The sequence below is a fragment of the Aythya fuligula genome, chromosome 1, assembly GCF_009819795.1.
Source record: "Aythya fuligula isolate bAytFul2 chromosome 1, bAytFul2.pri, whole genome shotgun sequence".
Lineage (NCBI taxonomy): Eukaryota > Metazoa > Chordata > Aves > Anseriformes > Anatidae > Aythya > Aythya fuligula.
In genome coordinates this window covers 23,683,618-23,755,706 of record NC_045559.1, presented here as the reverse complement: position 1 = coordinate 23,755,706, position 72,089 = coordinate 23,683,618, and the positions used below count along the sequence as shown (strand labels likewise).

The window sequence follows — 72,089 nt, the reverse complement described above, 5'->3', positions numbered from 1 at the left end:
CTCTCTGAACCAAAAATGGCACTATCTGTGCTATGGTCCATCTTGTTTCTGGACCTCAGGCTATGTTCTTTATAGCATATGTTTCACTAAAAATATATTTTTTGCTAGTTTAATTCAGTGATGAATTTTACAGATGCATGAGACGAGAACTCAAATCTCTTGTAGTTTATCTATATGGTTTATTATACTGTACATATATGCTACTTAATTGTAAGGTCCCTGTCAACACAGTGTCATCACTAGAAAAAAGTAGGGTAAAAATTCTGGGAACATAGCTAACATAGGATAATGTAGAATTCCCAATAAAACCCCACTAATTTTGTCTGAAATATACTTGTGCTTTATTGCTGACTAAAGGAATGACAATTCTTTCCTATCCCCTGAGTAAGTAACTAGGACTCTGCATACTGAAAGGAAATGGATTACTTAGATTTAAAAGAGACTTCAGTGAATAAAAAAGTACTAAAGCACAGCCTGATGTAACTCCAGGCTGAAAGAAGAGGGAGAATATGGTTGCCATATGAGTATTCTGAGTTATATGACCCCTTAGGCACTGCTAATAGGGAGGAAAATGGGTAGAGCTCCTCTTGCGCAACTCTTGCAGAATAAGAAATGCAAAGGCAGTGCAGCATAACTCTCATGGCAAAGCCTCAGCGCTGGTTACAGAATTAAGGGGAGAAATGTTGTTTGCAATACTGAGGTATCTCATCTAGTTTAACCTCACCATATCCGCTGGTGTGAATGTTTTATTATAACTGTTAGGACTACAATAGCTTCCTTTCTCCCCAGCCTCATTATTGTTCAAGAGATACGTAGTGGGAGGAAATATGAGCTGAAACAATCCTGTTTTCATGCTTGTCACTTGACACAACTGCTGCTGCACAAGGTCGCTGGCTGGTGGAAAGATTGCCACCACATTGCCTTCAATATCAATATCAGAGCATTATTTTCTCTCTCGCCGCATGCATTTTTGAATTAATTTGCAACACAGGGTAGTAACCCAGGAAGCCTCTCTCCTTTCCGCTATCATTTTCAATATCAGTCCTCAGGTGTCTCTCCTGCTATGGTAATCTACATAAGAGGTCAGCTGACTTTTTCCTGTGGTATAATAACAGAAGGCAAAACCAGCTTTAGGCTTTTCAGCTAGGGGTGTGCTGCGGTGAATCCTGACATGCAAGTCCCACAAATAGCATGGAGGTCCCCTCAATACACTGGGGAGCAGTAGCATCCAGGGGGACTTGCATGCTCAGGCTTCCTCATGGCCTGGAGCATACCCAGGTCCCACTGGCATAGACCTGGGACACAGCTGATAGACCTCCTATATCACCCATGCTGAATCTAGTTTAAAAACCTGTGATCAGATTAGAAATGTGACAAGGAAGAATTAGAGGATTTTGTGTGAATATTTCTCTATCCTATTTCTTTTCTTTCAAACTTTTATTTTAAATGATTAATTTATATTGTATAAGATGACTCATTCCCTTCTTTAGTGCAAGGTTGGACCTTCTGAATATCAAGTTTACTGCTATGTGGGACTACAGTTCCCTAAGGGTCTTCATCTGCCAATAATCTTAATTGCAGTTTGCTGTAATTGACATCTTATCTATTTCGTCTCCTTCTTTCCAGTTAGAAAATTCAACCCCCTGACAAGCTAGCTCTAGTATTTGGTGAATGTGATAATTAAGCAGGAATTGGCAACCACTTCATAGTCAAACTATATTTTGTTTTTAATTAAAACTGCATCTAAGCCTTTGGTGAGGCATAAAAATGAATCTTAACCATACCTAGACCTTGTATTGGGTTTATGTGGAAAGGTTTTGGAAGTGGGAGGGCTGCAGGTGTGGATTCCATAAGAAGAATCCAGAAGCTGCCCCAGTCAGATAAGAGCCAGTTTCAGCTCAAATGCAAAAAGCTGTACAACATCAGCTGGGAGAGAGGAGTGAGAAAATGAGAGAGAAACAACACGACAGACCCCAGGTTCAGTGCAGAAGGAGGGCAGGAGGTGCTCCAGGCATGGAGCAGAAGCTCCGCTGCGAAGAGGCCCTGGTGGAGCAGGCTGTCCCCCTGCAGCCCATGGGTCCTACGTGGAGCAGATCTCCACGCTGCAGCCTGTGGAGGAGCCACTGGTGGAGCAGGTGGATGTGGCCTGGAGGAGGCTGTGGCCCATGGAGAGCCACCGCAGGAGCAGGCCCCGGGCTGGAGCTGCAGCCCGTGGAGAGGAGCCCACTCAGGAGCAGGGGGGTTGGGGGGAGCTGCAGCCCATGGGGGATCTGTGCTGGAGCAGTTTGCTTCTGGGGGATGGACCCTGTGGTACGGAGCCATGTGGGAGCAGTGCTCGAAGAGCTGCTGCCTGTGGGCAGCCCCCGCAGGCTCAGTTCGGGAAGGACAGCATCCCATGGGAAGGACCCCACGGGGAGCAGGGGCAGGGAGAAGGAGTGGCAGAGATGAAGCATCAGGGACTGACCGCAGCCCCCAATCCCCTTTCCCCTGCACCTCTCAAGGGAAGGAGGTGGAAGAGGGTGGATGGGGGAGCATATTTTTAGTTTGCGTTTAGTTTCTCACTGCTCTGGGCTGCTTGTGATAGGCAGTAAATTATGTTAATCTCCCTATGCTGAGTCTGTTTTGCCTGTGGTGGTAACTGTTGAGCAACCTCCCCGTCCTTATCTCAACCCTTGAGCCCTTTTTCATTGTATTCTCTCCCCCTTTGTTTTTAGGAGGAGTGAGAGTGGTTGTGGTGGAGCTGAGCTACCTACTGGTGTGAAACCACCACAGTCCTAATGCCATGCCCCCCAGTTACAGCTGGTGCAAAGGGATGTCAACAGAAGGCAGCCTTTCTCTGCTGATTTACATCAATCAGGTGAAAATGGGATTCATTGATCTTTTTCTCAGAACTTTACAGAAAATTACCTCCTTCTTGAAAGTCTCCAAAGGAATAAAAATTTACCATTTAAAAACATTTTGGCCTTGGTGTTACAGTTTGTCCATATTCTAGACAAGTAGTTATATTTCAACTCTTTCAATCTAAAATTGATTGACGTCTTTTGTTTAGCTTCAATCTATAGACTTATAACTTTGTTATAACAACAACAAAAAAGTGTATTTTAAAGTGGAAAACAATTTAGAACAAAGTAATTAATTATTAATGATTATATCAGTGAAGCTGACAGTTGGTACAGTTTTGACCAAAACTCATTTCTAAATTGTTGTGTTGTATCATAAATTTTCCATGGCTGCATTTTTGGTGGGAAAAAAAAAAGAAGAGTAGTTGGTTTTCATCCTTCACAACTGTGTAAAACAGATCCTTCCCCATCTCAGAAAGTTTGTAGCAGAAGAGTCCTTTTTCCTTCTGCAAAGTCCCTTCCCAGCAGGTTCTGTCCTGGCTGCTTTCCAAGCTGCCCCGGCAGTATTTTAAGGATTTGGGGGTACAAAGTAAAGCAATAGTAGAAAACTAGGGTTTAATTATTGTGCGACCCCTGGTAAGACTTCTTGCATAATTAAGTATTTCTGTTATTTCTAAACTCTAGTCTAGATGAAAAAGTGAACAACCCTTATTTGTCTGTTTTATTTGATATACCTTTTAAATTCATGACATCTGGGTTGTGCCAGGTTCTGCTCAATTGAACGTTTGTGCCAATCATTTGGAACAGCATGCTGACTATTGATCTATTACTCCTCTTTGCTTCACTGCGAATTCACACAAACATACTCCAAATAAATATGCATTGAAATTGCGCAGTAAAGATTTGTACAAAACCAAACAAAAGGAAGAGGTGTTTCAACTCATATCTAGTTAGACCAGAAGTTCTTAGTTGGTGATATTGTGGAAGCTAAAGTTTATCATCAGTTAAAGGTGAGTCTGTGTTGGTTCATGGAAGAAAAGTTCTGTGAGAGTTCTTTAATACAGAGAAGTTGCCTGTAGTGAACTAGAGAAAAGCTCCATTTCCTCTAATGAAGGTTGGATGGATATTTACTTATTCTATTGTATAGTTTTTCCTAGGCTTCAGCTTTCAGGCACTCCTAAATAAAGCATATTAAGATAGTTGGATGCCTCTTCTGACCCAGGACAGCTGTCTTTATAATCTTATGTTCAGAGATGGAGTGCTGAACCATGTTCACTGCTTTGAGCAAGGAGGCTCTATTTTGGTACATTGTCTTAGCACAGAGTTTTAAAAGTTCAAAACTACATGTGCTACTAGAATAAATGTCATTTACAGCAATACCTAACACTCAGTCAAAGCGAGGTTTCTAATAGGCTTCTTTTGGTAATGAAATGTAGCTGCCAAGCCTGATTCTAAAGACAATGAGTCACAAAAGAAACAGAAGTAGAAGTCAATTCATCTCACCTAACTAGACATCCCTGATACAAGTGACCCTATCTGAACTAGTCATGCTCCCTGTGTATTCAACAGAGTGTAGTCAATAAGTAATGTAAGAGAGTGTGAATTTCTCTCCAGTGACTGTGATGGAAACCTCAGAGCTCTAGTTCAGATTAAGACATCTGACTTCCAGGCAAATCAGCTTTGATGTTTAATAGGATTTTCAAAGCAACTAGGCTAGTAATAAATGTAGACAGCCAACATATTACTGGATGCCCAGTCACTTGGGAAGAAATCATAGCTGGGAACATCTCCCTTTCCTCCTCCTTTCCTTAAACTTTTATTGCTGACCATGGCATTACATGATACGTAATTTCCCTTCAGCTGGTTGGGGTCAGCTGTCCCAGTGGTGTCCGTTCCCAGCTTCTTGCCCATCCCCAGCTTCCTCGCTGGAGAACAGGCTGGAGTGAGAAACAGAGAAGGCCTTGATGTTGTGCAAGCACTCTTCAGCAATAGTCAGAGTATTGGTGTGTTATGAACACTATTTTAGTCACAAATCCATAACACAGAACCATATGGTCTGCTGTTAAGAAGATTAATTCCTTCCCAACCAGACTGACTACACCCTAACATGTTAACAATTCCAGACCCCCATTTAGATCAGATTTGAATGATTATGATTATAATTATTTCATAAGAATGAAGCTCTTGTTAAACATTTTAATCCAAACCCCTGTTCTCCATCTGAGGAAAGGAGACCCTTAGCTCCTGTTCCAGAGCCAGTGTGAGAGGTGACATATCCAGCCAGCCTTGCACAGTTTCCAGCTCAGCACTTTCCAGCCCACACTTCAGTGTCTGTCCTCCTGGTGTACCTCTGGGCCAGGCTGGCAGAGGAATGCATCCCAACTTGTTGTACAGCACCTCCTGATACTGACAGCAGAAAGAAATCCTATTACCCCCCTTTACAGAGCCAGAAAATTCTTAAAGAATGGTTTTCTGTCAACTTGTATCTTTTCTGTCCCTTGTGTGTGCCAGAACTCCAGAGAATAGGCATTGACTGGTTCCTCTCTCTTACGTGCCTTTTGCAGGTTTCTTATACACCAGTCATTCCTTGTGGACTTAGCAGTAGTCCAGTAAAACAGAAGGATATGATCAGGGAAATACTATTTAGGTAAAGGGCTTTTAAAATGAGGGTGGAAACCCCCGAAGAATTCTGAATAAATAAATAAATAAATAATCTTTTCAAAAGTACCTGCAATGGTTTCTGTTTCAGGGTTGAGATCACATTAGCAAGGCTTACATTCAGACAATTCTAGATGGATAAACTTGCAGCAAAGACAGCAAGCTGGGGCCCTGTGGTCGTGATTGGCCCAGGGGAAGCTTACAGTTTTTCCCCTTAAATGGAGGAGAGGTAGATACATCATCCAGCATCAGTACTGGTATTTCAAGAGCACACTGAACACCTTTCACAGTACTGGTGCAGGTTATTCTCTATGCTATCGCAAAATCCTCCATTAAGCATGCTGTGAAGAAGTCATGGCAGATCGCTGCACCAAACTGGCTTTGAGTTATTAAGTGGTAATTTACAAGAGATACAACCCTGCAGATGTCTGAAGGAAAGGAATGCAAATGAAAAATATGCAGGTCAGGAAGGGGACATTAAGAGGAGGAAACTCAGCTGCATCCAAATTCTGATGTTACCCCATGAAGGGCTTTGTTTCTTTTCTGAGAAGGGCTGGTTGCTTTTCTTCATGGGGAGAGGGGGTAGAGAAGAGGAAAGAAGCAGTATTTCAAGAGGATGTTAAGGGAATTGCAAGCTTGTGCTTGAGACAAGTTTAAGAGTAATCTATAAGCATAACTTCATATCACAGAAGGGAATGGTGGGGGTGAAAAAGGGTCTGTACTGATTCCTAAAGGTTCATGTAGTCAAGGTGCTTGTGTGTATGTGTTTAGGCATATCGCTCATGGACTGCTACTCTATATCAATATATGTATTCCTGCATATGCATCATATCCAATTTTACAGAGAAAATCAAATGACACGAGAAAATCTCCGAGACGGTTTGGATCTGAGATGAAGCTTAGCAGCTTGGCTCTGACATGGGCTGTGCAACAGGCTTGAGAGGAAGGCCAAAGCACACAGCCACAGGTAGGAAGAGGATTGTGTTCCCTCCGTTGTGTGAAGGCTTGCCCAGTCTGCTGAGAAATGGAGACTGGATAAGCCCTCAGGGATAAAGTTTAACATCCATTCCTACATTTCTTTCTTTTTTTTTTTTTTTTTTTTTTTTTTTTTTTTGTGTGTGTGTGTGTTTGTGTGTGTGTGTGTGATGACATTTCTGGGTATTACTGCAAATAATGCCTGTTTTGTATTTAAATGCTTTGTCCTGCAGTCTGATTCAGAGGTGCTTTCAGTGCAGGGCTTGATGAGGCTGGCAAAATGAGAAAAAACAGTCCTTGATAAAGGAGGGTCAGCAAGGCAGGGCACAGCAGTCTTTTAAAATGGGAAAATTCTTGTTAGTTTCTACAGATGAAAAACACAGGCTCTGTAACCATAGAAACATGATGGGCCAAGGATAATGCTGAACTTCTGATGAATTTCTTTTCAGTATAAAACAGTGTTTGGAGGAAGAGATATAATGTAGATAAGGAGTAGTAATAACAGCACTTTACTGTCTGTACTTCCTTCCCCTGTTAGCTCTTGGAATACTTTTGATAGGTCTTATTATTCTATTTTACAGGATGGGAAACAGAGACACGGGGAAGCAACATTGATTTCCCCATGGCACACGGCGGAACCAGGAATAAAACCCAAGTCTTCTCAGGTTAATCGGGGTTGAATTAACAGAAGGAACCAAAGTGCTCACAAGTAGCTTTGTGAGTGTTCCAGCAAAAGTTACATGAGATGTGATATGTGTTCCTGCAAGTTACATGCTGCACTCAGTCGTGCTCTTTGGCTGTCTCTATACAAGAGTATCTGTGTTCCACATGCCTGAACTACCAGCTCTGATCTATCCAAATTCTGGGCAGGTGTTTTGGTTTTGTGCCCAAGCTATAGGCTTCAGTCTGTGCCTCTGTGGCTCCTTTGCTTTTGATGTGCAACATATATAGACATACCTCGGCTAATCCCTACCCTGCTGCAGTCACACTATCAACAGAATGGAGACAGAACTTTCAGTTTTCACTCTGCCATGGCACCAAGATACCTTGTAAAATCCAAACATGCAAAATTCCAGTGGCACTTTGGGTTTTAGCTCCTAAATGCTCATTCAGGCCTAAGGATAAAACTCCAGCCTCCACTGAATTTTGTTGGTATGAATGAGGACAAAATTTTTCAATACAAATTTGACAAGATAACAGGAACAGAGTAAGGAGCCTGAGCAAGGAAGGGAGATTTGTAGAAAGCTGGCCAGTCTTGCTGACTTTCAGTTTTCTTATGTATTGATGTGAAGCAAAAGCCTCATGAACATGAAAACCTAGATGTCAGCAGCAGAGCTCAGATACTGCAATGGCAGTAAATAAATGGAAGAAATGACACAAATGAGTTGCTTGGAAATATTTGCCAGGAATTTGACATGTATCCAGTCTCTGAAAATACCAGCAGTGCCTAGGCATTTCATTTCTAAACCCATAATAATTGCACTTAATCTGCGCAATAAATTCCTCCCGTGAAAGAAAACGTTGATCATTGTAAGAGTGTTAATAGCTCCCCCCAATGCTAAAAGGATCTGCATATATGCATAAACACTAAGGGTTCCCACCAAGCATCCACAGATGTAACATAGGATAAGATAATTAGCAATTAATGATGTGGCAATTACAGAAGTAAACAACAAGCTTAGATCACACAGTAGCCTTTCAGGCAATGACGGAACTCATTTTTCATGCGTTCAATTTAGAAATGAGACTTTTTCCTGTGGAATCCCTTTTGATTTTGACCAGAGTAATGCATACAAAATTCTATCCTGTGGAGGCATTCATAAAGCCAAAGGACATATTTAAAAAACTATACTCCCTTATAGCCACAAGGAATACATTTTCATCTCCACTCTGCAGGATTCTCTTGAGGGCTTTGCGTGCTAAGGTTGCGATGAAAAGAAGTTATTTAAACTGTATAAATCAAACATCACAACACTATAAAATTAGAAACCCCATTAGGACAATTAAGGGGGTCAAAATTAGGCTACTAGATACCTTATCATGGAGTCAGAAAAAAAAAAAAAAAACATTAAGTCCTCTTAAAAAGATGATTCATTGATGAGTGACTTGAGGCATTTTGCTCTTAGAAGAATAGCCTACAAAAACATCCTTTGCAAGGGAGGTACTCAGGGCTAATCAACAGAGGAATGAGCATAGGCAGTATATGAACTGCTCATTCTGATTAGCAAAAGCATGAGCTGGGGCTTTTCATGGGATGTTTGCATCCATTTGGTAATATTTTTTTCGCCTGATGGTTGCAGCACTCTTCTGGAGCATATGGCTTTGAATCCCTTCAACTGGGGGGTGGGGGGAGAAGATGATTAAACCATAATCTTCCTTTCTGGATGATAGCCCTTGCCAAAAGCCAACAGTACGAACCACTGCGACCTCTCCAATTGCTGTGAGGCTCAGAAATGATGGCTGTGCCTTTTCTAGGACTTGATGCTGTCAGTGATGGGGGTGTCTCCATGAGATTAAGGTTATAAGCCAAAGGCAAGAGGACTTTCAGAGCCACTTAACCTTTGTGTTTGCTTTGTCAGATTCTCTTGAAGTGTTGCTGTTGTTCAAAAAAATAAAATAGAATTTCAAACATTTTTGTCATATCTAGCCTTTAAGCGGAGATCAGGCATTTCAGCCCATTTGGATTATATGTGAAGCACTCTGCTTTTCTTTCAGTGCTAGTTTCAAACAGCTGGATTCTGCATCTGGCAAGAAAAAGAATTATTATTTTTTAAAACTGCATATGCCTGTCACACTCTCTTTGAAATGCTAATGGCTATAGAACCGAGAGCTCATTTCCTATTCTGACAAGCAAATGATTAAAATCAGCCTGTCTATCCCTCTTTGGCCTCTGTTTGAGCTGTCCAATAGCCACAATGCTTTGGCAATGAAAATAGATTTTAGAGGAGATATCTCATCATGGGGAAGATTTCCTTTGTATAGATTCATATGTGAATTTTTATATAGAAAAAGATGTATCAATTCTGGAGTCATGAATATACCAAACTAGGAGGCTGATTCTGTGATTAAATAGTTAAATTTCTGTAAATAAAGTATTTATTTTCTGTCAGGTACGAAAACATCGCTCAGTGTCTCTTCTTTGTCAGGTCTGTGAACATATGTTTTCCAGTGGACATCAGTTACTTCATCCACTTTGACCTTGGATTTTTGGCCATATTTTCTTAGGATAGTAAGCCTTTATACCTTTCTAAGAGGATTTTCTTAGTTTTGTATAATGCCTGGAGTTCTGGCAACAGTTAGAAAACAAATTAATATTTTAATGAGGAACATAGGTAGCTGATGCAAAATTTCAAAGAGAATATTGAAAAATAACCTGTTTGTAAGCGTATGAATGAGTCTCACCTGTACACTGCTCTGTTAGACCACTTACATTCTGGACATATCTGCAGAACTAGACTTTGAATTGTGCCAGCGGGGAATTCCCCTTCTGTGAAGATGCTGCAATGGGAAGGAGGGAGCTTGTTTGAAAAACTAAATATGTAGTTCCTTTCTGTATTATGAGTAACTGTCCATCGGAAATGTAAATTCATTAAAAGGCAGTTGTTACAAGTTTAGAAATGATCTGTACTCACTTTAGCAACAAGATGTAAATGTGTGTGTATGTGTAGGAGGCAGGCTGAAAGGGGACAACAGGGTGTAACTGAGAAATAAAGGTCTGGAGGGGGCTGGTTAGACCAGTAAATTGTAGTTATGACTCTCCTCCTGTCATTCTCCCATCTTACCTACTGCAAACTCACAAAAAATTCTCCAGCTCTGTAACAAATTTAAGACTTACAGTATAAAAGACATAATACCTCAAAAATGTTGAGTGTGTCATGAGAAGAGAGCAGGGGATCTCCAAGACATTTACAGTGTCATGTTAGCCACCTATCAACTCCATTTACTTATATCAGTTGAAAATATAATTAACAATTTTAAATACATAAATTTTTCTTTGTTTTAAAATTATTTTTAAAAGTATAAACCAGTAAGCATTTCTATGTATTTCTTGTAGATTAAGAGAATAAGGAGAGACTTGCTTTATTTAGAAGTTTATACAATTAACCTTTTGATAGCAAAAAGCCAGGTATCTCAGCCACGGCACTAATAATTTTCTAATGAAATCTTTTGCACAAAGACTTTCAGCCCTGGTGACTTATTTTGCATGACTTTTTAGCTGCCTGAAGTTTCTCTTCAGTTGTGTCTCTTACAGCTTGCAAATGTACAAGTCCAATGTCTGGGGAACCTTGAGACTGATATGCATTGCTTCCTCCAGCCTAGCAGTGGATTCATTTTCCAGTGCCCTCAGCTAGTTTCATATAATTTTTCACAGTCAAAAGAAGACTTATTTAAAAAAAAAAAAAAAAGTTTTATTGTTTGTAGAGCCTGCTACTTAATTCCGATGATTCTGTCTACCTTACTAACCCAGTCAGGCTATGGCCAATTTTGTCTCCTGTTTCATATGAGTTCTTAACTGTAAATATCAGTAAGGAAATTGTATTTACCTGTTTCTGTTCTGCTTTGAAATTCTGAAACTCCAAAAATATTTATGTGAAACAAATCAATATATTAAGTTTCAACTTGATTTCAGATCACGGCATTTAGAATCAATTTTATGTTTAATGCTTTTAAAAAGAGCAGTATTATGAAGCAATACAATAACTTCACTGCTATTATGATAGCATCCATAATCCTGGGGCAATTTCAGTTTGCTTACATTGGAAGTATCTTGGCAAATTGTAAGTTCTAATTAAACACTTGCATTTGTGATTAATCATAACTATAGCTACATGGAGATCCACTAATTTCTTCAGAGATGAGTAAGCAGTGTGCACTGCTGTGTTTACTCAGTACCATGGGTAAAGCATGCACATGAGGGAGAGACATTTGGAACCACCACAACAATCTGAGACATGACATCATCATCTTGACCACCTATATTCTCAAAATGAAACAAACAAGCTAGAGACACCAGCTGTTCTTACTTAGGTGCCCCAAACTTAGTCTGTTAAGTCTAAACTGGATGTTCCAGACTGCCTTAACCATCTACACAAGCCAATGTACAAACAGAACAATTCAGCTTGCTCTAAGGTACATCTCTAATATAAGCCTGATAAACCAGCAAAAGGAGGAGCCTCTTTCTATCCCTTGATTTGAAATGAAACACATCAGCTAAGGCTTAAGCAGCTAACTTATAGATATCGCAAATCAGTGAAATGAACTTTACCCCTTTTAAACATATTTGAGAAAACTGTTTTTACACCTGGGTCTTTGATACCCAGTGCATCCTCCAAATCTAGATCTTCAAAGAGTCTTCTAAAGATCAGCAGAGGAATCTGTATTTAATGTCTTACTCCATGGGCAGCTTAAGTCACCCAAGTTCAATTTAGAACTGATGAAGTCTTAAATTATCAAGCTACCAGTATATAATAGCTATTGGCTATTATCTATCTGGTACTCCTATTCTTCATTCTTTGCCCTTTAGCTTACTTTTGAAAAAAAATCTACTGACAAACTTTTATCATAGAATCATAGAATGGTTTTAAAGGACCTTAAAGATCGTCTGGTTCCAAGCACCCTGCCACAGGCAGGGCCACCTGCCACCAGACCAGACTGTTCAAAGACCCACCCAGCCTGGCCTTGAACACATCCAGTGATGGGGAAGTTCATTCAACTTTTCGAAGGAGTAAGGTTTTTCATCCTCAAAATGTTATTTGATACATAAAAAGAATTTCCTTTCCAAGCTCAGGAAGTGTAGCTGACATCTTCAAAGTCTTTGATACAACGATGATCATATTTGTGTTTGTTACTTTGCTTGTTGTGATCAAAACGTTGTTCCAATTGACTCTGCATGGTTTTTAGATATTGGTTCATTTTATAACATCTCTCTGACTCTTGTTGTCTTAAATTACGAAGCTGAATATAATTTTAAACTAGGAAATTTGAATTTTTATTTTTATAAAAGAAATTGGATCCAAACATCCCATACTGTTCATTTTAACCATTTTTATTCCAATATTGTGGTATTTTCCTGAGAACAAAGCATATCACCCTGAAAATAGCTATCCAGTTTTATTGAGTACCTTGTTTTCCTGTAAACAGGTGTATGACATCCTCTTCTGAGCTGCAAATAATAAGAAAACTCTGTCCTATGCCCCAGTCCTTGACAGTCCAAACAAAGGCTGTGTGATAGTAATGGATACCAACTTCTTCCATGATGTCAATGTGAGGATGTACCGACTGCTAGTGAAAGACAGAAGGGGAAGGTAGAGTAGAAAATAGTAAAAATCTCAAAGGATGCAGAAATGGAATCTGATAGCAGAAATTCACAGAGATCAAGGATCTTGCAATCAGACACAAAATCATTACCTTCATAACTACAGGTTGCTGCTTCTCCCACACTTAAATAGGCAGACACACATGGCAGACTTAGAGGAACCATAAATGAAGGTTAAATCTGTACTAATCTACCTAAGCTTCATTAGATAAACAAGAAGACATTGTCTAATAAAGTCTCTGATTTCCTGAGATTTTTATAGACAAAACCTACTTGGGAAGTAATATGCATTTGAGGCATTGATAGCTGTGGATTGAACTACGGTCTCATGAATATTCAAGACAAATCTGGAATGTGTTTTTCATGGCCTGAAGCTTGTACCTCAGTGTACAGCCTTGGGTTATCTAACTGCTTGACCCTTAGAGAGAAGTGAATTTGATCCCTTATATACTACTCTGTAGGAAGTTTGCAAGATATTTAGCAAAATATACTGATAAAGGCTTTACAAATGAAGCTAGAGATATGAAGATGAGATAACTTGTGTTTAACTTTAGCACATGCAATAGGACACTTCCAAGGGCAGGAATGATAAAGTGTTTAAGCAATATATGTGATTAACTATGCAGAGAGGAAAAGGATAAAGACCTGACAGGGAATATATTCTGTAAAGACTCTTATCAATTGACTCTTACCAGTCAAAGCAAAGGTTAGAGTGTATTTGCAGTGATGAGCAGGTGACATAACCCTTGCAAAAATAGGTCCCTAGCCAAAAGGTAGATAGCTCCATACCCAGATCTCATTTCAGGACAAGTATCATTTACAGAAAAAACCTTTGAAACACAAATACCACTTGCTAGTAGTTCACAGGGGAATGGCACCTTCTTTGTTTCAGTAAGCTGGGTGATTTCCCCCAATATCTCCCTACAAATCTTAGAAGAGCAAAAACCGTAAGCAACCTGGAAAACTCCCAAAACAAAAGAACGCCTGCAAAACTCCTTTGCTGTTTGATTCCTGGCTTATGTGAATTTAGAGTTTCATTAATCATTAGAAAAGGTTAAGTATGTTTTTGTTACTTAGCAACCATGCCTAGTTTTTAAAAGTTTGGTTTTAAATTATATCATGCATTTATCCATATTTTTCTCTGCTTCTTTTCTCACTGGAATTCAAATGCATGAAAGTTTGAATGTAGCCAACCACCTGAACTCCTGATCTTTGCTCCTACCTGCTTGCAAGAAATATGGAAAATCAGAAATAAAATACAAACTGGAGCCTCTCATCTGCATGAGGATTTATTCTTAGCTGGTTTTCAATTTGCACTGTGATGGCAGAGAAAATAACCTAACGCAAATCACAAGGTTATTTTTAGTCTTTGTTTTATTTTCCCTTCCAGTGTTTTGGTTGTGGTAGAGCTTTGTGCTTTATCAGTTTCAACCTAAACATGGAAGCCTGAGATGAGTATATTTTCAGTATTATTTCTGAGAAGTGTGATTAACTTTGGAATCAGTTAAAATATTGTACTACTCTGTTTAGCTGATGCTCATGTATATTTTAATACCAGACAAATATTTAACCTAATGCAGTATGAACTGCAATGCTTGTACACCCTAAAGGTTACTTGCTTTTTCCAGTTATGTCAGTTGCTGTTATAGAGGATGTTACTTCTTTCTGAAAGCTTTGGTTTGCTTACCCATTTTACAATATTAAGTTGACATCCTAGCTAGGTAAAATCAATGAGAGCTTTCTTATAGAGTATCCTGGAGTCAAGATTTTACTTTGTAAGTGAAAAACACAGTTTGGGGAAAAAAAAAAAAAAAAAAAAAAAAAAAATTAAATAATTGTAAATATTATAAATAATAATAAAACATCATATCCTGAAAGTACAAAATGCTAAAGCAGTTATCTATTGCAGCGACTAAGCTCTTGTTTCTCCCTGGAAGCTGCACAGCATGCACATGAACAGCCAGCTGCTGAGGCCTCTGTCTGCCCAGGAGCTCTGCTCTTGTGAGCTGATAGATCAGAAGTTACCTGGAATTTGGCAGTTCTCATTATTTGTCCTTTTTAACATCAATGGTGTTCAGCAATGATTGTGAATGCAGAGCTGTACAAGCCATTCCAAAGGTCCTGCGATGCTTATTTTGGATTTTTTGCTGTGCTGACAACACATCTATTTCTGTTCATAGCAGCAAGGTGAGCCTGAAGAAACAGAGGAAGCTAAAGAGCACAAGTGCTTCAGCAGCTTAGTGTGTACTGGGTCTTGGTCCTTGTGGGAATAATTTCAGAATCTCAGGCAGCCAACAGAGAAATGGATCCCACTTATCAGGGCAGAGAAACCAGCCTGCTTCAAACCCCCATAGATATCTGGAAGGCTTTGGAACACTGGGTTTATATTCATAGGATGAGGACTACGAAGAAACGTAGAACTGGTAAGGTAAGAGGAACTTTTGCCAAACTCATGTTATTTCCCACTGTTTTGGAGAAGGTTTCTGTTCTTTCTCAGTCTTCTATAAGTAACAAGGGCAACTGCCTGAGCCTGACATTGTAGGAAGCACTGGTGAAAATCAACAAATGTAAGAGTAAACAGAGAAGAGTGTATGTCCTGTTGGACATTAGTCTAATTCTGACTGTAATGGTGGTATCTTCAGTCTTCCCACTCTAGAAATGTCTTCTAATTCTCCACTCCACCTTGGTTCAGGGCAAAGGTTGTGTAATTGTTGTGCAAAGGGAAGAGTCCTAGTTGAGGCTCCACATGCAGCACTTCGAAGCAGCAGTCTCCAGGAGAGTGCAAGCACAGGGCACCTCCTGCCTGCCTCTGAGTTGTGGTTATTTTGCCAGTAGTCTGCAGAAACTTCACACTTCCTCCCTGAACAGGACCTAACTTCCAGGAAAGCAGAGAAACACCCATGGGATGGGACATGTATGCAGGAGGTTCTTGTTTAATTCTAGGAGTGTTCCACAGGTATGTTCCCCAAAGGGTACCAACCTGCAACATAAGTCATCCATTCCGGTTTATCCATCCATTTTTTTAATCCCAAATTCATTTGTGCAGGTTATGGATTATTCACACCCAGAAAACTGTCTTCATACTTCTAGTGTGCTCGGATCTTTCTTTTTTTATAAAAAATCATGACATTTTCTAGATTTCATCACCAGATTAAGTGCATTTTCCGGAGTTACCCAGATTTACTTTCAGAAACAGCAACTGACATTTCCTTAAAAAAATAAAAAGGGTGGAGGAGAAAGAAAACCATCCCTAAGCTGACAGAATGCAACAGTAGGAGGCAAGCATTCAGCTGGCAGTTACTTACTTCCTGGCATGCAATTTTAATTAAGGAGTCAGCATGTCTGCTACACAAGCCCACAGGAGGCAGTAACTAAAAATGACTGGGAAAATGTCCACGCGTAAAAAGGTAGGAGAAAGAAACAATGACACTATATTTCAGGAGGCTAATTGAATATGTTCATCCCTACTTTTCTCTACATAAGACCTATTACCAAAGGGAAACCAAGCAGAAATTGCTGTATCACTGAATGCACAGAAATACCTATTTTGCAGTATATAGTCAGAGATTCACTATTGATCCAAGGGAAATGAAAGACAGCATCCATTTGTTGTTGTTGTTGTTGATATGTTTTTGATATGTTGTTGATTTTTTTTTTTTTAGTTTTAGCATTTCTGCAATGAGATTTTTTTTTTATATATTTTATGCTGGGAACATTGCATTCAGTGCAATTATGCCTTTCACCAAGCAGTTAAGTTGCCCAGTGAGTAAGAAGCATGAGTGACCTGCTCAGGAGCCTTGTTCTGAGGTAGCAGTTTATATTTTTAAGCCATAACCCGGCCAGAATTTTTTTTTTTTTTTTTCCTTAGACCATAGCTGTAGTGATTACTTAGCCAAGTAAGTCAGCAAGGAGATTACTTTAAATCACTTCTAGTAATTTTTTCATAAAAAACTTTTTTTCCCTGATATGATGAGTTTTTCTTCTTTTTGCAGAGCCAATCATGAGGACATAGAGACTGATTCATATCCTGTACTTCCAACAACCATTATTAATCACACAAATATCTTTCCAAAGAGGTACTGCAAAATCCCTCATTGAAATCTTGTTGTTGGCTGTTACTTTCTCCACTGGTAAATATTCAAATGTAACACTGAGAAATAAAAAGGAGAGAGTTCATGCACCTGCCTTGTTTTATATCTATACACATCAATCTGAAAGGACTGGGACTAAAAATAATTTGTGAAAGAAAAGCAAATTAATATGATATGACTTAAAATTAGAGCTATGGGTTCTGCGGAGAAAAGAACTGGTCAGCTAATCTCAGTCTTTCTGCCTTTGTGTCACTTCCACTTATTAAGAGCTCTTCAGCTGGCAGGTATAAAATTTATGCTTATTGGGTGAATATTGGAGGAACACAGTGAAGTCAGATGACTGAATAAAAAATTCATCTATTTTTTTGTTTCTGTAAGTGCCATTGAGTAGGCTCATTATGGGTCAAAATATTATTTATGAGAGGGTGTAACTTGGGATGAAACAATGAAAAATCAGTCATGAATTTCTCCCTCCTCCTGTTGAACTGCCTTTATGAATCGGGATTGATGGGGCAGTGTTCAGAACAAGCTAGGACCATGAGAGCTGTGTGAGGCTGTACATGATCTGTCTCTTCTCTCTTTCCACAGAACCAGAGACCAGATCAAAAAGACTCTAATGCTAATATTTAAGATTTTGATGTCTTGCTCATATGAACAAAATTCATGAGAAAGAGTGCTTTACTGCCTTTTCTTTTTGTCTTAAGCTAACCTATAGGGAGAAATTTTCTTTTACTGAGCAGAAGAGAAAATATCCTAGATTTTTTTTTTTTTTCTCATAACCCTGCAAAATCCAGACATGAATAGAATAGCCTGAAGATCTCTGTAATTTGAACCAACTGACAATGATCACTTCAGGAGCCATCAGCTCCTTGAAAATTGCCATAGTTTACTGACTGGCAGTTGCTTCTCCTATCTGTCTTAAACTACAAAATGCCCTAAAGGAATTGAAGAAAGGGAAGCATAAAGACCCAGTAATAAGCTCTATATCACTGCAGAATTGGCAGAATTGCCAGTTTTTAGCCAAAAAAAAAAAAAAAAAAGGAGAAGGTAATAACCAGTAGCTATAGGGCTACCAATTTTTGCTCCCAGACCACAGCCACACCCATCAGTATTGGTGTGTCAGGGTCTGCAAAGCCCAGCCATCCTCTGCAACCTGCTGGTCCCTGCTAGGATATTTGGGTTGATGACATTTGCCACCAGGTTTAACCAGCTGACATTTTTTGTTTCTTTATAATAAATAACTTGATGCACTATTCTGAAGCAGTTTGAACTTCTAGCCATCTTACTATTAAATAAGCTGAAACATCCTTTTGCCAGTCTCTCTCCCTTTGTCTCTGGAAAGCATCATTTCAGAAGATGCTAAGTCAAGCGAACCTTCTTCTGGGGACCCTGGTCTCTCCATCTCAATTGGAAAGGGACTCTGGGCAGTGGATGAATTGAAACACCTGTAATGTAGCTGCCTCAAATTTAGTGATAAGAATTTCATGCAGAAAAACAAAACAAAAGAAAACAAAAACAAACAAACTCACTCCATTTCAATACCAGACTTTCGAAAATGTTAGCCCATACTTCATCCTATACTTTTGCTTGGTGAACCTCAAACTCTGGTTTCCTTTGAACAATGACTGTAGCTTTAAAGGTGAGGTATTTATCTTGTGCGTGTAAAGAAGGGACTGGTGTCCAAAGCGGCTACAAAGAAGTTCTTAATAAACTCAGCTAAAATCAGCTGCATGCCTCTAGTCTCTCTGTATAATTTTATACAAAGACATGAAAAAAAAAAAAAAAAGGTTTTTTAGATGAAATAAAGCTGCCCTCAGGCAGTGATAAATTGCAATGGAAGAGCCAATTCAACTGATCGCTATATTACAGACAGCATGGTTCCTGTGTTGCAAGGATAATATTTATTTTCATATGGATGGGCTGTTCTTGATTTAATTTATTTGTGATAGAAAGCTCAGGTAGGCATCAAAACTGCAATTGCAAAGCATGGCTGCACCGTGATTATCTAAGCATGGCATACATGATCGTTTATTGCATTTAATCAATAGCAGCTCAGAGATAATGCTTCTTCATGCTGAGGGCTTTAGGAAGAAACACAGACCTTCTGTGGCTATGAGGAGGGCAGGGAAGAGGGCCTGCTCCTGAGTATTACCCCCTGCTCTGTACACAGTGTCCAGAGAGGAGGAAAGCTGGGAAAGGGAAACAAGCCCAAGAACTGCGACACCAGGAATAAGCAGAGGTGGATGAAAAAGAAGAGAAAATCATGAAGAGCTTTAGGGGTTAGGAGGTGCATGAAGCAAAACTGAGTGCTGTCCCCTAGGCTCCATTAGGAGCCTGTGGAAGCCTGGAACAGGAAGAGTGCCCCATTAAATGCCTCACTCATGACTGACATCCAACAGAGCTCAGAGAAGAGCTCCCAATAGTCTATTTCCATGCATATTGATTTTTTTCTTTAAAGCTTATCCACGATATTCATGAAATTTTAAGGAAAATGCTCCTTGACAAACATTAGATGTCTTCTCGAGTTTTCTAATGGAAAAGTGATCTGGACTTCTAAATGCATAACATTTAAAGTGAATGTGCAAGAGCCATTTTTTTCTCTTCCAAATCCAGCTAACAAAAAAGTCACTCTGATCTCCAGTTTGAATCTGCAGGAATACCCTTATAAAGGATATTCCATAATTTTGGGGTTCTGGTAGACAAAAAGCTCGACCTGAGCCAGCAGTGCATGCTTGCAGCCCAGAAGACCAACTGCGTCCTGGGCTGCATCAACAGAGGATTGGCCAGCAGGGGAGGGAGGGGTTGTCCCCCTCTGCTCTGCCTTTGTGAAGACCTGCTTGGAGTACTGCATCCAGGTGTGGGGCCCCCAGCACAAGAAGGATGTGGGTTTGAGTTCGAGTGGGTTTTAAACTAAAAGAGGAGAGAGTTAGATTAGATGTTGAGAGGAAATTCTTCACTCAGAGGGTGGTGAGGCACTGGCACTGGTTGCCCATAGAAGCTATGGATGCCCCATCCCTGTAAGTGCTCGAGGCCAGGGTGGGTGGGGCTTTTAGCAACCTGGTGTGGTGGGAGGTGTCCCTGCCCATGGCAGGGGGGTTGGAACTAAATGGTCTTCAAGATCCCTTCCAACCCAAGCCATTCTAAAATTCCATGATTTTACGTGAATTTCCCTGCTTATTTCATATCGATTTCTTGAACTCCCTAATACCTGGGGGTTAGGGAGTACATAGCAGCAACATTTACCTGCCTCTGGATCCCACTCATTAAATATTTAAATATTAATATGAAGAGTTTTTGTTTGTTTGCTTTTGATTTTTGAGTGTATTATTTTCACTAAGTGTGCAAGCAGCCCAGAGGCAGGCCAATAACAGAAGCAAAATCAAAACACACATGAGAAACAGAGAATGAAAGAAACGGGAAAATGGGAGAACAATTGCCTCTGGCCATCATTTTACAGTTTTTAGATAAGTTTTGAAAAAATATTAACTCATTTTCCCCTGTAGTTATGTAGCTGCAGTCTCTGCAACTGTAAGGAAATAAAAAAAATAATAAAAAAAAAAAGTGGAGTGAAATGGTTTTGAGATTTTAAAATGTCACCAGTAGAACTGAAAGAGAATATATCTTTTTACAGATACTTGTTAGGTAGTGTTTTTTTTTTCATTGTTGTTGTTGTTTGTTTTTTGTTTTTAAAGCATTCATCCTGTCAGGCATTTGGCTCCCCTATGGGACAGGTGAAATTTAAAAGAATAGATATCATGGTCTTCAGAGTAAATCTATTCATTATAAATAGAAAGGACAATACTTGGATAGGTTCCCAAATATGATAAACAAATGAAGAGACTCTTGGGTATGTCTAATTTATGTTATCTGTAAATTTAAACTGTACAACTGCAGCACTAAAAGCTCAATAGACTTTATCTTGCCTGGTATCATTGGCAGCTGTCCAGTAAAGCACTTACACATGGCTTAATTTTAAGGACATGATGCCCTGGTTTCAAGCCAGAGTACCCAGCAGCGTATTGGAATAATTCAGTGACAAGTATTTTGAAAAGCCATGCAAAAAATACTGTTCTGCTGCTTCTTAAGAACGACTATATGTGGTTGATTTAAACACATTATTTTACCATTACGTTTTGAAGATACACCTAGAATATTCCTTTCAGGTAGCTGTAGAGAGCAATGACGTCTCCCCCGAGCCTCCCCTTCTCCAGACTAAACAACCCCAGCTCCCTCAGCTGCTCCCCACAGAACTTGTACTCTTCATCAGATTTGTAGCCCTTCTCTGTGCATGCTCCAGGGCCTTGATGTCCTTCTTGCAGTGAGGGGCCCAGAACTGAACACAGTACTCAAGGTGTGTCCTCACCAGAGTTGAGTACTGGAGGACAATCACCTCCCTGCTCCTGCTGCCTACACTATTCCTGATACAAGCCAGGATGCTGTTGGCTTTCTTGGCCACCTGGGCACACTGCTGGTTCAGCTGGATTTTGCTCCATTCACTACCACTCTCTGGGCCCGGCCATCCAGCCAGTTTTTAACCCAGCAAAGCTTGTACCTGTCCAAGCCATGGGCTGCCAACTTCTCCGGGAGAATGCTGTAGGAAAGCTCATGTCTCCCTGCCTCAGGGTCCTCTTTTAGCTGCTGCACTGGACATGAACTCATACACACACGTTCTTTACGTGAACAGGTACAGAACACCCACTTCTCTCACTAGTTGAGAGTTGGATGATGAATGCCATGTTGCTAAATGAATTTAATTTATTAATGGGTCAAAAATCCATTAAACACTTTCTGACACGAATACATTTATAGCTGAATATGTGATATCATATAGTCACTTTACTTACCTATGATTAACTGAGGCAATGCCAATTAAAACTGAGATAAAAAAAGTTTGTAGACATTTATTAGTTTCATATTTCTTGTGTTTTTCTAACTGCTACCTACAGTGCAATTAGTGGCATAGGCCATTAATAAATTCAAGGTCAAATTGCACAATCTTTCTTAAAAATAAGAGGGAAATGAGCTAACAGAATTGGAAATAAGAGCAAGGCAAAGCACAAGGACCCTAATAGGTTTACTGACCTTCACTCTTCAGATGGGTTAGTAGTCATTATAATGCTGTGAATGTTCCCTTAAATAATTTAGATGCCATTGCTTGCTTCTTTGAGGCACTTCATCAAGGTTCTGTGAAGCCAGCAAAGCATGGATAAATATTGAAACTCCTCAAAAATATAATAGACAAAACTGCTGCTCCATTGCATCCCAGTTATCTTACTTCTAAGTTTTTGCTCAGCTGTTTTAAGAACTTCCAACATACTCCTAAATAATTAATTCAAAAATTACATGCATTCTGAAGGAAAACAGGAAGTGGGGGAAAGCCTGTTTATGTATAGCTTCAGCCTGTAATGTTTCTTCTATTTTCATTTTAGTGAAATTCCTTTAGCATGGTTGGCCCAATGTGGAAGAAATCAGTAAAGCAAAGCCATAGCTTAAAAGTCATGGTTGCCATACATGAAGAAAAAAAAAAAAAAAAAAAAAAAAAAAAAAAAACAGCAAAACAAAACCAAATGGGTAGAACTTAATATAAAATATTGAAAAGACTGCCTAAACTTTAGAGAGTATTTTCTTTTAATATTTTTTTTTTCACAGACAAACTGAACTTAAGTACCTCCTGCCTCCTTTGAACAATTAGCAACAGATTACACCCATTTCACTGCCATATGCATTTGAAGTTCATGAAGTTCATAGGTACAACCTTAATATTTCTTTAAGGCTTTGAGTGCAACATTTCAGTTCCATTGGCTTCTGCAATGTCAGGGTCCTGGAGTTTATATATCTGATAGCCCCCACACTTCTGCTGCTTGACAAGCTGTCCTGCTCTTGGCAGGTTTTTTTTTAGAGTTCTTTTTCCTCCTAGTAGCTAGGATGAAAATAGTGGTGATAACACACTGATGTCTTAGTTGTTGCAGAGAAGTGCTTGCACATAGCCAAGGACTTTTCAGCTCCTTGTGTTGCTCCTTGTGTTGTCCAGGAGCTGGGAGGGAACACAGCCAGGACAGCTGGCCCAGACTGGCCAAAGGGATGTCCCATACCTTGTGGTGTCATGCTGAATAATCAAGATGAGGTGGCTGGCCTGGGTTGGGGGTGTCTGCTGCCTAGGGACAGGCATCGATTAGTGGGTGGTGAGCAATGGCATTGTGCATCACTTGTACTTATTATTACTACTTTGTACTTTTTATTACTACTACTATTATCATCATCATCATTACTATTATTTCTCTTCCTTTTGTGTCCTATTAAACTGTCTTTATCTCAACCCAAGAGCTTTTACTTTTTCTCTCTTGATTCTCTCCCCCACCCCACTGTGTGTGTGTGTGAGCAAATGTCTGTGTGGTGCTTTGCTGCCTGCCGGATTAAGCCACAACACAAGCACAGAGCCACCAAGCTGAGCAGAAGCTGTAACTTTGGACTACTTACTGATAGCTACCTACTTACTGGTACCTGCTTTCTCAGAATCCTCCCCAGCCAATGTTCAGAATGCATTACAAGTAGCAAAGGAAATAAAAAATAAGACAAAAAAAATGTTTAACAAGTAAATTAGAAGGAATAACAAAGAATGCATAGGCCATAGTTCACAGGGAAAGAGGAGCAATTAGTGATGACACAGAGAAGATGAAATCTTAAGTCGTTTTACTTTTGTTTTAATTTTCATACAAAAAGTCAGTTGTGACCAGATGCTCAATAAACTTAAATTATTAAGGATATAAGAAGTAAGCCCAAATAGAAAAAGAACAGGTGAAAAAATATTTATATAGGTAAGATGTACTTAGATCAGTGACAACTGACTCATTTGCCCTTCTGAGTACTTAAGGAATTTACATGAAACAATTCCAGAATAATTAGCATTTGTTTGTGAGACCTCATAGCAGATGGTGAGGTATGCCAGGAGTAAAGAAAGATCAGCCTAATGTGTCTAATTCACTCTTGTATCCAGAAAACTACTGAAATAAGTAATTAAATAATCAATTTTAAATATTTAAAGGATAATAACTTGATAAGAAACAGACAGCACTAATTTGTCAAGAGCAACTCATGTCAAAGAAATCAATTTCTTTCTCTAGCTACCTGGTGACTTTGACTGGTCTAGTGGATGGAGAAGCAGTAAAAGTAATGTATCTTGGCTTTGGAAAGGCTTTTGTTCCATGACATACTCCTAAACAAACTAGGGAGATAAACCAAAGAAAAGTATATAGAGTGGGCATATGTCTGTGTTCAAAGTCTGCACTGAAAAAAACAGTGGTTGCTTGCTAAAAAAGTGGCAGCATATATCCTATAGGTTATCTTGGAGAATATCCTGATTCTGTGAGATTTAGTTTCATCTGTGATTTAATTCATATATAAGAAAATGCTATAATAAAATCGGCCAACATAAATGTCTTATGGGTTGTGAGCTCTTTGGAGACAGGTTTAGAATACAAAAATATCTTGCTGAATTGTATAAATGCTCTGAAATAATAATAAGTAAAAAAATATATAAGTGCAGAGAGCTCCAGTTAGCAAGGCAATACCTAGTGCACAAGTGAAAAATGTGCAAAGTGAACTGGGCACCATGTTCAAAGTTCAGTGTGTATAGTGGATCAGAAACAGATGCTTCTCTAAATAGAAGAAAGAAAAAAAAAATGCAGTCTGCATGTTGGTATGCATGAACAAAAATGTGAGGTCTAAAGCAGTTATTGCACTGCTGCCAGAACTTCTGGGCCTTAGCTATATCTATCTGCTACATCTGCCTATATTATTGGATCCATGGTGTATCCACAGCGACCCCCACCTTTATGGGCACCCCCATGTCCAGGAGGGATGTGACTATAATGGGAAGTGTCAAGAACATGAGAAGAAATAATAAAATATTTAGAAAATGATTATTATATGAAAAAATTGAATTTCCAAAAGGATCTGCTGCCACCACACGCAGATAATGACATGAGCAGTACAGCTAATCAGAATCACACATGGTATACATTACAAATTGTCTCTCTTCACATGCTGAATTTCTCCACCTGTGACTGGCCATTGATATTATGCCCATGAATGTACAGATACAACAGAATTGTAGGCTAAAAAGCAGAAGTCTGAGTAAGTGACAGAATGGCAGCTCTGCATATTAAAAACAGACCAAAAAAAATTATCCTGTAAGGAGAATAATGATCATCAATTGGTCAATAGGTACTCGGGGGCTATCTGAGATGGGACTACTTTATTTGAGGAAGATTTAGATTATATATCAGGGATTATAATATGCATTACGCAGTTTTTTGTAACTCTACTTTGTTGAATGCTTCTCTTTACATAACTTGGCAATTAGTTGAAAGCAGAGCTTTTTTCTCATTAATTTCTAGCTGTAGTGGTACTTCCTGAAGTTAACAGCAGAATTATCATTTATAAATGCTAGCATGTTAACTGAATTCAAACCATTTGTTTTTTTACTACGCTTTCTGCATTTACAAGGATTGTTAATATAGTTTCAATACTGTCTTGGCTACAATCAAAATTACAAAGAAATATTTCCCTTTTGAATTTGTAGTAATAAGCAGCTGCAAAAACAGTTTTCGGTTTTTGTGCTTAGAGGTCTTAGTAGCCACAAGAAAAAAAAAATCATGAAAAAACCCAAACCCAACAATTTCTCATTCTAATCAATCTTCAGCTATTTTCACAATTAAGAAACAAGCCAATATAATGTTGGCAATGAATTGCTTAGTCCTGCTGAGATGCATAATTTTATCCTAGGGGAGCACGTATCTTGGGAAACAGTTCTATTTAATTTGCAACCATAATCAAGTGATGTGATTTTATTTATATAGGAAAAGTGTATGAATTTTATTTACAAATGGATTGCAGCAGGATGTGGCTCTCTACCTTGGGTAATCACACTGAAAGGGCTTAAAACTATTCTTTGGGTAAAATGAGTGGGATTTTCTACAGATCTGACCCACTGCTAACTAGCTCAAATCTTCCATTAATGTTGTCTTTCACCATTTTCTCAAAAGCTTTTTTATTTTCACTTGCTTTGCTAGCCTAGAAGAGTTTTACAATTTTGCTACGGCCCTACACAAGACAGTAGCTGGCAATAATTAGTACTACTGTTTTCTTTCAGTATTTTTCACATTTATGCTAACACTATTAACTTGTCACAAAAACACCCCATTGGCCTCAAATCAGAGATAGCTTGGCATTTGTCAGCTGTGGACGAGGAAGAGGTCCCAAGATGTGCTCATTCTGGAGCCTGCTTAAGCAGCTGAGTCAGGTTGAGGACAAGTCCTTGGGCTGCAAACTGCCAGTAATGGTACCAACTGTCAGAAGACCACCTCAAGAGCTGTACTCCCAGGTGATGAAGTGAGGTAAAGTCCTTGGGAAAGGCTGCTCTAGAGACCAGCTAACATGTAGCTAATTTTGATTGTGATACAGTTTGAGGGAGCTTTACAGACAAGATGTTTGTCTGGCTGGACCAACATCTGCTGTCTGCCCCTGTGCTTTGCCAGCTTTGAAGGGGAAATTTTATCTGTTCATTAGCTAGGAGGAGGTTGAGATTTCCTGCAATTTAGTCCACACGTGGTGGTGTAGCAGAAGCAGAAAATTCCCATGCTCCTGGTAACTTCATATAGCTTTCATTGGCCTTGTCAGCATCATGCATAATACATCTATTTTATCCGTGTGGTCTGTAAAACCACCCTGGAAGTCCAACACAACTCAAGACTGAGGTGGTAAATGGCTGCAAGAAAGCACTGGGAAGTTTGGCTCTGATTAAAAGGCTTTACTCATAATCCATTATTAAATGAACTGTGTTCCACACCTAAGAATTTCAAGAGTGGTGTTTAAAAATACCATCAGTGAGATATTGCTTAAGCCATGAATTCTATAATTGCTACACTGAAATTGTGCAGTGCAACCAGGAAAGGTTTAATGGCTTATTGGAGTTGAAGAATTGTTCTTAATGGGCACAAAACTCCGTCTGCTTTCACAGTGTGAACAGGGAAAATTATGGTACTATCTATGCCATCCATTTCCTTCTCCTCTGATGCATTATAATAGCATCTAAAGAAAGCGCTAGCCAGCACATGGTTTTCTATATTATGCAAACTGAACTTTTCAAATCCGTGAAGGATGTCAGCAAAAGTTGTCAGTCTTATACATGGATCATTACCAGTTTTGAAAGGTGAGACTCAGAACTGCAAATTGTAGGTTAGCTTCTCTCTCTCTCTCTCTCTTCATGCCTTCCTTTACTTCTTCCCTACTCCCTTTCCCATCTCATTTCTTGGTTGTCCCCCCCACACACACACACTTCCCCCTCCCCTTCTTCCTTTTATTTATATATTTTTGCAATAACAAGCAGTGTCTTGCGAGGCAAAATAAAAGACTGATAAAGGACAATTGTTCAGAGAAATTATCTAGGAGGGTAGAAAATTCTTTTGCATTTTCTTGTTGTGTGTTATGAATTCAAGCAAGTGCTACAATAAACAAGGTACTTTTATTCTGTTTACTTCAACTGAGCCAAATAGTAAATGCTATGAAATGTTTGTGGCTTAGTTACACGTGTCTGGAATGCTTATGTTGTGTAGCTCTAGTACATATGCTTATGTCTGCTTTTCTAGCTATGCTCATGATGTGCACAGGTGAAGATGGACATCACAGAGGGAATTACAATATTCAGTGTGAAGAACAATTAATCTCAGTGATGCTCTGTGTACTGTAAAGGCCAAGCCTCTTAGCAGTGAATCCCGTGTAAAAAGCCACCTATATTAAAAACTTTTGGTTTTATTTTTAGTTAAAGAAATTTGCCTGCCCTAAAGATCCAACTTCTGTATTTTAACATGTTTTGGATTTATATTTTTTTTTCTGTGCCCAAAAGCTGAAGAAAAATCCATGAATCTGCCTGCCTGCTTAGTGCTGGAAATATTAAATTACTTTCTCAATCTGTTCAGACTGATTCATAATTTAGGCATATCTTGATGTTACTGTGCCCATGTCTCTCTGCATGTTGTAGGACCAAGATCCTGGTGCAGTGAGACACTCTTACCCTTAGCTCCCAGGGGCAAAGGTCTCTTCCCACTCCTTGGAGGGTAAAAAGTGGGAGAGGGCAGAAGTGTGATTCTGGTCCCATCTGCCAGATCCAGACCTTCCCCTCACAGCTGGCTGCCCATGCTACTGGCTTATAGCTATCCTTTTTAGGCTCATGACTATAAATTTCTTGCCTACATGGAGTCTGTCAGGAGGAGAATACATCTTATACCTGGTAACTTTGGTCTCTCTTCTGGGATATAAATACTCTGGGTTCAAATCTCTCAGCGTTTGAGGAGGGATCACAAAAGAAGTTTTCATGCATCTTGTGTTGTTAGAGGATGTCGGAGGATGGAAAGAGAAATCTCTAAGTGAAGGAAGCAGATCTCACAAAAATGCCCTGCAGCACTCTTGGACTGATGCCTGAGAAGAGAGTTTCAGGCACTAACTTCTCCTTAGTGTTTTATTTTAGGTGGTTTGGGTGTATTAGCTTGCTGTTTCTTCAGTGATAACTTGTTTATGCCCGTATCTTGTACTGGAGTTTTGAAAACTTAGGACAGCAATATGAATCCCACCTTAGAGCTTGACACCCAGTTTTCTACATTTGTCACAAATGGATGTGGCAGAACCTGAAGCTTTTCATCAAAGGATGACCAAATAAAATGGTTGGAGGCAACTCTTACAGACATCCCTGAGGGGCTGCTCCAGCACCGCAACCTATAATGATACACCCTGACTTCAAGGGGCACTGAATCAACTAGGGCCTTCAGGGTCTGTTTTGCATTGGTATGTATGTTGCTTTCTGAATTTCTAATTAGGCACCAAGCATTTAGAGACTATGATATATTTATTTTGTATTTGTAGAGGAACCTGCCAGAAAGCAGAATTTTTATTTTAATTGCTTTATAAAGCTCAAAGACCTTTTTCCTTTTCAAATTCTTTTAAAAGTGGATGGTTTTCAATATCCAGTAAGTTTAAATTATTCTCATCAGGTACTCTTCTCCACCATATATATCAGGGTTAAGATAGCATACAATAAAAAAAGGTTTAAGAAATCTCAGGCACTTTTATTGAAAGACAACCGTTCTTCACACACCACAGTTTTAGATCCTGCTAATTTATCACAAAATAAATGTTAGACTGTACAGCATTTGGGAAATACTTATTTTAAAAATAGGAAATCAGTTGTGTAAAGAAATGTCATACAGCAATTGAACATTTCACAGGTAAAGGAACATACAACAGCTTCCAAGAGCACAATGCAAAAGTATTAAAGCATAGCACTTACAAAGAGTTTGGTAATTGTTAAAAAACGCAAATCATGACATCAACTTTGCACAGACAAAGAACTAAGCTGATAACTTAGTTATCATTTATCACCGGCAGCTGCAAAGTAATCTGACATCTGTGCAGACCTGGCCTCTGGGGAATCTCCCCAGCCCCAAGTTGCTGTGGGCAGCAGCGTGACTCCATCAGGGCAGCTGGCATCCATGTGGGCTGCCAGCAGCAGGACGGGAGAGGTGGCAGGAATGGACTTCTCTATATTTAAGGGATCACTAACCACAGAAACAGCCTTTGGGTCCTGACAGCAGCTGCACATAGGATACAGCAGTCTTTAGATTGTTGTAATTAGTATGATAACTGTCTTGGTATCTACACCTAATCAAAAAATTGAAAAAAAGGGCAAAATGTGGTGTGTGTTTTTTCACTCCACCCTTCTGGAGCTGCTGCTGCACTGCTGCTCAGCCACCCCTCAGGCTACAGACCCGGTTGCTTTAAACTAGTAAACAAACACAGGTACTTCATTTTAAAAGTACATTAGGGAATTTACACTGCAAGATTGATCTGACTGATGTGTGTAGTAATGGAACAGTGCAGAAGCTTTTTCCAGGGTGTACTTGTTTTGCGGTTACTAGTAATCTAAAAACACATCCTCCAAAAGCAAAGTGAAAATATATTAGATATTGTACAGCCATAGGAAAGGGGAACAGAGACCTGGCACATCTCCCCTGATGAAGTATATGACAAAGGCTTCATTTAATTCAGTAGGAATGAGACCACAAAATAAATAGTATGTCATAAATATTACTTATGTAATAATACAATTGTCTAATTAGACTCATCTGAGACAAAAAAAAAATTACAATATTCTATATGGAAATTATGCACAAAGCAATTTACAAATAGTTGATGCAGTCATCATGTATTAATCAACTTTTAAAACGATTGTAGATGCATTTCCACCACTTGCCACAATACTGACAAACTCTGGGCAAAGCAAGGAACCTCACAGTGCCGGTAAGGAGCACGCAGCCAGCATGGCATGCTGTGTCTGCACGCAGAGCCAAAGCCACCCACAGGGTACCCAGAGCCAAGCCTTCTGAGCTCCTTTTTTCTCCATCTCAACACTCTCAGGTGAGGAATTTCCATCAGTATTAATCTCTGCTCTGCAGAGATCTTAATTTTGATGTAAAAAGGTCCTTAGAAGGTTTAAAAATAAGTTAGCAATAATGTCAGCTTAGCTCAAAGATTGTGTCTGACCCATTCCTTACACTTTTAGCAAAACAAGAAAAAAATGCTAGTGAAACACTACCTTTCCACTACTACCAACTTGTTTATTCATGACTGGTTTGCATACAGCATACAATCTGTCAAAAACCTCACGCTCAATCATTTCATTTTTGTCACTAGTTTATCATATTGTGACAGTTAATATGCTGGTCACTGACAGTTTATTTATAATTCTGCATTTCATTTTGGTAACTTATAAATACACATGGCACAGCAAACAACTTTAACTTTCATTACTTTACAAATCCCTTCCTTCTCTCTTTGCACATAATTCACTCTGTACACAGATTGTAGCAAAAATAGTTTTTAAAGTGCATTCTTCATTAAATAATTTAAATCTTTCTTTTTTACAAAGCAAGAATCTTTTTCAGGATCTGGTAGATCCTGAAAAAAATTACTTAGTTTAGGGAAATTCTGTGGTCTGCATTATGTGGGAGTTCGGATTTACACATGGGTCTTTCTCAACATATTGTCTACAATCCTATGAATAAACCAAAAAGTAGAGCAAAGGAATGGCTGAGAATTATCCAGCACAAACTGAGCTTCAGCTTATGCTGAAAACAATGTCACTTACTACAGAGTTGACAACTTCTGCAGAGTTCTCTTCAATGGTTCAAAATGATTAGTTTCTTCCATGAAGATACACAACTTCAAGAGAGAATACAGGTGTCAAAGCACAATTTAATAGCACAGTGCATTTGTGGACCTCTGTGGGCCTCAATGGCATATTCAAGGCTGAGGTTACAACAGTCAGTTTTGTATTCTGAACATTAACAAAACCAGGGACAGCTCATAAGCACTTAACAAATTTCCTCTTGCTGAATAGCAGTTGTCACATGATTAAAATACTGTCAATTCCTTGAAGAGCAGACCAGGAGAGGCTGAAAATACCACTTTCACTGAGAGTAGTGAACGCCAAGCCACAAAGAGGACTTTCCCCTACCCTTATGTTTTGTGAAAAAAATAAAAAGCATTTTTTCCCATAGAAAATATTATTTCCCAAATAAAAGGCAGGGAAAAAAAAATCTATTCCACAAAATGAATACTAAAACGAATACAGTATGTTTGTTCATTTGTTTAAAGACAAAAAATATTCACCAAGAGGACAGAAAAGCACTGAAGTACATTACCCAGGGTAGCCCTGCTGTCTCCATGCTGGAGGTTTTCAAGATGTGACTAGACAAATCCCTGATCAACCCAAGCTCAGTGCTAACCTTGCTTTGACTGAGGTCAGACAAGATGGTCCTCAGAGGTCCCTCCCACAGGAAATATTCTATGATTCATTGTTTCCAATGCTCTTGAATAATCTGGAAATTATTGACTCAATTGGAAATGTAAGACCTGGGAACCTTATAGTAAGAGCACTGTCTCAGCTGGTTTTCTTCTCTATGCCTTCAGGATCAAGGGACTATATAAACCACGAACTCCTTGTTTCTGTGCTGCACATCCTTCTGCAAAGACACAGTAAAACCTATGTCTTTGATTAGCTATTTGCATATACATTCTCCTATAGTACCTGATGAGGCTTCATTTAGATAGGTGTTGCATATCTGTGACCATAATTATTACTGCAGTGTATCAATTAACACTCACACAGTGGCAGCTTGTGATTGGCCTAGTCATTGACATAGCCCTATCTTGCTAGGCACTGTACAAAAAGTACAAAAAAGAAAAGAAAGAAGAAGTTAGCCATCATAAAGAGATAGCAGCTTCAGCCATGTTGGCAAAGTGTAATGGCACGTACAGATAACAATTAGTACACAGAACCATCATCATTAAGAGAAAGTGCGTCTTCACTCCAATAATTCATCACAGCTGAACCTGCAACCTGTAGCTAATAGAAGAAACTATATATAACAATCCTATACATAGTATTCTGGCATTATAGACAGCATGGTTGATATCTCTACTCTAAATGCACACTAACAAAAATAAACATAAAAAAGTAAAATATCTAATCAAAAAACTAAAGCTTTTTTTTTTTTTTGGCTTTTTTTTTTTTGGTAGGAAAAATCAATAATTTACAGGATCCATAAAAGACAGATTAAGGCTTTCATCCATCACTGAGGTTCCCCAAGGGATGACCCAACCTAAATACATGAAAATTTGGTTCACACTATTAACTAAACACTCTTTACAAATTGTCATGTGTCCTCCCAACAGGTGGAAAAAACAACTCCATAGTCCTTACTGTGAAAACATACAACAGTTATATACAATTTCAGTAGCTGAAGATATCTCTGAACTGCAAGCTTCTTTTGACTACATTGCACTTTTTTGTTTCTAAAATTCGTACACTAGAATCCTTAAACTGCTACCTGTCCTGTAGAGGTCATGCACCTCCTGATGAAGATGCACTACAGTCTTGTTTGATGAATTGAGCGTTACATCTTCAGCACTCTGTCTTGTGCTTTCATTCACCAGGAGGATATATCTCTACTTTTGGCAGAGAAGCATGATGAGAATTTAGTCTCCATTCATATTGATCAACTCAGATCTATCAATTCATTTTTATACAGGAAAATTCTAGACAACATATACAACTATGACATGTTTCAGTGAGGTCCTGGAAGGAGATAGATTTTAAACATATGCTTAAGTATATATTCTCCTTCCAGATTACAAGGTGCTTAACAGATAAAGTGCTGCCTAAGTGACCATGCTGCTCTTCTCCCTTTTTTGCACGTTTGACAGGTCTGTAAACCATATGTTCAAGACAATTCCCCAACCTGATTTTTGTTTATGATCAACACCATTTCAAATAGCATTTGAATCTAGAAAACAGAAAAACAGTATGTTCTTGGACAAAACCCAAATGTCACCAGGGGTCATAGTAAGAATAGACACTTGAAATAATAACATCTAAATCTCATTATTTCTCTACCCTGAGCATGGGGGCAAACTGCCAGTGACAATAGCTATGTACATTTAGTTTTTCCTTCATAACATGAAGATATAAACGTTCAGACTAGCTGAACTATATTAGAAACTTGATCTGACTTGATGATATTTAGAAAGTCTAACATTCTTCCTGATTAGACTCTCAGAACAGATCATCAGTCTCTTGGACTGTGGAATAAGGCATTTACAGTAATGGGGATCCCTATTGTTATAGTGACAAAAAGCATTTTAAGTGACTCACCACATGCCAGTGGAACAGAAAAGAAACAAAAACAATCCAAACCAATCCCCAGGTTTTGTGGTGGTGTGTTGTTTGTTTGTTTGTTTTTTACAACCCTGTGCTGTTTGAAGAAATGATTGGTGCCCAACTTGGATAAGTATAGAGATCGAATATAGGCACTATCCATGTCATAATTCCAAGCATAACGACAGCAACTCCGATGATATTAATGCCCAAACCAGCTTTCACCTAAAGGAGGGAGAAAAGAAATCAAAGACTAATATCAAGCCTGTGAAGAAAGTTTTTAAAATGGTAAAAATCAGACAATAATGTTGCAGAGCGATTATCAGAACCCTTTGGATAGTGTTGCTTAAAACTCACCATGTCCATTACAGTTAAATGACCATATGAAAACACAATGGCATTGGCTGGGTTTGCTACTGGAAGAAGAAATGCAAAAGAAGTACATAGTGTGGCAGGTATCAAAATGAAGAGTGGGTTCACGTGAATGGCTTCAGCCTGCAGAAAGAAAAATAAAAAAGAACAGCTGTCAGGGGATGCATTTGCTAAATGAAATACATAAATGCAAACTTACTATATTAACACAAGCAAACTGTAAACTGCCAGCTTAAATAGTGAAAAATAACCTTTTCTGGTAACTCTTTTATAAGATTATATCTGAAAATGCTCCAGAGGAGAACAGGTATTTCTAGCACAGGATAGTTAATGAACCCTAAATTCACACCTGATTTTTCTCTAATTGTAGCTGAGTCTCTAATATGAAAAACTCTTGCAAAGAGTGTGGGCACAGCACAAGCACTAAAACCAAAACACTGCCAGAAAGATGATGAAGTTGAATTTGTGTATAATGCGCAGGAGGTACTCAATGTAGTAAGGACTGAGTTTTCTTGTGAGATAGGGAATGGAGATTAGTGTATGGCTAGATTGGTCAAGTAGCAAAGACAAGAAGATAGCCATAGTAAGTTTTGAAGAAGAATTGGGTGTTTTGATAAAGATAATGAGAAGAAAAAAAAAAAAAAGGAAAAAAAATGAGGAAAGGAGAGAAGAAATGAGAAGTACGTCTAAGCACATCTATTAGACCTCTCTTCTTTTTGGTGACAGCTTAAATGGTGCATTGTTAACCATTTTTTTTTTTGAAGATTTGGTCCTGAAGAAACACTGTGAGAGTTGTCCTTTCAAGTGTTTCCATTATACTCAAATAGGAGTAACAGCTTCAATTTTTGAGTATTGCACATTTATCTTAATTTTACTGATACAGCATCTCTTGTAAGAAAGACAAGACAACCAGCTATCCAATGAACATGGCAATAAAGAAAAAAAAAAAGTTAAGAAGTACTTTATGTAGACTTTTAAAAAACTGCTTCTTTGAGCAGCTATATTATTACATGGATGACAGAGCACAATCTGGTTAAAAGCAACCTCTATGATACTCACCAAAGGAGATAATATAGGCAAAAATATTGTAATGGTGGCTGGATTGCTGGCAACTTCTGTTACTGAAGTGACAATAAGGCATGATATCAGAATAATTAGCCACAGGGGTAGTGATCCTAGGGGGGTCAATTTACTTGCTACCCAGTCAGACAGTTTTGAAACCTGCACAAGAAATATGACAACATGATTATGTTTTACAAAACACTGAACAGAAAACTATAATGAAATGGTATTGAACAGGAATTAACTCATTTGTTAATTATGAAGTATTTGTGTAAAATAGAAAAAAAAAAGATCTGAAATAATTCCATGTTCCTACCACGTGTTTTTAAGTACATTTTTCTAAGTTACTGTTGTCCTGTAGGCACCCATGCAAGCTATATTCCATTTATTTATATTTGCACCTTTGAGAAGGTTAGAGGAGATGTACTCAGAAAATTTGTCATACACATACATCAGGCTTCATAAACAAATCTTGGGCCAAGACCTGTTTGATTTGCTGGAGTAGCCAGCAGGACTCTGCATAGGAATTACCTCAGAAACCTCTGCACAATTCCTACCACATTGGGCTTAAATTAAAACAAGTAATTAACAGTAATCATCTTTGTTCATAGCCTCTGAAGTCAAGGAAAACTTTTTTTTTTCTTACCCCCACTTTGTAAACATCTTGCATATTCACATTTATCCTGTTCAATATTGCTACAAGAACAATTTGCTAAAATAAGAGAGTAACCTTGAATCCTCTGCATGTCTGAATTGTGTCTGATGTGGGTCATGCTAATTGCACAGATCTTCTATAAATTGCATTACCTCACAGCCGTCTGCCAATGCAAACCCGCCACCAACAAGAATAGCTATTTCCCAGGGCATGCATGACTGAAATTCCTTCCAAGTAATCAGTGGAGTGTAACCATAAGCAGCTAAAGAAAAAAAAAATCACCAACGTTTAAAAACATCTTGAAAAACATCTTGAAATAATTTCTCTGAAGAAATACTTTGAAAATATTCAAAGGCAAAATCTAATCATTATAACCTGAATAAAGTCTTTGACAGAAACAACCTGTACTTCTGGGACAGATCCTTGGCTGCTGGAAACTATCACAGCTTGAAGACGACAGCTACAAAAGTTTCCACCAGCGGAGCATTGGCCCCTTTCCCCTCCTTTCCTGTGTGGAAGACTGCTATGGGATATCAGTAAGACTAACTTAATCAACAAAACTCTACTGTTCATACAGATTGCCAAGGTAGCACTCTATAGGCTCATTTAGGTTTTGATCTCTGCCCTGTGTAGCCCAATTCAAAGCCTGTAGCAGTCTCTGGAGAGGTGTTTTTCACTGATGCCAGGGGGCTGCAGACAGCAGGCTGCTGTACAGCACTGGCTCACAGAGCTCACACTGCCTGAATGCTATCACCTGTGCCAGGGAGGCTATATTCCCCCACAAGGCATTATCTTGTATTAAGGTTGTGACATCAGTATTTAAAGACATTCCTCTACTGAATGCAATGTGTTATGTTTACGGCCGAACCTTCAACACTGTATTGTAATAAAACACAGATCAAAAGATACTTAACTGCTTTCTCCATTTGAAGTCCTAGACAATGTTTTTGCAGGAATAATAAAGAACAGGAGGCCAATCACCAGGGCAGTTGTTGAATCCGTAGCATAGCCTTTGTACCTGAGTTAACAAGAATAACACAAGAGAACAGCATGTACATATATACAGTCAGGACAGCAGTCTGCTATGTTGTGTGCCTGTGCCCAGGTGCTGGCTCCCCTGTAAGGAGAGGTCGGGGCTGCCCCAAGCCAGGCACACTCCAATGGGCCCAACACATGACATGGCTGGGCCCAGCAGCCAAAACGGTGGCATATTTGGGAAAATGTGTTTAAGAAAGAGTAAAAAATGACACATAGGAGGTGACAAGTGAAGAAAATAAATGAGGAAAAGACCCTTGTGACCACCACAGTTAGAGAAGGAGAAGGAGGTGCTGCAGGCATGGCAGCAGAGATCACCCTGCATACATGTGGAAGAAACCATGGTGAAGCAGTGGAAAAGTGTGAGGAGAAAGGAGCAGCAGAGAGGAGCTGTGACGGACTGACCACAGCCCCCACTCCCCATCTCCCTGTGCCACTCAGGGTGGGAGGGCACAGAGTCAAGGATGAAGAAGTAACTTTGAGCTTCAGGAAAGGGAAGGGAAGGGAAGGAGGAGTGTTGTTTTAATTTGCCTTTGTTTCTCACTGTCTGAACTGTTTTAATAGAGAGTAAATAAAAATAATTTTCCCCAAGTTGATTCTGTTCTACCTATGATGGTAATTGATATGTGGTGTCCCTGTCTTTATCTTTCCCCGTGAGCTCTTCCATCATATTTTTTCCTGCTGCCCTATTGAGGAGGGGGACTGAGATGGCAGCTGGTGGCCAGCAGTCTGGCAGCTGGCCAGTGTCAGCCCACCACATCTGCAGAAATAGAACATGTAAGCCCTATAAATTCATCGGTTCATGTCCTGAGTAAACGTGCACTACTTTGTCATTCAGGAATAAGCTGGGGGAGGAGGATGTTTAGGAATAGCTGCTGCTTAAACAACTCATTTTCACAGTTCAGTGGTAAATTTAATAATTTTAATATGCTCTGTAATAGATCCAGTCCAACAGGCCTGAAGAGCACTGTGCCTACCCACAAAGGATGATGCTCTTGTAGCTAAGGGAAGACAGCAGAACTTTATTATCCTCCTGTGGCTGTCACCGCTGTGGTCACAGACACAACGGCCGTGTTTACTTTGAACATTTCCTGTGCGTGAGAATTCCTTGCACCAGTGTTTTTTCAGCTGATCCAATTTCCTTCAAACTAGTACAGAGTACAAGACCAGGCAAAGTGCAAAGCTGACCGCCAAGGCAATTTTAACACACACTTAACACATCCACCTGATTCTGTTAGATAACTGATCTTATTTCAGTCAAAATAGTCTGTCATTCAATAGAATTAAAAAAAAAAATTGCTAAGAAAGTCAAACCCAACAGTTTTTAAAGCTCAGTAATGTTTTAATATTTACTGTAAATTATTATTTTTTCCTGAACCAATATATTAGTCCTCTCAGCCTCATACTACGTAATTCTCTGCATTTTCAGTAGGTGCATGCATAACTTCTCAGCAGATCTCAGGCTTAAGGTTTTATATTAAATCAAGGCTTTTCACCAAAAGGGAAAAATCATCTCCAATTATAGGTTACAAATGTATACTCTGGTAGATCCCTTTTCTTTAACATCATTAGATGAGATTCACAAAACCTTAATATGCATAGCACACTGATATCACAGCCAGTATAGTTTTAGCTAAAACTGTCACAAAATGAACCTGCCATAAGAGTTGAAGTGGCTCACTAATACACTTTTGTCTCCTGTTTTCTGTTGTCTGCCAGCACAGAACATGCTTTTAAAAAACAAACTTGTAATGGTTTGTTAAGGCAGAGGGTTCTGCCCATATATCAACTTTAGCCTAGGTCCAGGTGCACTGGGGTTAAAAATCAGAAAATCCCTTCCTCTAGCATCCTATCCTGCACTCTTTTAAGACTTTATATATGTATATATAAAATAAATACAGAATCACAGATTTTACAAATGATATTTATATAGTACTATATATATATATATATATATATATATGTGGGTTATATAATGTTATATACATTGATAAGATCCCCCATGAGCCTTCTTTTCTCTAGGTTAAACAGTCCCAGCTCTCTCAGCCTTTCCTCATAGGAAAGGTGTTCCAATCCCTTCATCTTTGTGGCCCTTTGCTGGACTATCTCCAGTAGCTCTGTGTTTGCCTTGTACTGGGGAGCCCAGAACTGGACACAATTCTTCATGGCCTCACCAGTACAGGACAAGGATCATCTCCCTGGACCTGTTGACCACTGTCCTTTGCTGCACTGTCCTTTGCTGCAAGAGCACAGTGCTGACTCATGTTCAATTTGGTGTCCACCAGAACCTCCAGATCCTTTTCTACCACACTACTTTCCAACTATGCAACCCTTAGCATGCAGTAGTGTCTGGAGTCGTTTCTCCCCAGGTGCAGGACTTTGCATAACCTCTTGTTCAACTAGGAAAGTGCAATTATTTTGCTAACAAAAACAAAAAACAGAGAACACAGTATTCCTTGTGCCAAACACTATTTTCAGAAAACTTGCTTGGGAGACACACACACACAATAGCCTACCATTAGTCATACTATTATGGAGACACACTTGAGACCTTTCCAGAGAGTAGCTATTCAATAATTGGTGAATTTTGAGATTAATAATTTTCAAAATCTACTTATCCAATCTGTAATGCAATTGCATATACAATATTGACTTGCTTGTAACACTGGAAATCTGATTGTTATTTAAGAAAGTAAAAAATCCATTAATCAAGGAAAATTCACAATAACTCCAACTGATATCATTGTAGAAAAAAGGACTGTGAGGAAAAAAAAAGGGGGGGGGGGAAATATGATGACACAAACTCGACACAAACTCAGACAAAAACCTGAGGAAGAGTGAAGGAAACCCACCTTGTGTACATCAGCTCTAATCAGCTGCAGCCCAGAGTTGAAATTTCTGTTTCTTATGAGGTTCATAAAGTGCTAGCCAAAGGCCAACTTGAAATTCATCTAATTGAAGTTAATACCCTATAACCTGGAATCAAGCCAGGACATAGGTGGAAACTGCTGTAGCAAGAAGCGATGTGTGATCCTTTGCTGTCAACAGATGGAGAGGAAACAGGCATTTTCACCCTGCACTTCCCTCTGTAGTGCTATAAACATTGATTAAACCATTCTGCTATCTGCCTCCAGAGGGAGGTAACAGGGGCTCAGGGCGCCACAGCAATGGATTAGTCTTTGCTAGACTTACAAAATTTCCTTGAGAAAAATGAACTTACAAATGTAAAGTGTGTTTGAAAGGCATTTGATTTAGTATGGCTATTAATGATTCTTAAAAATGAGCTCTACTCAATACTGATACAGCACAAATGTGGGTAAGAATTGCCTGACATTTCAAAAAGTGAGGAGGATATCATCACTGAATACCAATCTTTCTGCTGGAGAAATCTGAAAAGAAATCGGTGTCTGTATTTTAAAAGAGTATTCAGTAACTTGTGAAGATGCACACGAGGGGCTGGAAACATGAACTTGGATTGTGAGAGTGATAAGAATTTGTTTCTTAAAGGAAAACTTGACTCATTCCATTTGGTTTGTCAAAAAGAAGCTTGTAATGTGATATAATTAAACCAGGTAAGTATATCCTTAAAGCACTTATCACCAAAAAAAAAAAAAAAAAAGTAATCTAGCAGGGAAAGACAAAAACAGATGGCTGGAAGCTATATGCAAACAGCAAACAAGGTGTAAATTTGTCTTGTTTATTTTGGCAACAGAGATGAGTATCTACCAGAATAAACTATCGAAGAAAGTGGTAAATGCCAAAATATGAGGAATCTATATTTTTCCACCCTGATATCAAGCCTGGTTGCTTTCTGGGAAATATTCTAATAAAATAAATCTCTACCAGGCTTGACACACAGAAACATGTAGCAGCTTCTGATCTTTAGCATGTTATAAGAAATGAGGGGGTGGTCCTGTCTAGTTTAAGACCCTGGGACTGTTGTCAAACCAACTTAAAAGTTCCCACTTAGTGGCCCAGGGGGTACTCAAAGTTACTTTAGCTCTGACATTGCAGCTTTGCTCCTCTAGTTTCATGGACTGTTTTATAGTAAGGTCAAAGCTCATCTGTGCAGGTGACAGAACTTCCCTCAGGCTGACTCAAGACTGGGATAAAATCCTGTAGAAAATAAGTACTATCATAAATGTAAGGGCAGAAAATATTTCCATACATTTGCTTTCTTTAACATATACTTAAGGAAGTTGTGCACATGCCTGTCACTCTATATCACAATGCAAAACACTGAACAGCTGTGTGTGCAAAGGCAGTAGTGAACACATGCATGAGAGATGTAAGCCACAGTTCATGCACTGTAGAAGTCCCTTGGGCATGACAGTATTAAGCGCAATGCATTGATAGATGCCTTTTGCCTGTTTTTTCCTTAGTTTTCTTTAAAGATGGTGGTTAACTACTACTCCTAGCTGTACCTGTGCTGGCTTCTTACCCCACTCATCTTGACTGGGAAGTTTTCTGTTGCTTGTGAAAGTAAAATTTTAAATTCCTGGTTTGATGCCTATTAGTGCAAATGATGGATAAATTAAAGCTTTCTAGAAATAGGAAATGTCTGAAGAGTAATACATGCTTTCTTTCCCCTTTTCTAACAAAAGTTAGAGATTAACACAGGCTTTTTTTCTCTTCAGGTTACCTCACAGAAATTATAACGTGATTCATCTTGATGTGACATGACGCATGCTTGCATTCCTTTCCAAGGAAAACATTTCAGGGCATCCACAAAATAACATCCCCACACAGAACCTATAACCACGTATGAGAATATTCTGCTTTTCCCTGTCAGTGAACAAAATCCTCAGACAACAGTAAACAGACAGCTTCAAATAAGAAAATGTAGATCTCTGGACTAAAATAATTCATTTGAGTAATAAGTCCCAAATCTGAAAGGTTGTTTACCAGGTCTGTTTTTCAGTATCAGATGTATCTCATTAAATGGAGCTCAATGAGCACTGAATGTTAATATCAGGCAGAAAGGGAGGCAAAGCCAGCCTGATTGCTTAGCTGGCTGATTGCTTGATTAGGTCAACACTCCAAAACCCTTTAAGATTACCGTGGTTCATATGAGACAATGATCATCAGGTCTTTTGTTGTTGTTATGAGGGAAAAAAATGTTCCTTGGCAATTTTTTGGGTAACAAAAAAGTAAATAATTTTAAAACAATCTTAGTTTTTATGCACTTAATGCTATTTCTACAAAAAAAAAAAAAAACAACCAACCAACCAAAAAAAACTCCTCACCTTAAATCTTCAAAACACTACTATTATTCTTTGCAAATCCCTTTCCAGATGTACTAGCAGAGCATTGCTGTGTGTTTGCATGTGCGTGTGTGTGTTTGATAGACTGCCTGAATGGTGTGAGCATATTTCAAGAGAGGAGGGATGATGGATGTGTGTGCACATGTCATTCATGGAAACAGAAACACAAAATGGAAAGTTACCATCTGAGTCTAATTCTGGCCTTTGACTCAGATAGTGATAAACGTTAAATCTACAAGGGCCTAAACAGCACAAAGTCCTGCTCCTCCCTGTCCCTCCTCCCAGTCGTCCAACTACTTCCCAGTACTCTAGAGCAAAATTCAGACCTTTATCACAGAACAATGCCAAAATTACAGTAATTACAGCAAGAGAACAGGAGCTATTACAAGCATCACTGTATTATAGATTCTTGGAAGACCAAGCAATTTCTTAGTGAAAACACATCTAGGTGATCCTGGGGAAGGGACTGCAGAAGCAAGCTGAAGCAAAAGGACAAAAAAGTGTAGCAGTTCCGGATTAGTTCCTCCTTTTTGATGGTTTGTTTAACTGTGACTTTGTGAGAGTTCTGTATGAACAGATAGTAATTTATGTCAATAATTAAAGCTATCAAAGCAGAGGATGTTGGCCTACTTGCATAGAAGTTGGGCTGTCACTAATGGCAGCAGATCAAAAAATCCTAACCAAAGATCTTGTTCTTGCAACTGCAGATTTGGCAAGGAAATAGGAAAGAGTAACACCAATCACTATGCCTTCTCCATCACCAGATCAAGTCTAAAAGATAGGCGTAATCCTTTTTAGAAGGTACTTTGTTTAATACTGCAATGGGTTTAGGACATTTCAGATATTGCAGCACATACCTCTATGGAACTGCCACAGTTGTACCTATTCTCTATATACTACAGAAGTTTTTAAAAATGTCATCATGGCATCTTTCCAAATTATTAAATGCATTTTTTTCTATTATTTTTCCATTTTTTCTTTTATATTTTTATTGTGAAGTAAAGAATGTATGCAGTTAAAACATGGTGCAGTGAATCTCACTGGTGTATCAAAAAGATTACTTACTTTGGGAATAGTGAAGACCATCCTGGGATGAAGCCAGGTTCTCTGGTAAACCACAGCAGGGTCATTAAAATGAATAGGATAAGCGTAACAATTTCTGGGTAGCTATAGCAGAAACACAATGGGTTATACATTTTCTTGAATTTACACTTGGATTTACTTGTTCTTGTTTGCAGGTTCATAGTCTGACATACCTCATTGGTCCAAGCTTTTTGTATTCTTCCTGAATCACCTTTGCCGAGGCCTCTTCTCTAGCTGTTTTTTTCTTGCCACACTTGAACATGCTTTTAAAACTGGAAGGCAAATCAGCAATATTGGAAGATGGATTAACAGTGTATGCAGAAGAAAAAAAAGTCCACCCCTTCCAGTTAGCAATAGCATTTTACAAAAATTTCTCACTATACAATGCAGTGTCTCCCATTTAATTATCACATACTAAACTGAGCACATTGGAATTAATTGGCAAAGTCCAGTGGGAGACTGACAGAGGCAGCAATAAAATGTGTCCTGCTATTGACTAGCTCATTTGTTTTATCCTATAATGGGTTTAGGACATTTCAGATGTTGCTCACAGGGAAGATGAAGCTTTAATCTTGGGAACTAATTGAAACAATCAAAAGCATAATCTGTCTGTTTAATGAAAGTCATACATGATTACAACTTTACTTTGTATTTTAATGAAAAAGTTTGTATTGCATAAGTAGCCTGCATACTGATCAGCAGAACAGTTGCTACAAGCTAGGTTTTCATTCTTCGATAATATTAAAAAGAACACTATCAAAACGATCAAGAAAAAAATGAAAGAATAAATGTTCAGATACAGAATGGTAAGATTGGGCTTATTGTAAGTCTGCTTAAGAGCAGGCAGTCTCACTTTTCATCTCTTGCACCATAAGTAACCATGTAACTGGAAGACAGCAGGCCCCATTGTTATCTCTGCAGGTGTTAGTGAATTCATGGAGAACAAGGCTTTGAAGAGTCAGCCAAAAAGAAATATTATTCTCTGCAAAACCTTAAAAGCACAAACTCCAAGAGAAAGAAAAACCTGCCACCACATACAAATATTGGAAAAAATGAACTTTTTTACTTTACATTCAGAAATGTAGTCAACCAGTTTATAGCACAGGTATTGCTCAAGTATTCAAGTCAATCCCTGATTCCAGCAAAGAGCAACATCCTGCCTGTCTTTAACATCTTCAGGTCTTAGACTAAAATGCACATCATTTCCATACTCTTTAGTCTTGCACATGCAATATTTAATTATGCAATAATTAATAATAATGCAATACTTAATTATGTTGTGTGTATATTTTAAAGGAAGGGATATCATCATTTATGATATAGACTTTTCATACTAGGCTGAGTAGTCAGGGATCCTTATTTTAGAGAATTCTTGTCTCTTCCAGAGATGCAGCTCTACTAATCAAGGATGTAAAATTGCTGTTGCTGCATTATCTTTTTAACAAGCCTGTTAAACCTAGGTGGAATATTTACTCCTGGTATAAAGCATCTTTTATACTATCAACCTTTACTCTTATTGATTACATCATTTACTTACTCAAACCCAAGGAAAAGCCACTGGAGCCAGACCCAAGAGAGCACCAGAATAACGACTGTGATGGGGATAGAAAGGATAAACCAAGATCCAAAGTTGATGCACTTGCAATCTGGATAACGTCTGGATGAAAGTTTAAAACAAAACAAAAAAAAATACTGTTTAGTTAAGCTTAGCAAAGGAATGAAGACTTGTGAGAAGTGCCAGAAAGCCCTCTTTTCCAAGAGAGTGCTTCTGGTTGGCAGCTGCCTTCAGCATGAGGTGGCCTCTGGTGGCCTCTTTCTTCACCCTCCCATGCTGTTCCTGATCATCATGACTACCACATGAACTGTCCCTGCAGCTGTGCCACAGTTGTTTGAGCATTGGGTCAGCAACAGATCTGTGCATCTCCCACTGATCTAGGTGCATCTAACCTGTTCAGGAGGCAAGGAAGGGCCACTCACAATGTTAAGGGCCACTGGGACTGCAAAGAAGCAGAATCAAAGAAAAGCTGCTCTCTGAAAGGAGACTTCTAGCACAAGCAAATATACTTGAGTCTCCAATGAACTTAGAAGACAACAGTGGAGACAATGTAGAGACATTTATTATTAAAGGTTCCAAAAGGTATTCAAAGCTCATTAGAAAGAAATTTATTATTACTAATTTCCAGAACATGTGGGGATGTTTATCTGTCAGGTGGATTGTCTCACAAGTCACATTGTCTCTATGAGGCTTCCTTCATCTGCTATTTGCAGATGTGGGTCTGACAACCACAGCTCTCTCTGTCATCTGCAGTTCAAATACGGAGAAATGGGCTTGGGTCTTCTGAAAGAAGAAAATTTACTGTTGAATGAGATAGATGCCAGAAAGGCAAGAATAATGAATCCTACCTTTAGTTTGTCAATTTACTTTATGAACAGATTTCTTTCCATCTTTGAGCCTCTGCAGCTCTGCTGAGAGAGCTTCTACTGCTACAAGTGAAAATTCTAGCTTTCTTGGACAGCTTTCTTCCTTCATGCAAAATCAGATGGAAGGGAAAACACAATGTCCAGAAGGAGACTGCAATGACTATTTCCAATTATTATGCAATCTTTTGTATTTCATGCCTTGCTAGAAGAAAAACAAATGCAATGGTCTCATAGGTCATTGAGACAATAAATGTTTATTATAAATGCTATCTCACATGTTGTGCAATTTTTAGGATTAACTTGTATATATTATGATGTTGACATATATTGCAATTAAAGTGTCAGCTGGGATTAAACTACAACGCCTACCCACTTCTTGAGATGGATGCTGTAAATTGCAATTGTACATAGTGATGAGACAGTGAAAATGGCTATTATATACTATTTATAGATTACATGGCTATTTAGCTTTTATTACATGATTAGCCACATTGATTTTTGAATGTACATACTCCAATATAGGAAAAAATGATATCAGCACAGCAATGACTTAGCATTTCATCACTTGCTAAGTATTATGATCTTATTTTTGACATATGCTTGATAATTCCTTATTGAAAAGAAAACAAGCTCTTGAACACTTTATACTAAAGGGTCAACTCCATTATAAAATATTAATTTATGCTGGTCAGGTTTCATGGTAAGTTTGTGCAGTGCTGAACATATATTTAAGCATTTATAGTAATCTTAATAATAAAGTTATCTAATCTTCATTTCAGTAGCAAATATTCCTCAGGTAGATTGGATAATAAATATAAACAGTTACAAAAATTATCTATTAAGTAGCACTGGCTGGGTTATCTGCTATAGTTAGCTTGTAGGTCTTGCCTGAGGCAAGGATGGACAGGACACACTGAACTAGTTGTTTTCCAGATCTGTTTTCTGCAGAAAATGAAGAAGTGTGATTGATTTTAATAATTCCTACATTGCAGTGATATGGTCAGTAACAGTGCAGTTTTTCCAGGGAAACAGTACAAATGCCAACAAACTTGTTTCATAGAACGAATCCAGACAAGATTGATTATTCTTTTCATGACTTTTATAAAATTACTGAGGTTGAAAATAATACGATGTTGGCAAAGTTTGATTCTTCATGTTGGAAGGTCAAACTCAGTTATCAGAAAGGCATTGGGGAAATTGAGGAAACTGTCAGTGAGCCTGACTGAATTAAAGGTTTCCTTACAGGATTTACTCTTCCTCAAGCATAGGAGAGCTCAGTTCTCTGCTTGGCAGTGAGCCTTTGACTGAATCAAAGGTTTCCTTACAGGATTTACTCTTCCTCAAGCAAAGAAGAGCTCAGTTCTCTGCTTGGCAATGCTGTGTATGACAGGCTTCCCTCTGTAGCCTCCCCATAGCTTTCCCCTGGGTGCAGCCGCCTGGGCTCCTAGGATCCGTGGCGCCACTGATACAGCCCAGCTGCAAACCTTGGATTGCAGCTCAGGAGAAACTGCTTGGTCATGTGAAAGAGCTGTGAGAAAGTCTGTACAGCACAGGTACGTAAGATAAGAGAGGTAAAACTGCAGATATGATACTTGGCAGACTGTAGCAGCCTGAATGATTCAACTGGAAACATACCAATACAGAAAGGGATACAATACTAAAAATCAGCAAAAACAGAGTCAGAAGAAAGGGACCCAGCACCGCTAAGGATCTGGTCAGGGAGCATTGAGGACCAACTTATCCTCACTGATGCCCCCTGGCAAGTAAAGGCTTCTGGGTGTCTCATGGGAAGTGGTGCGCAGAGTAATGCTTAGCCTACCAGCTGTCTAATCAGCTTCTTGGTATCAGAGCCAATATTTATATATTTTCTTTTCAGTTGGATATATTCTAGACACTGTATTGGAGTGTCTCTTTGTGCACAATTAAAGAATGAATAGAGTGACCCTGGGAGGATTAGTAGCAATTCTGTCTTGAAAAGCAGCCCTGGGAGAAGTTGGTCTCACTGGCAGGGATGCTTAGCATCGTTGCTGCCAGTGCTTGCTTCTGCTCTGTGGAACAGGGCTTAATTGCGTGTCCTAAATCAACAGCAGGCTGAGGATTCCCAGCAAGGCACAGACTCCAACACTAACGCAGATATACGATCTTCCTCTTCACCTTTTTCATATTACAAATGAAAAGGAGGGAAGAGGGAGAACAATAAACACTGATTGTAGTTTATTTAATACTAAAATTGGGAAGTTATGAAGAATACAGAATTCTTCAGTGTTTTGTCACTTAGATGGAAACCCAAGAATATTCTTGGTGTATACAGCTCTCTTGCTGAATTGTCCTCCTTATGATGCTCGTTATGATGCTTATGATTTATCATCCTTGTGATGCTTATAATGCATAAAGGTAGGCTGCAAATGTGTCCAAGTCATGCTAATGGGTCAATTCCTCCTTCAGACAGGACATAAATACAAATGAGGCCTCTTAGGAGAGGGGTGCAAGACAGTTAAACAGAAAAAATATTTGCACAGTTAGGTGGTAGATACAGCTTAAGTTAAGGATTAGGCTCAGTGGTTGTGTAAAGATTAAACAAAAACCTGGTGGGGTATAAAACTGGATTATACACATAGTGCTCCATGTACACCTCATGCTCCTAGCAGAGGATGAAGACCCAGGGAGAGAACAGCAATCTGCTTATGCATTCTTGAAGAGATTGTTAACAGCTAAGACAAACTGAAAAACCAGCTGTGAGCCAGTTTTCTTCAGGTTTGCTAAAACTTCAAGGGAAACGAACAAGAACAGTTCTTATCCCTAGTAATCAATCTTGGATTCTCCTAGGCTTGTGAGTATGGAGCCTGCTTGAACCAGAAATGCTTGTATGTTTAAAAGTTATAAGTTTATAGCTTATAAGTTTAAACCTACATGTTTAGAAGTCTGAAGGACTTACAAAGCCACAATCTGCCCTGTTTGTTTGGCCCCAGTAACAGGCAATCTCTCATAATGTCCATACTGGTTCCATTGTTCCTATCTGCACCAGACCTTCTTGTAGCACAGACTGTTTTACAGTGAATTTCATCCATTCACAGAATACAGGTTTCACTGTTTTGCTGTCTACAACATAGAATATTGGGCAGAGGGTAATAACAGGATTGTGTTTTATTTTTTCCTGTGTTAAAATTAGAGTAGGAATATTTCCGGCAACGAGTAATTTGCAGAAGAAAAAAAAAAAAGTTAAACAAGAACTATTGGTTTTTCAAATGTTCTGGAACAACACCTGCCAATTTTAATTTTGAAGTACTTTTAATTAGAAAAGGAATATTAAAAAAAAAAATTAATAACCTCAAACCAAAGTGTTCCATTGAAAATAAAGTTTCAGATTGGCTTGAAATGATTTGCTTTCTCATTGATTAACAGATCTAAATTTCTCATTTCAGCAATCCACTAAGCATAACTTCCTGGAAGTCTCCTGATTCTTCTTGCTAAGTGGACCTGAACTTAGTATTGTTTTTCTCTTCACACAAGCCCAACCTTTTCCATGCAAATACTCAAAGAATACTCCTCAACCAAAGAATGGTCATCTTTTTGTATGTATTGGATGATCACTTACAGACGATCATCCATGTAAGTCAAATACAACCATGCAATTTCATTTTAACCCTTTAACAAAAAAAAATAATGAAAAGAAAGCAATAGAATCAAGTATGATCAAATCAAAGGGTAAGGTTTCTAATGCATTTTAGGGGAGCCATTTGAGAGCTCAAGGAAGAACAGTTAAAATTCTGGATTAAGAAGAATACAAATAATTTAATATAGTCTCTTACGTATTGAAGTGCTCAGCAAAAATCAAATTAGTCGATGTTCCTGTGATTGTTGTCAACCCTCCAATGGTAGCAGAATAAGCAATACATAAGCACATCACTTTGAAAATCCCACTGTATTTGTCCTCTCTGCTTTTTCTCCCTGTTTCAGCAGGTGGTAGGTTCTGCTTAGTAAGAATATAGACTGATTAACATATAAGAAGGGCTCATCATCAAGCACAAAAATAGGATTCAAGGATGTCCCAGAACAGTCAGACAATTTTCTGGTAATACAGCCATATGAAGTGTGGTTTGGTTTGCAGTGGCAGTGCAATTATTCATGCAAAGGAAAAGAAGGGAGAGTCAAACCCTGAAGTCCTTTGCCTGAACTGCCTCAGTCCTTACACAGGAACTGCCTTTATATATACTGATATATATACACCTGATATATAGAATCATTCTCTGATGAGGTTGGTTTAATCACATAAAACACCTTGGAAGCACAAAACCAGTAAAAGATAACTAAATAAGCAAACTGTATGTATATGCGAATCCACACATATTTATTCACATAAAACTAGCTTCATTGCTAGCAGCACCATGTTAAGTGTTACATAGGAGTGAGATTTGGGTTAAAACAAAATTGCACATTAACAGAATAAGAAAAGATACCTTACATACCTGTTCCTTTTCTTTTTCATTTTCCTTTTCAATTGTGCACACGGTACTACTCATATCGGTGTCATATCTGCAAAAACAAAAGTATTAATTGCAATAAACAGATGTTCTACTTAGATGAATTCTTAAGAGAAAATTTAGAAAATGAATAACTATTACCCATTAACTTGTTTGCCTTTCTCTGTCCAGTCACTGTTTTCACATTCTCCTACATTTTCTGTAAGACATTGACAGAAAGACAAATAAATGTTTAGGGGTACAAATCTGGAATGTCTCTATCAGCATGTCCCATTCCTTGCAACTGCTCTGTATCATCCCATGAACACATTTACAAGTGCAAAACAGCTAAGTTGTGCCCTAATCCTCCACAACTCATATTACCCCAGGGTCTCAATCTCATAATGATGAGAAATCTTCTCCTAATTTACAATTCATCTGTGTATTTAACCAGTTTAGATTCATTTGTTCTTCCAACGCTACCCTAGAGCTTAAAGAGCTCTCTTCTCTTGCTAACATTTAACCTCCCGTGTATTTATAGCCTGTAGTTATATTTTTTTTCAGACTTCATTTTACTACGCTGAACAAGCCAGCCTCATGTCTTCTCCTCTCCTGCTGTATTCTGCACCTGTTCAATTTTAATTAATCTTTGTGAATGTGAGAGGCCTCATGCACAGTAATCAAAGAGATGTCTCTCAACAAAACACATAATGATGCTGTTACTTGCCTAGCCCTTCATGTTATGTGGTGTTTGGTGTGCTGCAGAGTGAGGGTGGGCAAACAAAAACTGTACCATACACCTACCGTCAAGCTCCAGCGCCAGGTTGGTGGAGCCATTAGAGTAGGACATCTCCAGCATGTCAGCTTCTGCATCAGCTGTGGTGATCTGCTGAGCTACGGCCTCTACAATCGGCATCACCATGGCAGCCGCAGAGGTGTTGCTGAGCCACATCGACAAGAAACTACAGCTCACCATGAAACCCAGTGTAAGCCTGGAACAGGAGAGAAGAGTCTGTTACTGCTGCAACAACACCTCCTATCACCAGGCTGTTTAATATAAATGGAAAGCTTTTTCAACAGAAAGCTTGAATGTAAGAAACAGTAAATATTTACAGCTTGTAACTGACCTCTGAGGAAGCTGATGAATTAGAATGATTTTGGTCAAAGATATTTTCACACTGAAATAGAGTTATAAGGGTCAAATATACTTATAAATGGAAATTAAAGAAATAATGTTTATCTACAGAATAATACTGTATATGAATCATCTTTGAAGAAAGAGCGCCATGGATGTCACAAATTCAGATCAAACTTAAAATGGCTATACTACTAATGCTATTAGTCTTGTATTGTACAAGCTAGCTCAAAACTCTGGGCTGTGAGTCACTTAGGCTGTGAATCCTCTGGATATCAGTCTGGGTGTTATAAGGAGAAGTATTAGCAATTTAGTAGGTGGCACTTAGTTTTTAACCTATACCTCAAAGTGTAGGGATTATTAGTGCTTCAATAAAGGCTATATTTCATATTAAATGGGAAAGTGAAGGTCATTATAAGTCTTGGTCTGGTCTTAGTGCAGCTTGTGCTAAGTTTGCTTCAAAATAGGAACTGCATCTACCCTACTAGAGTCGCTCCAGATTTGCACTAAAAAAAAAAAAAAAAAAAAAAAAAAAAGCAAATATTCTACATCACATCTTTTGAAATCGGGTTAAATTTAACATACAGACTACACTGTCATATTTAATGCATCTCTTGGAGTTGTAAATGAGACTAGTTCTCTTGGCTTCTTGTCCCAAGGTGTTGGCAGTGTCACTGGACACCTGCCATGCATCACTATAGCAAGGCAGTAAACATGAGTGAAGGGACTGTGGTGGTACAGCAGTTTATGAAAAGTCACTTGTGCAATCTGAAAAGCTCTTTGCCTGGCCTAGATCAAAAGCTTTGTAAAAGCTCTATGGATTACTCAACACATGAAAATGAGATTTAATATAAAAATAATATAAGCAATGTATTATGACATAAAAATAGCATTCAAAATGCCTCTCATAGCCTTTCATTTCAGCTAATGGTGAAAACATTTCAAACTTGCTTCTTTCTTTTTTTTTCTCAATATGGGTACAAAAAGTTCAATACCTTGATACCCTGTCTTTCCTCTGTGCACTTTTAATTGCATAACAATGAAATGATCTTTAGAACTGCAAGTGGCAGACCTGATTCAACACAAATTGTCAGCACTATTATAAATCCCATTAACTTTACTCAGTTCTTGATCAGGTCCTCAGATGGAAGTTGGGGAAGAATCGTGTTTTCAGGAGAAACATTTGTGCAGAAAACACTGGTCAGGATAAGTACTCCCGCTGTCCTACACCCCACCCACTACTGCATTCTCAATGCCCTCTACTGCAGGAAACTCCTACAGTGATATCTCTGCCTTGGGCTGGATGTGGCTCCTGTGTGCAAAAGCTGTCTGGGGACTCTTGCTCGTGGAGGAGGGGGGTTATGCAGAAAGAACACTGTGCATCACTTTGCAGGGGCACATAGCTTATGAGCAATAGATGCTGAGAGGCAGGAGGATCCTCTCCTTCACAGATCATCTTATCATAAACTTATCATCTTGTTACCATAATTAGGAAGTGTGATAGAGCTGAGATAGGAGGGATTCTGCTTCCTCAGGGTTACATAGCTGTCTGTGGAACTGCTCCGGGTATCTTCAGCAGCTGGATGCAGGTTCCTGCATCCACAGCATGTTCCTCAGCAGTTTTCGGTTAGTGGATCACACCATTGACTTGTATTCTCCCTTTCAAGATTTCATCCAAAAGATAACTGCATACCGTAGAAAAAGAATATAAGGAGTATTTTGTCAAAGAGAAAGAGAAGAAAAGAGAATAAAAGAGAGAAGAGAAAGAGAGAGAAAGAGAGAGAGAGAAAAAGAAAGAGAGAAAGAGAGAAAAAGAAAAAAAAAAAAAAAGAAAAAAAAAAAAAAAGAAAGAAAAAGAAAGCTACCAGCTGTCTGAAGATGTGGGAAAAATCAAAGTACATGTGATATTTAAATTTAGGACAGACAAACTACCAAGGAATAGAAATATTCCAGTATTTCCAAGAAGTGTTATTAGTTAGATCACTCAGGAGGTATCTTATGTTTTAGACCTAGCTTTCTACTTTTCTGACTTTTTACTTCCCATCACTTTCTGTTTTCTGACAAGGAGTCATAAACATTGTATATTCTGGGAAGCCAGATTCACTTTACAGATCTTATCTGCAGCCTCACTGGTGTGCTGACAGATGAATCTGGGGGCCTAAAGCACTCCTAGAAGCTTTCCTTGCAAGCAAAGAAAAGTTTTCACTTCATAAGATATATGTTGATAGCAAGTCAGTAAAGAGTGCAAGATTTCATTTCTCTCATCACCTCATCCAGCTGGGGAAGTTCCTATTCCTTTGATATTTTCTTCACAAGTTGACAAAGAAAAAAACATAAATAGAGGCACTGTGCTTCATGTGTTTTTCCTTTGCCAACACAACTTTCATGACTTTATTTTCCCTCTTGTGTATCTCAACTCCTTTTCTGTATTTGTGAAGTTTCCAGAATTTTGCAAACAGTACTGAACTACAGATAAATATAAAGTATAGCACAGATTTTTGGTTGTAGGCATCAGGTATGTAAAGTGCTAAACATTATTAGGACCCTTACATTATTCACAGATTCATAAGTTGTTTGGTATTTTTGATGTTTTTGTTGCTGCTTAGAAGGTTCCTTATTATGAGCAGAATCACTGTAGGGAACTTTCAGTGTTATAATTAGTATTTCAGCAAAATAATAAAGTGTCACCTACAAATCAATCATATCATTTCAAATATCTACTTTGTTTCAGTAGAAAAGAAAAGGTGGATTTCTACTGCAGAATAAGCAGTAGGCAATTATTTCTGGAATTCGAAGCTTTCCACAAGTATTATTGTCCTCCAAGACATTGTTTAGCACGTACCATGCGGGGTTGACACCCACTAACATCACCATTCTCAAAGCCACTCTTTTGTGGAAATTCCATTTTTCTATCGATGTTGCCAAACAAATTACTCCCATCAGCAACAGATGAAAGTCTTTAAAATAAGCAGATGCCACCTGAAATAAAAAACAAAGAAGTTATGTTAATTAGTTGTTTTCTTTTTTATTAGTACTTGATACTAGCAGTTCAATACAGATATGTATTGAAATGCATGTGGAGAAAGATTTTTGGTTTAAACTTTCATTAAAGGTTTCATGTAAAATTTCATTAAAGCTCTTAATTTCATTTAAACCAAATAACAATGTGCCAAAGAACACAGTGTTAAAACTCAAAGAAAAATAAGGCTTGTGGTATAAACAACCTAAGATCATCAGTCATGTCTCACATAAAATCTAAATAACCAATGAAATGCTGCTTTTTATTAACATAGCCACCTATTGAACAGAGAAAAGAACAACTTTAAACATGGAGATATAAAATATCATCTGTGGTGTCGTCTCTGATGTGCAGATAGATTTTGCACACAGGGTCTTTACTGTACATGTATCATACTGCTTCCGTAACATTAAGGATATCTTAAATCTATCTAGCATTTTCCCATTGACTGGCATCTAAGCATTGAATCACAGTCTAGGAAAATAAATAAATAAATAAATAAATAAATAAATAAATAAATAAATAAATAAATAAATAAAAGAAATATGGACCAGTCCTGAGGACAAATCACATACAAATCACGTGAGCTTGAGATAGGCCTACTGTGACTGGCACTCAGCAAATCCATGGATTTAACCCATCCGGTTCTTTCTTTGCAGATTTTGTTATTGAAATCTATAGTATGATAGGGAAAAAGGAAAAAATTACCTCCTTGGATTCCATTATACCAACAGTGGGAACATAAATGCAGGAAGCAAAGCTGAAACAGCCAGCGGCAAAGGTTCTGTGAGCCAAAAGATGGCAACTACAAACAGTGTGTATGCACATTCTGCTTCCTAGAATACAAATAACACCAATGAATACAGGAGTGGATCACACAGAAGGAAAAATGTCACAATTGCAAAAAGTCCGGCTATGTCAGCTGAGAGATTACCTCCACCTGGAACTAGTATGAGTCAAGGGACCTGGATTCAGGGTACTTACTGTCTTCTATTGATAATCTTGCTAAGGTACAAAGCAGTCTGTAAATAGGTTTAAAGAATGTTTTGATATACTTAAATTCTACCACTTATGAAGGACATAAAAAAAAGACATTGCTTTTCCTTCAAGCACAATTAATCCCTATAGCTCATTCTGGAGCTTTCTCAGACCATGAATGAACATAAATAATAGAGTCATAAAAACATTAAGGTTGGAAAAGACCTCCAAGATCATCTGGTCCAACCATCCCCCTACCACCAATATCACACGGTAAACCATGACCATGTGCCAGGTCCAACCTTTCCTTGAACACCCTCAGGAACGGTGACACCACCACCTCTCTGGGCAACCCGTTCCAATGCCTGACTGCTCTTTCTGAGAAGAAATGTCTTCTCACTTTCAGCCAGAACCTCCCCTGGCACAACCTGAGGCCATTCGCTCTAGTCCTATTGCTAGTTATCTGCAAGAGGTCGACCCCCAGCTCTCCACACCTTCCTTTAAGGCCATTGTAGAGAGCAATAAGGTCTCCCCTGAGCCTCCTCTTCCCCAGAGTAAACAACCCCAGTGCCCTCAGCCGCTCCTCACAGGACTTGTGTTCCAGGCCCTTCACCAGCTTCGTAGCCCTTCTCTGGGCATGCTCCAGGGCCTCGATGTCCTTCTTGTAGTGAGGGACCTAAGTTGAATACAATATTTGAGGTGCAGCCTCACCAGAGCGTAGTACAGGGGGATGATAATCCTTCCTGCTCCTGCTGGCTACATGCACTATTTCTGATACAAGCAACCATTACAAACATTCTGCAGCTACAAGCACACAGAATGCAACTTTTAAACCTCTTGGAGTGTTTGCAGTCAATAATAAGTCAAATTTTGGCTCTTCTGTAATCAATTAAATTTTGTCACCAGTATCAATAAGGTGAGAATAACATATAATATGAAAAACAAGCCTGACAAGAAACACTGTTACTGTTCTTAAGATTTGTAATTTTAGCGAGTGACTTTCATTCAGAATTCTGGAAAACAGGATTTATTTCAGTGCTGCCAGTAAAATGCAGCCATCTCTTTGCTGATAAAGAACAAATGAGAAAAGACTAGGCTGAGGGAGGAAGAGTAAACAACATGGAATCAACTGAGGATGCAGCCAAATATAAAGAGATTAAGTGAACCTAGTTTTTTCTAGAATCCTAGAAGCCCATTTTTTATAGTTTTGATTTATATTTCTGCTCTTGAAGAAACTGGTTTAGATCTTTTAATGTCAATGTTTAGGACATGAAACTACTTAGCAGCAACAGAGACTGTTTGCAGTAGAAGAGGAACTGAATGAAACGGGGCTGAGAACCTCTTACTGAAATCAAGATTAAATCCAAGTCAGTCAGCTATGTCTAGCATTCATTTTTGGGAAAGCTTGTGATATATATATATGAAACTACTTAAGAATGACGATTCACTTATCACCTAACAAATATTTATCTCACTTAAGTACTACCAGATTAAGAATTTTGCAGATTCTTAATGCTCAGAGAGGAATAGTGAAACTGTGAAGTGAGACAGTGTGAAGCCTGTTGCTATGTATCAGCTATCTATATATGATGCAAGGACTTCTGAACTGGACTTTAATGTATTTTCATTATACATGTTATGTATAATGCATGTGTGATAACGCATCACAGGAGAATTCTATTTCATTCTGTTGATATCAGACTGTGCCAAATGGAAGCACTAATATAATAAGATAGCTGTTCCATCAGCCTGGAGTTGTCACAAGGGTTACTGAATGCCAGCAGAATTTATTTCAAGTGAAATAAAACTAAGGTATTCTGCCATAACCTATGCTATATTTAGGAACCAGAGGGAATTTCTCAGAACATTCATTCCAGTCATTTGCTGTCAGACAACACAGTATATGATGAACTTAACAAAATCTATCATCAAATAAAAAAGTAATTTCATCTGTCGGTTCAACTCCACTGTCAAACACACAGAGCTGATTAAAAGTAGCCAAAATGTAATGGTAAGGACAGGATTTTCAAGGTGGTATGGGTGATGTTAAATGAGAAAAACATTTACTAAACAAGAAAAAATATATATAATTCAGAACTTCATGCAACCAGCACAGAATCTTTCTTATATTACAGCTGTTGTCTTCTATACATTTCTATGAAAATACTCTGAGTTGACCAAACAAACAAACAAAAATCCACAGTGCAAACATAATGAAGTAATTTTGAAAAGATCTGGGAATCTCAAGCTTGACATACAGCTGCAAAATAATTACCTGTCACAGCAGGTCACTTACTTTGGTTTTGATGATGAGTGGGAGTGGAAGTAAAAGCAGTGGGGTGAGGACAATGAGCAGGAACCTTCGGTAGGCCAGGAGGTAGTTAAGAACCTTCATGGTTGATGGCTGATGATGAACTTTCCTGCAGAAACTGCTGAAAAAAAAATAGGTCTGACTTTAAATAGCTAACTCTGATTAATATTTTTCCAAACTATCACCTTTAGCCATTGCTAAAGCAGGCCAGTAAACCAAGTTAAAATTAAATCTTGCTTTTTATGGCTTTAGTGACTTTATTAACAGTAGGTTGATAAGATAAGTGTTCATCATAAACCAAGGCTAGATGCCTGTCTCCTCATGACTTTCTCCCCCTGCCTTTCCTCATAACAAATCTATGTAATTAGAACAGGTTTTAGGCAACTAGATAACCAAACATTTCAGGTGCTCTCCCAGTCACTGCTGGCTACTGTAGGAAACTGAAACATCCGATATACATAGAACATATGTTCAAGCCCAATTATGTCATGAAGTGAAAACATATAGAAGATCATTTTGCTGGACAGAGTTAAAAATCTAATTTTCAAAACTTAAGAGGACAAGGTCTTGAGCATCTTGATCTAGCTCTGAACTTTGTTTTGAGCAAAAGCTTAGACTAGATGACCTCCAGAAGTCCTTTCCAGCCTTAATCTTTCTATTGATTCTGTCTTTTTGAGTTTGAAATACATGAGAAAAATAGGTTCTCTCTGTCTTGTCTGGCAAAGAGTGTATGATTTTTTGTTTGTCATCTCATCTTATCCTGTTTTCTCACAGAAACGTGAGAAAACAGGATAAGATGTTCCATGTAGCTTTGACGAAGACTAAGAATGGGAGAGTTTATGAGATGATCAAAAATGAATAAATACTATTGCCTGAATTTTCCTGTTTTCAGTAAAAGAAAACATTGTACCATGTTTGTTATACAACAGAATAGCATCAAATAAAGAAGAAGAAAAAGTAGGAAAGAGTTTTGTATCTGTGGGTAAAGATCAAAAGGGAAAAGAACACACTTCTTCATGCTTAGGATCTTAAGTAAAACAGAAGATTGGAAGAGAAGACATGAAGGAGTCTTTGAACTACAATCAGAAGCATCAAAAGGCCAGTTAATAAGGCAGATTTTAAAAATCTGTATAACTTTTGATTATATGGATCCCTCGTATGAGGATACAGACAAAACAGGTGCACAGACTGCCAGTGTTGGGGACAAAGTTTCAGTTTCTGAAGATAGGACTTTGTTTTTTACTAGGGAAGCAGCATTTCAAATCTAACTGACAGGAAGGAATTGATTGACAACCCAAAGATGGAAAATAATTTGGTGGTAAAAGTAATCATAAAATAACAGCCTTTGCTATGTCACAGAAAGAAATAATTGGGAAAACAGCTTTGACACAACTCAGAACTGAGCCTGAGACCTCCTGAGAAGATAATGTAAGGGATAGAGTTCAGGTGAACTGGTAGGTTTTGAAAGGGGCTATTCTAAATATATAATGGTAAACTATCCTACTCACAGAGTTCGAAGACAGTGAGCACAGAGAGAATTTATGGTTCCTGCACCAGGAAAACTTCAAATATCTGAAAATGCAAATGGGATTTTATGAGATCTGGGAAAAATGGCATGTGTCTGAGGACTGCTATAAAGAACAACATAAATATGGGAGAATAAATTCATGTAGATTTGTATGTGAAATATATTTCAGTTGTAGATGTCAAGGAAAATTTCTGTTAAAATGTCAGAAGTAAGAAGAAAACAGAGAAGAGTAAAAGGATTTAATAAACAGAAGGGAAGGCAAACTGCAGACAGAGCTGAAGTATTCAAGATTTTCTTTGCCTGAGTATTCACAAAGGTAAATGACAGTCAATTCTCTAATGAAATTAATTTTAATAAGGAAAAAGGAATGCAATATGGGCATGGTGCTGATGGGAGTGCTGAACATTTAGATTTAATATATGTATTCAAGTCAACAGTTCCATATGAAATTCACCCATAATTCATTGGTGAGAATTCATGCAGTAATCTGAGAACTTTTACAATGTATTTGAATACTTTCTGATATGCCATATATTTGAAAAAACTGTGGAGGATTACAAGTTTCTAACAAATTGGTCAGGCATATATGGAAACGAAATATGGCTAATATATTTCAGGCAAACCCAATCTAATGTTCTTTTTCTTTTATGAGGCAACTGGCTTAGTAATCAAATATCAAATATATGTATTTTATTTGATTTTAATACACCCTTTAGATGAACTAATAGAAATTCAGAAACAAACGCAGAAGAAATGCTCTAGGGGAAAATGATATTTGGGTGCACAACTGGAAAAAGAAAAAAAAAAAAAGCTGTTCTTGAAGAGTACTTATGAATATTTTACATTCATACTTAAATGACATTTCAAATAGTGTCCTGAAGTGGTCTGTTCTGATTAATTTTCTAGCCCGTATTTTCATTAGTTATTTGAATCATAATCTAGCAATGGAGAGAACAAAGTTTGTACACAGAAGTAATACATTCCAAGTCTTATTAAACCAAAAATGCTGTTTTTATCCAGTATTCCCAGACCATCATGACTATAGCAAAATGTGGCATGGAAATGGGCTTACGGATTTTAAAACAAAACAGAGAAAGAGACTTCCAATCAATACTAATCCAAGTGAATTATTCCTGATGAGACAGCAGAAAATGGCTTGCAGAATTATCATCCAAATTTGCAAGACTTTTTCCAGATCCCTGGTCTCAGATTTACAGTCAGCCACTAGAGATATTCAGAGCAAAATTGGGAGCTAAAAAGAAAGAAAGAAATGCCCTTCCATGTTTCTGCTGAGGCACATTTCTGGAGCAGTTAAGCCTTTACAAGTAACCTGAGAATGTATCAACAGACAGATGCTCAGGTAGATTATTATCTAGGTTATTAGGAAGAGAATGCATCTTTCCCTGTATGGGGATGCATGGCAGATCAATTAAATCACACTGCTGCATACTCTAAGGCAAGTGTCATGTACTTAGTGTGGTGGAGGTGACCACCAGGTGGTTAGGAACTTACCCAGTAACCTGTACCACTGCCCAAAACACTATCCTGGGCCTTGAAAAGCAAGTTCTGTGGTGGCACAGTAGCCCAGAAAGAATCAAGTCATGGAATGGTACTCATTTAAAAACATAAAAAATAAATCATTAAGTCCTGAGCCAAGGAACACGACACCAATTGGGTGTACCACATTCTCTATGATATACCAGCCTCTGGGAAGATTAAATGATTCAATGGACTGATAAAGACTACACTGCAACACATAGGCATTGGGATGCAAATTTAGTAGCCAGAGGATCAGATAACCAACCTAGTTCTGGCCCCCCACACCCCTCTCAACACCTTTGTACTGTGGAAGGAGATAAGGTGAGTGACCACCATATCAGATGGAGCCAAAGTCACTGAATAAAAAATGTCAATGCACATTTAAAGAAAAAATTACAAGTGTGGCCCTTAGATGGAATGATATTTGCATGTATATCAAAGGACAGGAAAGAGGGTGGTCGTTAAAGGAGAAGTACTGGATAGTGTGGGACCTAAGAATGATGTAGGTGCTGGTGAAGATTGTACTGTGTGTGGCTGGGGTGGAATTAATTTTCTTCATAGCAGCCTGTATGCTGTTGTATTTTGGATTTGTGAGTAAAACGGTTGATAACACACCAGTGTTTCAGTTATTTCTGAGCAGAACTTGCAGAGCATCACGACCCTACTTTTTCCCACTCTGCCCTCTCAGCAAGTAGGCTGGGGGTGTGGAAGAAGTTGGGAAGGGACATAACAAAAACGATATTCCATGCCATATGATGTCACACTCAGCAATAAAATCTGAGGGAAAGGATGTTTTGAGAAGACAGGCATTGCTCAGAGTCTGGCTGAGGACTGGTCTGCTTGGGGGAGGTGGACAGTGATTGACTGCCTTTACATTGCTTGTGGTTGTGGGTTTTTTTGCTGTTTTGTTTTGTTTTTCTTGTTGTTTTGTTTTGTTGTTGTTCTTTCCTCCCCTTTCCTTTGCTTACTAAACTATTTCCACCCATGAGTTTTCTCACTTCTGTTCTTCTTATTCTCTCCCTTGTTCTTCTGCAGGGCACAGTGAGCTGCTGGGTGGTGCTTGGCTGCTGAACCAAGTCAATCCACCACACCTTGCCAAAGGCCTTGTAAGTTATGTTGACACTCTCCATCTTACTTTGCCTTTGTCTTTTGACCATCACAGATATAATGGCAATACTACTGTCCAAAACTGAAAGAAACACTTCAGTTACACAGTGATACCAGGGATTTTCAAAAGCACGCAAAATTTTAGTACATGGCTTTGCAGGGCAGGATCCTTGGAAACATGGGGATAAAAAACATGAAAGAAACATCCTTATCAGATGTTGATCTTATGGGATTAACAGGATACCTTTATAGAATGAGATGATAAGCAACATTTTACAGCAGCACTTCTAATTTAGCAGCAAAGCATTTGTTATACCAATAAATAATTATTGTAATGGGAAGGCTATGTCCTAATCACTTACTGCAAAAGATGTGGGGCACTGCAGAAAGAAATAACTCTCTTTGGTTTGGGTCTTAAAAAGTTTGAACAAACAGGATATAGCAAATACCTATCAATAAAACAATTGCATCAGAATTACTAACTTTATTATTATTGAATAATTAACTTTCCCTCACTCTTGTTTGCAACATCTCCAGTTTTATTTGAGTATTTATTTACCACTGTCAGGGATCACAGGGTTTATTTTCTTGCCAGAGAAAAACTAAATATCTTTAGTATGAACCCAACATTGACTGATGCATTTTAAAAGATGGAATTGAGAATAAATATTTACTAAATGAAAAGCATGGAAATTAAAACATAAGTACTAATTTCTTAAGATCTTGCATATTCTGCTAGGCATTCAACCATCTCAGGAAATTTTGCCTGGCTGTTTCCCATTTTTACACCTTGTTATTTTTTCCTGAAAAGCTTAACAGCTTTGGGGACTGAAAATTTAATTTACAACCCCAGAAAGTACATGTGAAGAGAAAGAAACTCTCCTTCTCTCTCCTTTTCTCCCTGTTACAGATATGAAAACAGGGAAGTAAAAACAATCAGTATTACGTTAAGGATCAGTGGTAGAATTGGGTGTGTATTCACAGGTGTTTCCCACCACACAGGGCCTCCCATCAAATCAGTGGTGAAGAGAAACGATGCTATGAATGTGCTGGGTCTTGATCAAGATTTTGTGAGAAACACAAAGGAATCAAAGCACCAGATGTTGGGAAAATGTAATAGTATATCTAAGATTTAGCACTTAGGGGTGTTGGTGGAATAAAATCACATCCTGAAGTGTTCCCATTTCTAAGTACATATCCAACATGATGGCAAACAACTGCTCCAACAAACTCTAAATGCCCTAAAAACTCTCTTAAGTTAGTAAATCCTTATGGAAATGTGATTTGATGTATTTAAAACTACTCCCACCACCCTTTGGTCTTTTTTAAAACTGTCTCCTAAGGAACAGTGTCTTCTAACCTTAGCGGAATGCTATCAGGGACAATGTGATTTGTATGGAAAAGGGGGTAAACCAACATGCAGAGCACACGGGGGGAAAAAATGAAAAAAATATAAGGAATTCTAATAATTCAAGACTCTGGACAACATGTGGACTTAACACAAACTAAGGAAGGAAACTTCTGAAATAGTTTGGATGATGTATTCCTGTGATCTTGTCCTGATTTTCTAAAGAGTGGTAGTTAAAAAATACCTTCAAAGCACTCTTTTCCTTCCAATTTTCTTTGCATTTCTGCTCCTAAATTACAGAACTGCTGGGAAAGTGATAGCTCTTTGGAAGAGATTATTGACAATGTTTGGAGAAGCAGTTCAGAGAAACCAGATGAAATCTATTTTCATCCTGTAGCGAGAAAAGAAGAGACACATTTCATACCTACATTCAAGCTGTATTTCTGAATGGACAGAATTTGACATGTGTTGAGTATGTTTCCAGACTTACTCCATAAAAGCAAACAAAATAAAAAGAAACAAAGCACAATGACTTTAAGCATTTTGAAGACTAAAATTTCAGTATTCATTGTAAGCACAGTATATCACTCCTTTTAGTTTTGAATAGAAACCTACTGTGCTTGAAGGACATTATTGCCACGATTTTTCAAGATGACCTGTACTCACAGTCTTGTTCTTTGAATCAGTTCAAGTGCTTCAGCAATTACTGTATAATCTTTCTTCCTTCTGAAGCTGAATCCTCTCTTCTAATGATGCTAGATAGTGCTGAGATCCTCTGCTATACTCATTTATCCCAGTAGAATCCATGCCTATATGTCTTCCCACCAGAATAACTGGTCAGCAGCAAAAATAGTGATATGAAGTAGTTTTTCCAAAACACAATTTACATGTAAACTAAATATATATACTGCCTGTATAAATGTAAAATACAAATGTATAATAATATAAATACAGATGATTTAAAAGAAATAATTAGCTGGGATAATGGTCTCATGTATGTAGCATACCCTGAAAGCTTAGAAAGGGCCAGTTATTTGATTATACTCATTATAAAAAGTCTGTATCTACATGAATTTGTTTCTCACAAACTCCTTGATAATGTTTATCTCCAACTCTGAACTAGCTGTAAACAAGTTAGCTTCAGAACTGGAAGCAAATTAGCTTCATCAGTGCCTTTGGTAAATTAGTTCTGCTGAGAGTGTTTCCTGGCTGAAACTGATTCATTGTCTGTTAGTTTATCAAGTACACAAGGATGTATTTTGAATTGGCTTTTTATTTATATATATATATATACACATATATATGTATGTGTATATATATAAACACACACACAACTATTTTGCCTTCAGCTTTTTCTATGACTTTTCCAGTTTTGAATTAAATCATTTCTTTTTTTGTTCCTTTTTTATTTATTTATATTTTTTGAGGATGTGATTTCTATGTAATTATGCTCTTTGTCCCCATGCAGCATCTTCACTTATTTTGGTCTTTATTCAACCTTTATTTATTTATTTATTTATGATATTTATTCAACTTTTTCTTGTTTATGATCAGTATAATGCAATGCACCTTCTGATGGAGAACTTCCTTGTTCTTGTTTTACTGCTTTTAGAAGGGAAAGCTTAAACACAGGACAAGATAATTTACTGTCCGTGTTGTCTGTTCTGTAACAGTAAAAACAACAAACTAGACTTCAAAGTGACGGAAAAAATACCTTTTTAGTTATTAATATTTTTAAGTCACGAGAGTAGGTTTGTTGTTAAATTAATTCTGAATGCTACTCGTGGGGCTGAGCTGATTACCTAGGAATAAAAGAAATGTTATAATTGCAGACTTTGTTTTTTTGTTTGTTTGTTTGTTTTGCACATTGAGACACTGAGCTAGCAGATTTCTGAGGGATTTTGGCCTGTAAGATACATGGTTGGCACTAGTGAATGAATAAATCTTGACTTGGGTTCTGACTGAGTTTGCCTGTAAACTCAGAAGGTGTTCTATGGAAGTTGCAGAGATGATGCATTGAAAACCTGTTCTTACAGACAAAACTGCATTTCACAACTTTCAGTTCCTAGTTTCACAAAGCAAACCTAGCTAGTGTGTTTACCTTATTGTTTTCTCTTTTTTCCCCACTTGCTTAGTATGAGGAAAAGTCGCATGCATCTAACAGTATTTTGTTGATTTGTCTGTTTGCACTTCAGGAGAAGTGTCTGTTATGACTGTAAGAGCACTGACCAAGAAGGAGCAATGAGTGGCGCAGACAGTATGCTGGGGAAGTTGTTTTCTGTCCAGTGTTTGGCCAAAAGGGCCAACCATACCCTGGGGTGCATCAGGCCCAGCACTGCCAGCCAGTCAAGGGAAGTGATTGTCCTGCTCTGTTCTGTGATGGTGCAGCCTCACCGTGAGCACTGTGTGCGGTTTTGGGTGCCACAGTATAAGAGGATATAAAACTGTTAGAGTGTCCAAAGGAAGCCTACAAAAATAGTTAAGAGTCTATGGGGCAAGACGTATGAGGAGCAGCTGAGGTCCCCTGGTTTGCTCAGCCCAGAGCAGAACAGGCTGAGAGGAGGCCTCATGGCGGCCTGCAGCTCCCTCACAAAGGGAGGGGCAGGCTCTGAGCTCACTTTGTGCAATGTTTTGCTCCACCATCTTTCCAGAGGTTTCACTGAATGTCCCACGTTCATGTACGTGGTTGTCCAATGTGCTCCTTTTCAGGAAGAATCATTCTGCCTCATGCTCTTGGCAAACTTTCTTTGCTGGCAACCAATACATAATGGAGGGGAAAAAACAAACAAACAAACAAGAAAAAAAAAAAAAGAACTCTCATAAACTTTCCATTTTCCTGCATATTATTCTCAGTGACCAAAAAGACAATAGTATCATTCTTTAAGAGACATTTCCTCTGATCTACTGTCATGCAACTCTGGCACAAAAACGGAACACTAACTTTACATCGTACATAAACCTAATTCACCATTTAACAACTTTCTGTCTCCCTAAAATCAAATCATAGAATCATAGAATGGTTTGGGTTGGAAGGGATCTTTAAAGATCACCCAGTTCAACCTCCCTGCCATGGACACAGACATCGCTCACTAGATCACGCTGCCCAGAGCCAGATCCAACCTGACTGAACAATTCAGATGGGGCATCTGCTTTTCTGGGCAACTTATTCCAGTGCCTCACCACTCTCAGAGTGAAGAATTTGTTTCTTAAATCAATTCTAAATCTACACGCTTTCAGTTTAAAATCATTCCCCCTTGTCCTATCACTACACTCCCTTCTAAAATGTCTCTCTCCATCTTTCTTATAAGCTCCCTTTAAGTACTGAAATGCTGCCATGTGTCTCCCTGTAGCCTTCTCTAGGCTAAACCCCTGCTTTCTCAGCCTTTCTTCAAAGGTGAAGTCTGTTTTCCTGCCTTTCCTGCTTCATTTCTTACACAAGGGAATTGAGAGCTCTTGCACCCTATAAAAAGTGTCCTTAAAGAGCTGCCTATGAAGAAAATATGATTTCCATGTTTTGCTTATTGAATGATGGCCCATGTAGTTTGGGATGTATGAATCCTCCTTCATCAAGAGGACCAAAATCTTTAACCTAGAGAGGATATGCATGGGCAAATCTTTTTATCAGAACAGACACTCCCAAAGTCTGGTCAAGTATGTGTGCATACCAGAGTGTCTAACTGCCATGTGTGGTCTAATGGTCTGCTGGAGTTTTTAGTACAAATGTTTCAGACTTCTCCCCACTCAAAGGTATACATTCCCCATGTAATAAAGTAAGGGAGCCCATGCTAGAGTAAATATGAATTTGTAAATCTCTTCAGAACATGAGGTGCTAATAATACTCTCCTAGATTACACAACACGTTTGGCAATTAGTTTCAAAATATGTTTGTGAAAGTAGTTCATATTTTTTTCATCAGACAACCTGAGCTAGAAAAATTCAGGTGCCACCTGATTAAACACCATCCTATGTTTTTGATCTTTATCATTTTGGAGGATGTATTTTGTTTTAAAATTAATGGCATGATATGATTCCCAGAAAAGAGCTTTCTTTTTTTGGAAGGCTGCATGTTTCAGCTCATACAGAATGCAAAATAAGCAGGAAAAAAAAGTCTGCCTAGATTGGCACTGTTGACTATAAAATATGGCTTTGTTTGCAGGGGGCTTTCCTTCATGACAGCAAAATCTACTTGATGTGGTCTTCCATCAACTAAAATTTGAGTCATATTGAGCACTGTACCATAATGATATGTGTTGGGAAGCAATATGATAAGGGAAAATATTTAAATCACTTCATCAGTTGTTTGCTGGCTTAACAGCTTTTTGTTGTTTAATTATTTCAAGTGATGACAGCTAACTGGAAGTGGTATAATTATACTTTCTGCAATTGATGTTGTCTGTGCGCTGATGACATGCTAATGTCATCAGCCATGCTGACTTTTGTCTGAGATGACTGATCAGTTTGTGTTACTGTTGAGGAAAGAACTTAATCGGGCAAAACCATTGACTATTATCTTTGATTTATACTCAGAACAATGTTCAACTTCCACTTCTTTGGAAGAACAGAGGAAGAATTATTGCAAAGAAGAGTACTACATTCATCCTGGGGAAATACAAAATTGAATCAAGATAGTTTGTAAAAAATGGGTGTAAGAATTTTTAACTGATCAATGTCACTGAGTAAAATTTTTTGGAGTAATTATCCTTAAATGATCATTCCTAAACTTAATCTGATTTTTTTCCATTTTACAGTCACTAATAACTTTAGCAGTTTGCCTTGTTCTATAGAAGATAGTTCTTGTTCCATTTTATTAATATGCTTTAAAAGACATAAGATTTATTTTTCTCCATCAAATTTAACCTTGTGAGAAAATAAACGTTGGTGGGTTTTTTGTTGTTTGTTTCAGTATTCCCAAGAGCTATTTTATTGATCAATCTTCTATTATATTACCTACATGTTCTCCACATTCATGCCATAGGAATTTAATTCTATTTTCTCTTCTTAGTACAGATTTTTGGAATTCCTTATTAGATCTTCTCCTGCCTTGGCTCCAAACTTGAAATTAATAATTTATTCTCCAAAATGGTGTATGTTTTTCATAAACATCCATATGCAAATCACATTTAAAAAAAAAAATCTTACAATGGTTAGTTATGTGTAAAGTTTTGACTTCATAAAACTTCTGAGTTTTGAAGTATATCTTCTCCTCCAATAATCTTATGTACTTGCCATTATAAAGTTTATCAAACTGCTAGATGATCTCACCATCCAAAGTATTCTCATTGACAGACATATATTTTGGCTAATCTTCAATCCTGTTTTTCTCATCCCTTCCTTCAGTTTTCAGTCATCCTTTGTGTCTTTTCCTGTGACCAGGTTATCATACACAATAAAATTGGAGCAGCCGTTTAAGTTTATACAGTCCTGAGAATATTCCCTTTTCATAGCCACACCAAAGACGGGTTTATCTTAATCAAGATTTTGCTTCCTAATCTTTCACTAATTTTGGACAATAAACACACAGACATGTTTACAGAGGAATTCTTGGTAATCCAGACTCTCTCAAAAAAATTCTATGAAATCTTGTAGCAAAACAAAGCATACAAGTGCTCCCATCTCCCCATGCAGTAGCAACAAGCTAGACTTAAAGTAAAATTGTCAAATTGTCCTGGGGGCCATCTGAAGATATTCTTTATTTTTCTTCACTCTTTTAGTGGGAGCTCTCTCAGCACCTAGTGAGCACCGTACAAGCTTGGCTTGGTGGAGTGTCTCCTGTGCAGCCAGGAGGCTGAATGCTTTGCTGGTAGTCAATGTGGTCACGTTGCATGCCCTACGTCAGGCAGTTCCAGTGAAAGGGAAGAGGTTCGTGAAGCAAGACACTGCTTGGAGGAGAGAGTAAGATGCTAGCACACACAACATATAATCAGCCCCATTCAGCATGGCCAGGAATCTTTCTGTTAACAAAGTTGATTAAAGTTCAGGCTGAAACTGCAGTGATGAGAGAAGGCTGCAGGCACAAACTTCCCCTGGGGTGGGAACTGTCTCTGCTCTCATCTTCACAGCCCTGTCTGCACAGATTCATAGATTGTCTTCAGTGTTATCACTGGGACTACCCAAAGAAGTAATGGAGTGTTAGCAAAAAGTCATCTGTGGAATACTTTCTAAAATGGTTAATTCTGTTGAGATGAAAAGTGACCAAATGTAAATTATGTTATACCTACAGAACTAATCTTCATGAATTAACAAGTGTTTACCTTAACCTAGCTAAACAAAGTGTTTGCAACTCAATATTTTACAAGAAGTTTCACTGAATTTGAAAGTAATCTGCCTAACATGTTATGAGAAAGGCAACATGAGATTTCCTGTGCTATGCTGCAAGTGTTTTTTCTTTCAGGAAAACTGTTTATTGTGGGGTACAAGAGCAGTCACATAACAAGATAGAATATTTGTATCAGTGTTATTTAATCACCAGTGCAGGAAAACATATATTTCAATGGAAACATATATTTCCAAGAAAACATATTTCAGTAATCAAAGACTGAAATCCAGATGTAAAAACTCACCGTAGAATTACAGGATTCGCTCTGCATCCAGTAATGTATTTATTAATATAATAAAGCAAAAGTACATAAGAGAAAAATATTAATCAATAATTGCTTAACCATTAATATTTTCTTTTAAAACAGACCAAATACAGAAATCAGGTCCTGAGTTGCTCTGAACCATATTTTCAGGCTCTTCCAATTTGCATCATTTGAAATTGAATCAGTATTGAAATCTAACAGCCTGAAAGATCAGGAAGTACTAATCATGAGGTTTGGTTAGCACTCGCCCATTCTCCCTTATTCTGAAATAATTACTTATTTCAAGTTCAAAGCAAACTGCAAATTAATATTGTAGGGCCATGCTGGTTTTGTGGAAAGAGTCAGAATTCTTCTTAATTATGCCTAACAGCATACATGAAAACCACAGAAAAATGATATTACTTTGTTATTAGAAGTAATTCTGAGCCTGTACTTGAGATCTTAAGATGTCTTAAGAGTTTCTTTTTCCCTGCATGTGCATTTCACATCTTCAGCATTTGTTCATTGAAAGCCTATCTATGTCAGCCTTTGAAGCCAATAGGAGCTCCGAGTACACAGTGGTGCCAGCACCTAATAAATAACAAATCTGTTCATCAGTTATAGTGCAGAACTAGGGGACATTCACATCCCCCCCAGAATTCATTATGATGGAGGGAAAGAGAAGCTGTGGCAATTCCCCACAAAAAATAACTGTAAGAAAAGCTGTAGGAGCAGAAGCTAGGACGTTTGAAATATGCTGTTTAATTGGACACCATCCAAAGTCCTGAAACATTCTGCAGAAGCCTCTTGGTCCTTGTGATGTGTTTTCATTGAGTCCTCAGCAGGATTCTGGAGGACTTGGACTCCTGGCAGAGCCCGGAGCTCCCTGGTTCCCAGCCAGCTCGGCCACACGTAGCTGAGCCTCCAGGCTCCAGGGTCAGCGGAGGCTCACAAACATCCATCAGCATTAGGCAAGGCTTCTCCAACAAGTAAATGGAACATAACTTCAGAGGCAGGTCTACAGCATATCTGCTGTTACCTCTGTGCAGCAGAGATGAAGCAGGAATAAACTACTGCTCCTTTACCTGGAGGAGGGTGCATACACTAGATCTTGCAGGATTGTCAAGCATGACACATGGAAACTTGCTCTGTAGCCAGGCTAAATTTTCAGCAGCAGCCAATGCCAACAACAGCTGGACAACTGAATTTTGGAAACAGCTTGTGTCTTAGATGGCTCCCCTCCCCCCCTTAATTTCTAACCTGCAGCATTTTTTGCTCTTAGTTTAGTTTCATTCTGATTCAAAACAAAGGTAAGTTTTGATATTAACTTCTCCTGTGAACTGGAAACACACTGCCTTGGCCAGCTCTACTGTTCCATTCCAATGACCTACTTGCCTGGAGGATCTGCTTAGGCCAAGGAATTCAGATCACCAGATCCAGTGGGTGTAAATTAGGCCAGAAGGGACACAAAGCATACTTAACATATCAGAAAACAGAAATGTCTTTTTCTGTCTTATAAATCAATAGTATCAATTTTCATATGAAAGATTTCATTAGCCACGTATTTCCAATTCACAAGAAAATATGATGGAGAAGAAGGAGATACATTACGACTCCAAAAATATATGAAGTGTGGCACCCTGGAATTCCTTATTGAAATTACTTATGGAGAGACATTAATCACTGTGCCCTCCAACTTGGCTTCAGGTCACGACCTTTACTCTTAATCTTTGCAAAGATTAACATCTAGACAACTTACATATATAGCTCTGTAAAAGATTTACAGACTGAGACTGTAGGAATGAGCTTCCCCTCCTTCTGGTTCTTGCAAATTAAATTCTGGATTACGTTCTCTTTCTCCTCACCCTCCATAAAATTTTCATCCAGCCATAGTGGAATAATAAAATAAATAAATAAATAAATAAGTAGTAAGACCTCTTCAGATCAGGGTCCTTTTTTTTCTAAAGCATGTCTTGAATGATTATTACTTTACCTATGAACAGGCAGAAGGAAACACTTTGGAAGAAAAGGTTGTATTTGTGTATGCTGATAGGTAGCAAAGTACCTGCAGCTTTGGGCTCCCAAGGGCTGCATTCTTACAAAGCAAACTAAACAGCAGCAGCTTCAATTAAGTTCTTGGCCAACTGTTGGATACACTTTAAACAAATCGTTCACATTTCAATGAAATTAACCCTTTCTTCCCTTTTCTGTTATGTCATGCGGCAACTTTCACAGAAAACAAACAAACAAAAACCCCACCTTACTATCCCTGATCAATTTCCCTTATTTTTTGAAAAACGTACCTCCTACCTGAGTCAACAGTTTAAAATCCCATTATAGCACACCTATTTGTTCAGTACATAAAAGTCTTTCTGGAAAACTAGAATGGCATTCCCAACTCTGGCACTCAAGGCCAGCCTGACGCTGTACCAACCACTCACACTCACTATATCCAGTCCCTGGAGGGGGACAACACACCTCCCATGTTCTCACCTCAGTCTCCTCTACCAAGGTTGGCACAGGGATGGGCTGTCAGCCCCAACTGTCAGTGCCCAAATAGCCAA

At 38.4% G+C, this 72,089-nt stretch overlaps 1 protein-coding gene across 1 annotated transcript; it reads right to left on the bottom strand.

Moving 5' to 3' along the window:
• Positions 1–33,732: 33,732 nt before the first annotated feature.
• On the bottom strand, positions 33,733–57,527 carry SLC13A1 (solute carrier family 13 member 1). Its single transcript, XM_032203915.1, is given in 16 exon segments — positions 33,733–33,873; positions 34,006–34,143; positions 35,080–35,241; positions 35,890–35,999; positions 36,652–36,755; positions 43,102–43,203; positions 43,293–43,391; positions 44,657–44,776; positions 49,350–49,513; positions 50,007–50,073; positions 50,163–50,220; positions 50,805–50,992; positions 53,978–54,114; positions 54,863–54,885; positions 54,888–54,990; positions 57,429–57,527. Coding segments are annotated over 16 exon segments (1,815 nt in total).
• Between the last annotated feature and the right edge of the window lie 14,562 nt (positions 57,528–72,089).